Raw genomic sequence first — 72089 nt, 5'->3', positions numbered from 1 at the left:
GGCAATGTGACATCCTCCACAATCCACATACAGATGATGCCTGAAGTGGCAGCTGAATCTTACCTCAACACTGCATCTCCCGTGAACCCATGAGCAACAGGCTAACTTAGGAAGCACAGGAAAGGTGGCGTAGCATACATAGCTTTGGCTTCCAACAGAGGGGAAGAGTGAGGCCTTAGGAGAAATGTCTGGGGACTGCTGACTGCCCTTCCACACCACCCAGCATTTTCCATATGGTGGGGGTCACATCACCCTGCCTAGTAATAGTAGGGGGCAACCCTAGCATTTATTCCTTCTTTGTTAGCAATTAGATTGGATGCTGCCTGCACATTTCCCCTTATTTCTAAATATATAAAGGAATTAGAAATTTACTTTATATGAAATGACACCTGAAAATGCAAGGAAATGTTCGCATATGGGCCATTGAGAGGTCCAGTGCTATTTTTTTCTAGAAAAAGAGGTGCCGGAACAAACGCCTCTCTCGTTCTCTTAAAATGGCAATCGTACCCACCTAAGAGGTGCCGGAACTAAGTTCTGGCAAGTTCCAGCTGAAAAAAGCTCTGGAAAGCTCTGGAGTGGAGTGGAACAAGTCTAGACTGTCACCAGTTAGCTATGGCTTCATGACCTGCTTGTGTGTCTCCTACCGAGTCCTGCCAGGAGAAAATTATTTGCTGGCCTAGGATTCAACTTGACTTCATTCCCTTCATTGCTACTGTACTCCTCTCTGCAGGGGATCGCCTTACATATTCTTAATTGCAGAGACAGCTTGTAAAGCTGGCAGCAGTTTGTACTGAGAAATGGATTTTAGCAGTGTGCACTTCATTTACTGCCTTGGAATTGAGACCTGAATCACAGCACCCAGCAAAGGATTAGCTGGCAGCTCTTGTCATTGGGGGGGGGGGGGTTAATGGAGGCACTAACATTTTACTGTAAGTCTCATGCTCTGAAAATGGATGGTCCAATGTGAAGGACCGTTTCAATGCTTGATTTTCACACCGCGAGACTTCTGACACATCCATCTAAAATACCAATTCTCATGCCACTGCATGCCATTTCCCACAGCAAGAGGTGTTTTTTTTCTATTTATGGGAAGAGAATAGCACCATCTCCACAGTCAATATGACTACAGTAGTGGAAATGTGACGACGCCAGAGCTGACCTTCCTTAGGGCCCCTCCAGCCAGGTATTTTACTGCATCAAGTGTATTCTATATTCTGCCACACGTTCTTGACCCAATAATAGGGCATTAGTGGTGGACTTACTCTGCTTCAGCTTGTTCTGCAATGCATTCCCAATGCTACCACATTATTGCTCTCTGAAAGGGCCTACAGTGCAACAAAAACAGGACAAAAATAAGCCAGAGCATTTGTGGTATAAAAGGCCATGAAATTTCAGCAGGAAGTTATGGAATATGCTCTGATGAGAAATGAAGCAGTGTGACACCCCCCCCCCCAAAAAAAACTTTTGCAGATGCAAACAGTATTAAAGTAGGATCACATGTGACCATCTCAGTACTACAATGAGCACACAAATAATTGTGAATGCACAATAAAAAGGTTGTTTGGAGGGCCCTTAGAATTTTAAGAACGGTTCATGTATTGTGTTGGGCTAGTTCCCCATTCATGCCTGTCTGTGGCTGTCAGTACTGCCAGTGGCCCAGTACATAATTACTGTAGGACATTCACTATAACAAAATATGATGATGAGTATGCCAACATGCCATTGTTTTGTTTTGTTTTTAAAAGGGATAGACAAATGGCAGATATGTTTATCCATAATGTTTAGGCTTGACAAGTGGGATTTGCAATGGCATGGGGGTACCTGTGTTTGGTGTTTCAGCCAAGCAGCCATGCTTTCTTCCTGAATATATATTTCTTTCTTTCTTTCCCCAACAGATTTTGTGGCCACTGAACATGCTCAATACTCACTGAGCACCATTGTGTGTCCCCTGCTACATTTAAAAACAATATCTTTTTCAACTTCTGCAAAAGTGGGAGTTCTCTGAAGCCTTCTTGAGTGTGGGTTGTGCCACTTTAGCACGGACAAGAAGGATGGACTGATCTGTCCATTTTGGTTCTCTTGGCTGCTCATTTTTTTCTGTTCTTAAATTTGGTTCTCTACATTGTCCAGGACCCAGAGTCCAAAGTGGGATGCCATTACTTTTTGTGCTCTCTCTCCCCCCCCCACTCTTTTCTGCTCACACCCTTCTAGGTTGCTTTTGCCAGAGGTCTGAACAAATCACTTGCAGAAGGCTTTTCCTCCTCCTTCCATTGCTTCATCTGCTTTGGCTCCTTCCATTTTTCTCCTCCTGCCCTGCTTCTGTCCTTCCAAGATCCCCGCATTAACACCCATTAAATTATGCCAAGGGCTGCATGTAGCCCAGGCTTCCTCAAACCTGGCCCTCCATGTGTTTTTGGCCATGATCCCTAGCTAGCAGGACCAGTGGTCAGGGATGATGGGAATTGTAGTCTCTAAACACCTGGAGGGCTGAGTTTGAGGAAGCTTGATGTAGCCCAAAGTCAGAGGTTGACCATCCCTGCTATGTACTTACCCACTGAACTCAGTGGAACTTCCTTCCAAATAGAGATGCATAGGTTTTGGCTGTTAATTTACCTATGGCTGAGTACACACTATGGCTTACTCCGGCTCCTGTGTGCTCCCACGGTTGGTGGGAATACACATGACATTAGCCACAATCCTGAGGAAAAACTACTGTTTGCTACACTTTCCCGCAAACCAGCTTCCATCCGATTAGAAAATGGACGCTGCGGCTAAGCTGAGGTGTGCACAGTTCAGGTAGCCATTGCACATGTGCAGATGATACCGTGTTTCTCATATTTTAAGGCATCCCTACAAAATAAGGCATGGCAGGATTTTCCTGAGGTGGAAAAATATAAGGCATACCTCGAAAATAAGCCGTACCGGGTGGTGGAAGAAGGTCTGTGGCAAAGAAGGGTTGCTGCTGCCGCGTTAACCCCCGAGACCTGGCTGCAGCCTCAGCGCGCAGCGCGTGCAGCCCCAAAACCCGGCTGTAGCCTTTGCGCACTGCGCGCGGATACCCGGGACCTGGCTGTAGCCTCAGCGCGCAGCCCCAGGACCCAGCTGCAGCCTTTGCGCGCGGACACCCAGGACCCGGCTGCAGCCTCAGCGCGCAGCGCGCGCAGCCCTAGGACCCGGCTGCAGCCTCTGCCTGCCGCGCACGCAGCCCCAGGACCCGGCTGCAGCCTCTGCCTGCCGCGCACAAAGACCCGGTGGGAGCAGGTCTGTGGTCTGTATAGATACCGGTACCGGTACTTAATTTAAAAATATGACATCCCTTGAAAATAAGCCATGCTGTGTTTTTTTCAGGAAAAAATTAATATAAGACATGACTTATAATATGAGAAACACGGTATCTTCAGCGACTGGGGTTCAGCCACAAGGAAACAAATCAGGTAATGGGAATAGGGTAAAGACATACCCATGCATTGTCCGGTCTGTACAGCAACTTAAGAATGCAACTTGAAACATAGTGAGGGGAAACTACCTTCCTGCATTTCAAGCCACTAATTTAAGTTGATGAGGCATTTGAAGGTGCCATCCATGGAAAATAACAAACGGAGACCTACAAAAGATTGCCCTTCTATGTCTTTTGTTGGGAAAAAAAATATTTCTTAATAACTGCTAAAGTCAGTCATCCACCTGTAATGCAGATTAGGAACCTCAATGCCCAGCATTTCAAGAAGGAAACTGATAATTCAACTCCAGGAATCTAAGGGCCCTTGAGCAGGCTATTCCATTTCAAGACATTAATTAAAATCTCACTGCTACTTTAAATTATTATCACACTGCAAAAGTGGAGTGCTGAATTCATCTTTTGGCAAGCCAGCAGCAAGCTGAAAAGGAAGGTAAGGAGAAATGGTAATATTTATAGGATGACAGAAGGAAGATTTGGGACCATTTAATGGTAATAGCGAAGCCCGCAGCAATCTGCCAATGTCAGAAAGAAGCCTGGCTATATTCAGTATTAATGCCAATCGCAAATGGAACCATCTTCCTAGATTAAGGCATGATGTCATTCTGTTTCAGAAAGAAAAGTTCTGTGATCTCTCTCAAGCTGCCCCAGCTCAAGTTTCCAAGTACAGCTGCTTCACCAGTAGCCTATGACTTGGAAAGAATGGAAAAGGTGGCAAGGAAATTAAAAAAGAGGAGACAAAATTAAAATACAGTAGTTGTTGCTTTGCTTTACTCTTTCTAGAGTTTCTCCTAAAAGTAACCTGTGTTTGTCAATACTGTACACATCTTGCGTGTTCTTTCGTTAATCATATCCTCCAAATCATGGAGAGCCACGTGTTGCAGTGAGATCACCAAACTGCCTTCTTGTTGCTGGGGCAGGCCCGTTTGGATGACCTCCTCACCTCATTGGTTGCCCCTTTGTTGCTGGGGGAAATTTCCTGTCAGTTGGGGTTTGATTGGCAACTAGGGGGCTCCCCGAAGTGAAATACTTTCTCTTTCGCATCGTGCAGCAGATTTCCCGCTCTCCTTCCCTATAATGTAAGGTTATGCTTTTGACCTTGCTATGCCTGTCTAGGAGTCGCCACTTTTGGAGCAGGGGCCCGGTAGGAATTTTGCCACTTGGCTGATTGGCTGGTGCCATTTGGTTTTTGCCTACCGTGTAGCAAATCATCACAACTTTGTAAGGTTGGCCGGTAGGCATTGGTTCATCCTTTGGTGGAGGGGATTATGGATTGGCTGTGCCCGCCCCTCATTTTTGTTGCTGCTGCTAGGGAATTCTGTTAAAGGAATCCAGGGGCTGTATATATATATATATATATATATATATATATATATATATATATATATATATACACACACACACACACACACACACACATATACATATATATATATACACATATGTATGTATATATATATATGTATATACATATATGTATATATATATATATATATTTGCATATTGATATCACATTTATAAATTGTAATAAGTGATCTAACACAGAAATCTATATACAAGGACCCTAGCTTGTGCCATTTGTGAGTTGTTGTTTCATTAAATCAAATGCAAATGGTAAAGCAAATAGTAAGTAGTACAATATGCATAATGATGATGATAAAACACACAAGAAATACCTATTTAAATGTGAATTTTCACACAAGTTTTTTTCAAAAAAGAAAATTGGCAGGAAATGTGTCAGAACAGAAATGAACATATGCGGAAGAAACATGGAGTAGAAATAGACCGATCTCTCGAACGACAGCAGCGGTTGTTTTGTTACTCCTACCCTGTTTCTCCGAAAATAAGACGTAGCCATAAAATAAGCCATAGCAGGATTTTTAAGCATTCAAGGAATATAAGCCATACCCGGAATATAAGACATAGTGATAGGCACAGCAGCAATGCCGGCCTGAAGTATTTTGATCCACCTGGCTCAGTGGTTTACTAAGCATCCGCTTTGCCTGTTGGTTTGGAACGGTTACCATGCCATCTAGTGTTTACTTTACCTTACTGATGGATGATGTGCAAAATGGCAAGGACATTTCTCTCTTTTTTTAATTAAAAGTGTTACAATAGTACCTCAGGAGTTTCAGGAAGTTTTTAATGTTGAACGTTTTATTATGTTTCAATATGTGCTGGAAGCAGCCCACAGTGGCTGGGTATAAATACTATTTAGTAATGATAATAATAATAATTAATACAGTGGAACCTCGGTTTTCAAACATAATCCATTCCACAAGACCGAGGATCAGTGGGCTGGCTGCAAAGTAAATGGAGAGAAATGAAAAAGGCGCCCCGGAAGCTGTTCAACTTCCGAGGAATGTTCTAAAACTGGAGCTCTTACTTCTGGGTTTTTGGCACTTGGGAGCCAAAACATTCAATAACGGAGCCATTCAAGTTCTGAGGTTTGACTGTAATAGTCATCTTTGGAAGGGATTTCTTCCAAAAGACCCTGTGCACTAATTTCTCAGGAGCAATGAAGGGAAGTCAAGGCACATTAAGAAAGACGCCACCACCAGATGTCATTGGACTCCAACTCCCACCAGCATGGTCAGGGATAATGGGAACTGTAGCCCAATAGAATCAGGAGGGCGTCACTTTGGCTATATCCCTGCCGACATGGTTTGCTTTTGAAGCAACTCAGCTCGTTCAGGTCTTTGTGTTAAGGCAGGAGTCAGAGCCAGAGACCACACCAAGCATAGCTGCCAAGTTATCCCTTTTTTAAAGGGATTTTCCATTATGCTGAATAGGCTTCCTCGCGAGAAAAGGGAAAACTTGGCAGCTATGACACCAAGACACAACAAAGCTAGGAAGACCAACGTTCCTCAGACAAAGCCACAATCCAAAGCACAAAGCCATCCACCCATCCATTTTATTGCATATACATAATTTTCCCTTCCCCATGTTATCCACACAACTACCCTGTGAGGTAGGTTAGGCTGAGCATGAGTGACTGGCCTCAAGTCACCCAGTGAGCTTCATGGCTGAGTAGGGATTCGAGCCCTGGTTTCTTATGACCTAGTCTAACACAAATCACTGCACACACTGCCTCTCTTTATAGCCCCTTTCTGTCTGAGTAGGCAGGAACAGTCGGGAGCCGAAGAGCCTTCACTGCCAAATGGTTCACCACATAGGGCAGCTGCACGCAGAAGGGAGAGTTCCCAACTGCCCCTTAACTTGCTGCAATTAGCAGATGAATAGTATACCTGTATTTGCTTCCATGAAAAATAATAAATCTCCTACATATCAAATCCTATTAAACGAACAGGAAAAAGACCAGGCTATGTTTATCCCCCTCGCCAGTACCCCTAGTACAGTGGTAGGCTTATTATGACCATGTAGTGTTTATTCCATGAGCGTCCTGTACCCCTGGCCTAAAGGTAAAGGGACCCCTGACCATTAAGTCCAGTCATGACCGACTCTGGGGTTGCAGCGCGTTATTGGCCAAGGGAGCCAGTGTACAGCTTCCAGGTCATGTGGCCAGCATGACAAAGCCGCTTCTGGTGAACCAGAGCAGCGCATGGAAAAGCCGTTTACCTTCCCGCTGTAGTGGTACCTATTTATCCACTTGCACTTTGACGTGCTTTCGAACTGCTAGGTTGGCAGGAGCTGGGACCGAGCAATGGGAGCTCACCCCGTTGCGGGGATTCGAACCGCCGACCTTCCGATCAGCAAGCCCTAGGCTCTGTGGTTTAACCCACAGTGCCACCCGCGTCCCCTGTACCCCTGGCCTACCTGAAGGCAATTCCCACTGGCATATACGGTACTATAGCTGTCAAGTTCTCCCTTTTTAAAAAGGGAAATTCCCTTATGCTGAATGGGCTTCCTTGCGAGAAAAGGGAAAACTTGACAGCTATGTACAGTACGCCAAGTCCAAAGTTCAACAGTCGGGGCCAGCGGTCTGGGGGTCAGTCCATGTAAGCAAAGGCCATAGACTAGGGAACATAGTCCAGGGTCAATCCAAGTAAGTCAAGTACAGAGCCAAACCCAAAGCACAGCCCCACAGAGGTCCAGGAGCACCCAAGCCATGTTCCCTCAACATGGGTACTTGAGCAGACCAAGCGCCTCAGCTCTGCTTCCCTTTTATGCCTTGCATCTTGATTGCAGCACCTGAGCTTGATGAGGCACGTGGCCTTCACCTGTCCTGAACCTATTCCAGCTGAGGAATCACCCCTCCTTCCCTAGCTAATGAGCCCCACCTGGGCTGTGGGCCTGCCTCAGCCTCCCAGAGCATGCCTCCTGCTGCTCCCTACGCCTCAGAGCTTGCCTTGTTCGTGGAGACTGGGGCCTCTCTGGCTCTGATGAGGGGTCCTGCTCTTCTGGTCCCAGCACACTGACTCCCATCCCCTTGCCATCCTCTGTCATCCTGTGTGTACTTTCACAACCCCAACCTCTCCTTTCCCATCCCCGCCTTGGCCCGGTGCACCCAGTCATGGCTGCACCCCTTGCTGGGATCCTCTTCCTCTTCCCTGTTGTCCTGCCCGTTCATGGCCTTCTGTTGGATCTCACCAGCCAGATTCTCCAACCTTAACATTGCATTTGCACTGTTCGCCTTGACAAGACCTGGAAATTTTATGTGGTGATGCAAGATTGACAAATGACTCTCTCCTCACAGAGGCCAGGGAGCAGGGGCTTTCCCTCACATTGCTGTGGACATTTTGTGTTTCTGGAACAACTGAAAAGTGATGGTCCTCCCGGTGTTGCTGGTCTAGGGCTGGCCCAAAACATGCAAAGGTGAAACTGCCTCCCCCCTCCACATGCAACAACTGGCTGAACTGACAGCTGACTCTTACTTCAATGTGGGCAGTGGGACAGCAATGCGGCATATACAGGTATTATGTATTATGTGGCATATACAGGTCTGTTGCTATGCACCCCTCAGTATCTGGCACTCTGCCCTGTAACAGACTACAACTCCCATAATCCATGACCATTGTCTGTTATGTCTGAGGCTGATGGGAACAGGAGTCCAACAAGATCTGAAGGGCTGTGGGTTCCCCACCCTTGCTTAACAACAATGTTGTTTACCATGCTGAACTATTGTGAAATTTCAGCTAACAGGGGCATAAATTGGGGGGGGGGGCACAACGACTGTGCTGATTTTCTCCTGTCATGTTTAGGAGCTCGACCAGAGAGAGGGATAATTCTACTCCCTGTGGCTGAATTTAAAGCAGCCTTTTGTGCATTTGAATACACCGTCAGATTAATGTAGATGACTCAAAAAGATCAGAAACAGCTGCAATCCATTAGCAGGGCAGTAGGTAACAGAACAATCCTTAATGCATCCCGCTTTTTGCAAAATCAGTTCTCCGCGATTAGCTTCATGCCTATAGTGACTAAAGGCACCTTACCCTTCCCCCTTTTCAGATTATCAGTTTCTATGCTAGTGGCTTTCACCACAAATGTCTGTGCCTTCTGCTCAGTTTCTTGACAACTGCGCAAAACTCTTAAATGATGGCAATACATCTTGGAGGAAGCCAGAAGAACAGAATCTGCTGTACCTATAAATACTGTCCATTTTCTCTGACACTCCTATAAGAGCTTGTTTGTTGGAGTTCATGCATGCATGATGAGTGTTGAAAGCACAGGAGTTCTCAGTCTGTGCAGTATTTTCTCATCCACTCTAGTAATTTCCAATAAAGCTGCTTGTACTACATGTATAGAAAGAGAACAAACCAGAAAATTCAAGACCAGGTGATACAAAGCATGTTACATCTTCCACATCTGATAAACCCAGCTAGAATAAATAACTTTTACCCACGACATTCCATAGGTAATATATGTGTCCTAACATTATCTTGTACAAATCTTGTCTCCTTAAATAAATAAAACAAATATCACTCTTAAAGAAAATGGCTATCATTCTAATCTCCCTGAACATGTATGGATAATTGCTATGATCTTGCTAATAATTTTTACATACCACACTATTTGAAGCTACGGTACTTTTAAAAAACGGTGGACCGGGTGAGCTGTGTACCTGCTTAGTCTGCTGCCTGAGTGCTGTTAATGGGCAATTTTCATGCCCTTCTGTGCAGGATGGTATCTGGGCAGCTTCTGTTTATAGGATGGGGTAAGGCATCTTCTTGCCCTCTGCCTTGAGTAGCAGAATGTATTGGGTCTGCCATGCTGAAAATGAATCTCAGAAACTTAATGCTGTAATTTCTGCTTGCAAAGATTTCTACTTGTGCAACAGAATGTTCTCTCCCTCTCCTTTCCCCATTTACCCCCTAAATGTGTTCTAGAGGTTCCCCCAAGTCTCTAGAGCAAATTTGGGGAGGCCAGAGGATGTCATGGGGAGGAGGGAGGGAGAGGGAGGAATGTCCCATGGCACAAGCAGAAATCCTTGCACTAATGGGATGTGTTAGTTGGATACTGTATTGCTGCTAGTCTCAGGACCAAAGCCTGAGAAGATGACAACTCTAGCCCTGAATAAAGTAATTCTCCCTGTCTCAGAGGCATCCTTGAATGTGTACCACCCAGCCAAAATGACAAGAAATGACCCTGCAGGAGATCTCAAGTACATGCTGTTTGTCTGGCTCTGATCCTGCCATGACTTATTTCTTCTTGAGGAGCCTCATCCTGCCCATATTAAACATGCTCTCCAAGGCCACTAGCGCTGCATCTATTTCTCTTTGTTCCATCCACTCACTGTACATACAATTGTTAAAATTAGCCCCCTGAACTCTGGAAGAAGCTACTACAAATGAAAGGAAATGGTTCATATACTTCACATTTCCTTATACATCAAGGAGGCCCAGGGATGTACTTTTATTCATGAAACAATTGTCAAACACCGGAAGTTATACATTGCACAGCAGGTTAACATCTGAGTCTAATTATTTCAGATGAGCGGAGCTGTCCGTATGACTAACTAGTGGGACGCAGGCAATTAGGCTCCAGAAACGATGCAAACTACTGAATAGTGCATAATAGGATTTATTAACTCAAGCCAAATCTTCTGACTGCAATTAGGGCTTATGCTAAAAAGCCCCACAGATGTATTTGTATAAGTTAGGTTTGAGGAAGCACCTTATTACATTCAATTTGGAGAAGACGTATGACGCTTCTTGTTTACAGAGTCAAAGTTGATCAATCCAAACGACTGGTGTATGAAAAAACCAATCTGAACACAAAAACTCTGGTTTGATTCTAAGTATATGCAGGGGGGGGGGAATCCATTCAAATAATTGGCAGTGCCTTCTATGTAAATGTGTTTAGAAATTGATTTGGGTTTCATTATCCTCTGAAAATCAGTGGGATTTCAGCAATCAACTCAGGGTTTGAAGCCCATTGATTTCAAAGAGATTTGCAGTGCAATTCCATATGTGTCTTCTTGGAAACAAGTCACCTTGAGTTTACTGGGACTTGGTCCCAACTAAGTGGAAATAAGATTGCCGCCTAGGCTATACCATATACCCACTTACTTGGGAGCAGGAATAGCAGGTGGTGAGGGCCGTGGTAGCAGACCTGAGCTCCTAGCCCTGGCATCACTGCTGCTTACCAGGACAGTGCAAAGGCAAGACAGGGTGGTGGCAACGTTGGGAGAGGGCAGTGTGGGCACACCAGTGGCACTGGCAGCACTGGATTTGCACCACCCGGACCTCACTGCTGTGCCTCAGCTCAATAAGTGGCAGTGATGCTGGTGTTACAAGGTGACTTTTGAGAAGGCATATATAGGATTACACTGTAGGAAACATCTAATCTTCTCTGGGTTGCAGCCAATAACATCTTGTCACTTACTGTTTTCCTCACATTTCTTCAACTTCAAAATTAAGAACGTGGAATAAGTGTGTTATTCTACTCTGCATTCCCAAGGCTGGAACTGAATCATGTGCATATGAAATTGGGGGTAGATTCACTGAATTCAGTGGGGTTTATTTTTGAATAAACATTTATAGGATTAGAGTGCAAATTTCAATATTATACGAGCTGCCCTGCCAAAAAGCAGGTATCCTTGGAGCCACAGAAATTAGCACCTACTTTTCATGATACTGAAGGCACAAAATCTTCAGCGACTGGAAGGTTATACAATTGGGGAAACTTTCCAGCTGCAGGGATGGCAACGGTGGTCTAATAATGGTCCAGGCTTCCACCTGCTTGTCTTTGAGAAGACTGGCTCTTTATACTTCCCTTTGTCGTGGAAGTTTTATCTATTGAAATCACCTTGCATATTCACAGCTCAGAACAAATAATTATTGCAATCCTTCCTTTTCACCATGTGGCCTGCTCCAAGTTAGATAACGCACACTTTCAATAAATCATAGTTGGGGATCTGCAACTGCCAGAAAACTGCAGCACAGAGGGGTGGCTTGTAATGGCCCTCCTGTGAAGCTACTGGCACCAGGGACCAATGTATAAGCATTAGCAAATACATGGAACAGACAGACCAGCTAGGCTGGTGGACACTCCAGAAAATTGCCTAAATAAGCATCGAGAAAAGAAAACAGAATAATCAGCAATGTTAAAAGGTACAACGGATGCATATATCTTACTATATAATAAAATTGTCATGCTGTTGTCATGCTGCAGTTTGCGTGGCAACTAACAGGACAGGACAGGACAGGCTGGGACAGCTCCCAAACAAGAATGCTGCCATTGTGCATGTCATACTGACACTGATATTTTTACCTTGGCAGCCGAGGTGGAGGACAGCAGAGCAGAATGGATCCTGGGGATCTGTCTCAGCCGATCTTGCTTGTTCCTCTGCTGCAGTTTGGCAGAGCTATAAGGGGAGGAGCATGGTTTGACTGAGCAGGTAGGCAAGCGAATGAGTTGCTGAAGCCAGCAAGGGGGTAACTGGAGGCAGGTAGATGGAGGTGGGCAGGGTGGAAAGCTGGGCAGGGTCAGATCAGTGCAGCTGCTTGTGGGAGAAGGTCAGATCCCCTGTTGCAGGGGCTTGTGGGAAGAGGTCCTCTTTCCTTTCATTCCCCTGCCCTGGCACCACCACTGCCATAGATGATGTGTGAGTGGACTGGGTGTCCTCAGCTTCAGCAATCAAAACCTGTAATCAAGGTTTTGAGTGATTTGTGGGGGAGGGGACGGGGTCTGGGCAATCTGTAAAGCGAGGGGCATGCAGCTTGGATGATCTCTAAGGGAAGTGAGGAAAGGTGTTGGGCTGAATTTGTTTTACCAGCCTTCCTTCCCTCCATCTCAGTCCCTTTTCCTTTATGTGTCATGTTCAGGCATTGGTGGTCCAAGCAAGCACTGGTTACCTTGAGATGGGATTACTCCAATGTGTTCTGTGTGAGACCAGCTTTAAGGTTGATCTGAAAGCTACAGCTAGCAAATAATAATAATAATAATAATAATAATAATAATAATAATAATAATATTTTATACCCCACCCATCCGGCTGGGTTTTCCCAGCCACAGAACATGGCAGCTGTCTGTTAATGGGTGTGGACAGCAGATAACACCCTGGCTGAAGGATCTGCACTGGCTGCTGACATACTAGTGGGCTAAATAGAAGGTGTTGGTGCTGGTTTATAAAGCCCTAAACAGCTTGGGACCAGTTTACCCAAGGGATCATTTTATCCCACTCAATGGAGGTGCGTCTAACAGTGTCATATTATGTCTGTTCTCTGGCCAACAGGAGTAGAGCATTTAGTGCAGCAACATCAGTGTTATGGAGCTCCCTTCCCATGCATATTAAGAAAGCTCCCTCTGTTTTATCCTTTAGATGCTAATGCTAAAAATGCCTCGTTTAACCGAGCTTCCCCTGAAGTGTAGCCAGCTTTTGTATTATCCCTTTATTGGATTGCTGAATTGTTTTTAGCATGCTGAATGCTCATATTTATGCAATTCAGTTGTTCAGTGCTTATAGATAATTTTGAGTAGCGGTATGCAGAGTGGTCTAGGCCTTCCAGCAGGGACTGCCTGGCTACTGACTGTTGCAAGCAGCTGTTGGTCTGAAGTGGAGTGTGCAAAAACAATGTAACTAAAGCAAACAAACTACCGTTTCTTTTTTAGCTGGGCTCCACTTCCGCAGTCTAGACTGCAATGCCAGTGCCTATAGAAAAAAATGGCACGTTGAAAAGGACTGGGGAGCTCTAATTTGAAATGGGTTGTTTCAGAGCTGATTTGATCATGTCAATTTGTACTCTTAATGGGCAGTATTAGAATTAATTGCCCTGGCTGGAGTTCAATATCATGCCACTGGCCAGTTAGGATCTGCTGGAGTGTGATGTGTTCTGCTTAATTTGCATTCACAGTGTGCTTCATAATGATTCCTTGAGAAGTCATACTGCAAGTGTGTAGGAACAGCCGAGCAGATTTGGAAGATGTGCTGCAAACGCTCATACGCAAAAACAAGAAAGCAAACAAACAAACCCTTCGCTACCCAGGCTAATGTAGGATATCTGGAATTGCCAGGAAATAATGGAATTTGGACTTGTTTCTTTGTTGTGTGAGTGTGTGCATGGATACTGTATACAGAAAAATCCAATGATGGAGAGACTGGCCTTTGGGGACGTAGAGTGGAGCTGTTCTTGATAGTTTCATGCTGCCTTTTCTCTTAAGAATTCTCCTCCATCCCTTCATATGCCTCCATGCATGATGCTGTCTTCTAAAAGCTCACATCTAGGCAGTTAAGTGTGATGGGGCAGGATGAGGATGGGCAGGGCTTACAGGGAGCTCATTCAATGCAGCTTCTGGGGACTAAGTACTTCTAGACCATAGCTGCCAAGTTATCCCCTTTTTAAAGGGATTTTCCCTTATGCTGAATAGGATTCCTCGCGAGAAAAGGGAAAACTTGGCAGCTATGTTCTAGACCAAGAAAGATCCATGCAACAGCGGATTCCAAACTGGAGCCCGCTAAAACATGATTAATTTTTTTGTTCTGTTTTCATGAAAAAGCCACGTGCAAGGCAAGCACTGTGCCTTTTCTGTGCAACCTCTGTATGTGTGTTGTGACAATATTCTTCATCCGTCCAGAGAAGTTTGCTTACTTCTTTGCTTATTTTTTTGAGAAAGGCACTTAAATTGATCTATTTAAAGCACACCCAGGGCTGCTTACAGAAGATCAACAGCAGAAAAGACAGCATTCTCCCCCCCCCCCGGGGGTTTCAGGCTCACAATGTAAAAGACATGACTCGAAAGGAAAAAGGGATGGGGAGGAAGAAGTGGGAGAAGCACATTCACGCTCCAGATCCTGGAGAGATGATCTTGCCGTGCTTGCTGCTTTTGGAATAGTATACTGGCTAAGGAGGAAAATGCTGAAACTCAGACTGTTTATTCCCCCACAGCTGGCTTTTGAATCTGTGTTCCCATGACAGTACTCACGACACAGGGCTATCCTTGGGAAATATTGAGAGAGATATTTTCCAATGCATTTCAATTTTCGATGCATGTTCAATGCATTGCCCCTCAAAGCAGGGGCATGAGAGCCAGTGTGGTGTAGTGGTTAAGAGCGGTAGACTTGTAATCTGGGGAACCGGGTTCGCGTCTCCGCTCCTCCACATGCAGCTGCTGGGTGACCTTGGGCTAGTCACACTTCTCTGAAGTCTCTCAGCCTCACTCACCTCACAGAGTGTCTGTTGTGGGGGAGGAGGGGAAAAGGAGATTGTTAGCCGCTTTGAGACTCCTTCGGGTAGTGATAAAGCGGGATATCAAATCCAAACTCTTCTTCTCTTCTTCTATTGCCCCAAGCCACAGTCACCTTGTGTGTACATTCGAGGTCGCCATTGTACATGCGTAGATGACAGCACATGTGCAGGTGACAGCTTCAGGGATAGGAGTTGCAGTGGCAGTAGATCACTGATGGTCCATGGACCATGGCCTGTGCAGAAATAGAATGGCACAATAGGATGCAGGTGCCTCTCTTGTTTCCTCCGTTAGATGATAGCTCACGCTTCACTGAGTGCTTCCCAAATAGGCCTTCAGAAGCTGAGCAATTTAGCTGTCGTGAGATGAAAAGAAGCAAAAGGGGGTCCATATGATTGACAACAGGAGTGAGGTTTATTCCATCCTCCACACTCAAATGGAGAACACAGATGCTTCCCCCATTGTAAAAGCCAAGGCTATTTTGCAACTGCAGCTGCAGCATCACCCAGTACTGTGTAACAATGGGGTCTTTCCAGATTACAGCTTTTTTCAAGGAGCACACAGTCAGCACTCAGGGGTGATGGAGAATCCCTTTTCTCCAAATGGAAGGCATCCTCAGGAGTCTCCTCAAGTGACAGGATACCCTGGAGGAGAGCTTCGGGAGGTGATCCCAGTACACTGAGATTTATAGCAGCTGGCAGGTTGACGTGGGAAAGAGCAGTTCTCCAGATTCCCCGAGGTTCCTCCAGATGACCTGTCTAGTGAACATTCAGCCTACTTTGCTTGGCCAAAGCTTGCACAGAGATTATAAATGCCCCGTCTTCATTGAAGATTCATCCTGATTTATTTGTGTGGAGATTGCAGCATATGACTTCCTGTCGATTGATTATTATCCCACACATTTCAGTGCATTGTACGATCTCAAAAGTATGTTGGTGGTTTTTTTTTTTATTTAAAAAAGTGGATTTGTTTAAGCCACTTTAATTAGTCAAACCTAAATGTCTGGAAAAACGTCTACTTCTGCTTCATTGACTATGCAAAAGCCTTTGACTGTGTCGACCACAGCAAACTATGGCAAGTTCTTAAAGAAATGGGAGTGCCTGATCACCTCATCTGTCTCCTGAGAAATCTCTATGTGGGACAAGAAGCTACAGTTAGAACTGGATATGGAACAACTGATTGGTTCAAAATTGGGAAAGGAGTACGACAAGGTTGTATATTGTCTCCCTGCTTATTTAACTTATATGCAGAATTCATCATGCGAAAGGCTGGACTAGATGAATCCCAAGCCGGAATTAAGATTGCTGGAAGAAATATCAACAACCTCAGATATGCAGATGACACAACCTTGATGGCAGAAAGCGAGGAGGAATTAAATAACCTTTTAATGAGGGTGAAAGAGGAGAGCGCAAAATATGGTCTGAAGCTCAACATCAAAAAAACCAAGATCATGGCCACTGGTCCCATCACCTCCTGGCAAATAGAAGGGGAAGAAATGGAGGCAGTGAGAGATTTTACTTTCTTGGGCTCCTTGATCACTGCAGATGGTGACAGCAGTCACGAAATTAAAAGACGCCTGCTTCTTGGGAGAAAAGCAATGACAAACCTAGACAGCATCTTAAAAAGCAGAGACATCACCTTGCCGACAAAGGTCCGTATAGTTAAAGCTATGGTTTTCCCAGTAGTGATGTATGGAAGTGAGAGTTGGACCATAAAGAAGGCTGATCGCCGAAGAATTGATGCTTTTGAATTATGGTGCTGGAGGAGACTCTTGAGAGTCCCATGGACTGCAAGAAGATCAAACCTATCCATTCTTAAGGAAATCAGCCCTGAGTGCTCCCTGGAAGGACAGATCGTGAAGCTGAGGCTCCAATACTTTGGCCACCTCATGAGAAGAGAAGAATCCTTGGAAAAGACCCTGATGTTGGGAAAGATTGAGGGCACTAGGAGAAGGGGACGACAGAGGACAAGATGGTTGGACAGTGTTCTCGAAGCTACGAACATGAGCTTGACCAAACTGCGGGAGGCAGTGCAAGACAGGAGTGCCTGGCGTGCTCTGGTCCATGGGGTCACGAAGAGTCGGACACGACTAAACGACTAAACAACAACAACAAATGTCTGGAATGAGACGAATCTCTTCCACAAAATAGTGACAGTCTGGAAGAGACCCAGATAAGCACCAGCTCTTGTAAATAGACTGGGAGCTCTTTATGCTCTGGCAAGATATGCTCCCAATTACCAGTTTAGGATTTAAATTTCAGCAACCCACTGAGAATGTTTTTCAGAAACCATTTCCATAAAAAAGCTCTACTGTGTTTGCATTTAAAAAAAATTCCATGTAAACCACCTGGGAATCCTTTTGGGTCAAAAAAATCAGGATAGAAATCAATCGATAATTTTTTTTTAAATCCAGACAAGATGCTGATAACTAAATTCTGGGGGTGTCTAACACAGTGCTGTTTGCTGTTGTGGCTCTTTGGGTTGTGAGCAGTGGTCTTTCCCAACATAGTTGTTGGGGTTTCTCTAAGATGGGGATGACTGAGATTGAACCAAGGATCTTTGAGCCAGTGTGGTGTAGTGGTTAAGAGCGGTAGACTTGTAATCTGGGGAACCGGGTTCGTGTCTCCGCTCCTCCACATGCAGCTGCTGGGTGACCTTGGGCTAGTCACACTTCTCTGAAGTCTCTCAGCCCCACCCACCTCACAGGGTGTCTGTTGTGGGGGAGGAGGGGAAAGGAGATTGTTAGTCGCTTTGAGACTCCTTCGGGTAGTGATCAAGCAGGATATCAAATCCAAACTTCTTCTTCTTTGGCCTTTATGCCTGTCCTCCTTGAGAACTGAGTTGTGGCCCCTTCCCTTTGTCTGCATCAGCCCTGATATTGCCCTCTGGCAGAGTACAATGGCTGGAAGGCCAGCAGAGCTTCAATGAAGTCATTAGCTCACCAGAAGTCTTCATCAAGATGCATCTTCAGATGTAGTCCTGTTCTTAATGAGACCTTAATGAGACTCCTATAGATCTTAATGAGATGGCAGCTTGGACTCCAGTTACCAGTGTCTTCAGTGCATGGCTGGACCAAGACATTTTTCTGTTTAAGCTATGTATTAGCAAGCCTTGAGGCACATGCACCTGTCCTAGGGCCATAGGAAGAGGCTGCCTAATAGTATTGATCAATCAAGCTCAGTACTGGCAACCTTGACTGGTGGTCACTCTCCAGGTTTTCAGGCGGGGTCCCACCTAGAGATGCTAGGGACTGGACCAGGGACCACCCCGCTTGCTCTACCACTGAGCTATGGCTCCTTCTCCACATTGGGCAAAAGATTCCTGCATTCCAGGGGGTTGGACTAGATGAGCCTCGTGGTCCCTTCCAACTCTGCAATTCTGTCTCCCCACTGCTCCCCACCCTTGTGCATCTGCTGGCTCACTTTCCCATTATGGCAGAGCCAGTCCTCCCCGAGATCTTTCATCTTTCCAATCAGTTGAAGTTGGAAAAAGTGGGTGTACTTTAAAAATAGGGTTCTAAAAATAGCATCCTTCATAATTCACAACAGGTCAGGTGATCTGCCTTTTTACCATGCTTCCTCTCGCTTTGATCAAACCTGTTGTTTTATGACACTGCACAGCAGCACAATAGCTATATATTAATATAATTGGGAGGTTCTGATTGAAGGTATACAAGGAACTGGAATTTCTCCTTGAGCAGTTGATAGTTGGCGGCGTAATGCCTACAGAAATGGACCTGAGAGGAGACCATCATCTTAGGCATACCTACCTTGTAAACAGCTTTGAGTTTTCATTGCAATCAAGCGGTATATACATTTTGTTACATAAATAAATGAATTATCAGGGATTCCATTGAATCGATTGGAATATGATGACTGCCAGCATGAGCTTGTTCTGTACTTCATTACAAGTGCCTCCAGTCCTGTTCGTATTTCTTATGGAGGAAGAATGCATGAGATAGGCTGCCCAGCTATGAAAGGCACATACAAGTGGACTCCAGTTGGAAATCCATTCAGCATCTGCAATAGCTGAATTGCCATACAAGCTCCGTGTTCCGAAATAGCAGGCCTCTGAATGTCAGGTGCTGGGAATGGACAATAGTGGAGAGCTGGCATGACTAATGACTTGACTAATGACTTCACTGCATGCCCTGCGTGTAATTTTCCCAGAAGCAGCTGGTTGATCACACTGCTGGAAACAAAATGCCAGACTAGATAGACAATGTCCTGATTCAGCAGGACTCATTTTATGTACTTAATCTCTCCATAGACTTTTTCCTTTTCTTTCTGCTTTGCTTTGTTGAATGGCCTGTAGCTATTTCAAATTTACTGTAAACCAACTTGAACATTCCAGACACTCAGATCTGTCTGCATGACTAAATTATGGCAGAGTTTGTTCTGAAATGTACTATTGTTGCATGCTGCCCCAATCACCCAGTGGTGCGAGATTCTAGGGCAGGCATCCCCAAACTTCGGCCCTCCAGATGTTTTGGACTACAATTCCCATCTTCCCCGACCACTGGTCCTGTTAGCTAGGGATCGTGGGAGTTGTAGGCCAAAACATCGGGAGGGCCTCAGTTTGGGGATGCCTGTTCTAGGGGGTTCTTGGTGGCTTACCCAGGGTTCCTGTTTCCTTTTGGAAATGAGGCACAGCTGAGACTGTGGTGCCCTTATGATAGATGGCTTCTTTACACATATATACAACCTGAGCCTATGATTGAGCAATCCTCAGCATTAATACTGCAAGAAGGTCTTGCTTCTCCCATAGTTGTAGCCTTGGATCCCAACAGACACCAGCCAAGAACCTCTCTCCAGCTTGATGTGTTTTTTACAAACTGCTGCCTATACTGGACTACAAGACTTTCTCACATCACAGCCAACACTGAAAGCCCAGGAATTTTGTATGTATGTGTTAGGGTGTCAACACATTGGCGTGCAGAAGGCGGCAGTTGGATGCAGATGGAGCCTAGGTCCAACAGTCCACGCCAGGAACCAGCCAAGGTCGGGTATCAGTACGAGGGGTCAGGAGAAGCTGGAGTCAGGAGCAGTCTGCGTCAGGAGCCAGCCGAGGTGGGTATCAGTACCAGGGGTCAGGAGAAGCCGGTCAGGAGCAGTCCGTGTTGAGAACCAGCCAAGATGGTATCAGTACTGGGGATCAGGAGCCAAAGTCAGGAACACTGGAATCAGGAACAGGATGAGCAAGGACAACCACGCACTTCAGCACAGCAGTTGCAAGTGCTGGCGAAGGGAGCAGCCAGCCTTCCTCAAGTAGCCTGCTCATCACCACGCCTCTTACGAGCTGCAGCTGGTTTCTCAGCTCTACGCTCTACAGCTGTGAAGGGAGGAGGGGAGAGGGCCTGCCGACTCCTTTCCTCACAAGGGCCTGATTCTGACTCAACTCCTCCCTCCTCCTGTTCTGGTCTTCCCTCTTCCCTATCTGATTCTTCCTCTTCTGAGGAGTGCCGCCACTAGTCTTCTCCAAGTATGAATTCCTCCATTTCCCCAGACTCTTCCGTGGTTGTCGCTTTGCCTAGGGGGGCTTGCCACCACTCCTGCTCGTCTGGCGCAACCCTGACATCCTGTGTGTATGTGTGTGTGTGTGTGTACTCCCTCAACCTGCTCTCTTGCCTCATCCACCCCCATGATGGATAAACCCCACCTCCCTCTTTTGGGTTGTCAGAGCATCATCTCTGAAACACCCATAGTGCTTGTTGTGCAACCCACCCTGGCGTTATCAGATACCCAGAAGGTGATGTTCCACTAGTCCTAGCCACCTCTCAGAAGACATAGTCACCTAGGACCTTCACCTAGGTCCAGGAGGATCCACTATGGCTGCTAGGCATAGTGAGAGACTGCAGAAACACACACTGCCCTAAGATGGGTGCACCTCATTCCTAAGGTGTGTGAGGTGTTGCAACAACAATTTCCAAAGTTTGGGCAGTTAAAGCACCCGCCTTTGTTGCAGCTGTAGTTAGGATTAACCATGTGCATTGCCTGAAACCAGTGATTTGCATATGTACCAAAGTGATCTAAACATTGACACCTTGGGAAAGAATCCTTCTTCAAGGCTTTTGTTTTTTTCAGCAACTGGGAGCCAGGACATGTACCACTCTACCACTCTTTAAGTCCATACGCTGGCACAATAAAATGCCCACTCAGCAGGTTATGCCTGGGACTGACTTAGATCCACCCCCACCCCCAGTTGAATAGGTACTTGGTGGACTCCTAATTTATGATATGCCAAAAATAGATGTTCACTGGAGCACCAAAATCCTTCTCCCACCTTGTACAGACACCTTTGAAGGGCAGGAATAAAACATAGTTCCTTTCGTTGGATCATCCTGATGAATATCTATTGCCTAGTGTCCTCACTGTATTGTAGAAAATTCGATGACACTCATAAAAGCGGCCCAGGACATTCTGGCATCTCCAGGTTTTTTCAGCACATCAGCCTCTTCTTATGCCATTTATGGCTTCCCCTTAAGGGACTCTGGGAATTGCAATTGGTGTTAGCATTCACAATGTTTATCAGATTCCCGTCACGAACCCCTCACAACACTATATATATATATCCTGCAAGATTTCTTGCATGATCAGGCACATTTTCACACATGTAATTTAAATCACCTTCTGAGATTTCCTCATGCTCTTTAGAAGAATGTGTCATCATATAAATCGAAAGCACTGATGGGGGCTGCCCCCCCCAACATTTCCCCTTTTTCTGTGCCGAAGTACAATTAAAATACAATACGGCACAACAATATAGTCATTAAAAGCCAGTAAAAACCAATCACAGACACAAGCCCTTGAATGTAACATGTATGACAAGCAAGACAGTAGGGCAAAAAGTCAAAGCTCTCAGGCCAAGCAGAGAAAAGCCTTCACCCTGGCTCCTCACCTTGAGGGTTTCCCTGGAGGTCCCCAGAGTTTAACTGGACAGGCCAGAATGGTGTGCCTTCTCTGGTTAAAAGAGGAGTTTCTGACTCTGCTCTCCCTGTCTCAGGGGTGCCAACTTGAAGAAAATATTGGGGGAGCCCAGGTAAGCCCTGCCCCTGCCCAGCATGAATGGAAATGCCCATCAATTGTGGTGGTGGTGGTGGGGTTTTCAAATATTTTATTGGGGCGAAGGGACCTCAGCCTCTAGGATTGGCTCCTATTCCCCACCTTATCATTTCCCCAACATAAATCATCCTAGGCTGCGATTTGCTGGGGGGGGGGCTGGAGGAAGAGGCAGATCTAAGGCAGCAATTGCCCCCTCCCACTTCTTCTGCTAGTGGTAACTTTAGATGGGTGGACGCGACTGCTCATGGCAGCTGCCCATGGCGAGGGGAAGGGTTGGCAAGCCCTCCGCCTGGGCTGCGAGCCTGATCTCAATCCTGCCTCTTCCTTCATCAGCTGAGTTCCCATCTACTTTGGCCCTCCGCTTACTCTCTGCACATGCTCAGAGGCAGCCCTTGCTGTTTCAAATGAACCCGGGTCTTGTGGCAATAATAATAATTTATTTATACCCTGACCATCTGGCTGGGTTTCCCCAGCCACTCTGGGCGGCTTCCAACAAAATATTAAAATACAATGGTCTGCTAAACATTAAAAGCTTCCCTAAACAGGGCTGCCTTCAGATGTCTTCTAAAAGTCTGGCAGATGTTTTTCTCTTTGACATCTGGTGGGAGGGTCCACAGGGCGGGTGCCACTACTGAGAAGGCCCTCTGTCTGGTTTTCTGTAACTTGGCTTCTTGCAGTGAGGGAACCGCCAGAAGGCCCTCAGCGCTGGACCTCAGTGTCTGGGTAGAACGATGGGGATGGAGACACTCCTTCAGGTATACTGGACCGAGGCCATTTAGGGCTTTAAAGGTCAGCACCAACATTGAATTGTGCTTGGAATTGTGCTCGGAAACGTACTGGGAGCCAATGCAGATCTTTCAAGACCGGTGTTATGTGGTCTCGGCGGTCGCTCCCAGTCACCAGTCTAGCTGCCGCATTCTGGATTAGTTGTAGTTTCTGAGTCACCTTCAAAAGTAGCCCCACATAGAGCGCACTGCAGTAGTCCAAGCGAGATATAACCAGAGCATGCACCACTCTGGCGAGACAGTCCGCAAGCAGATAGGGTCTCAGCCTGGGTACCAGATGGAGCTGGTAAACAGCTGCCCTGGACACAGAATTGACCTGCGCCTCCATGGACAGCTGTGAGTCCATAATGACTCCCAGGCTACACACCTGGTCCTTTAGGGGCACAGTTATCCGCCCCACTCTCCCACCCCATCTTCTCAAGGCAGACAGATCACCCCCACCCCCACCTTCCCCATCCCTTCTCGCCAGCAAGCAGCAGAGAGTCTGAGCGGCTAGCTAGAGCTGCCGAGGGGCTGGGATGAGCTGAGGCCCCTCCGGCGGCAGCTCCCCTCCCCAGACCCCGCAGGAGACGAAACGGATCCGCCAGGAGCCGGAGGGGGGCGGAGCCAGAGCGGCGTTGGGGGGCGGCGCCGAGGGAGGCGGGAGCAAGCGAGGGGCGGGGGACGAGAGCAGCCGAGCAGCGCCGACCCTGCTTTGCCACTCGCCGCCGCCCCTGCTCTGCCCGACGGGGTCGCCTTCGCTGCAGTGGGAGGCGGGCGGGCGGGGGCAGCGACGGCGACGGCGGCCGGATCCCGCGGCAGGGGGCAGGCAGCTCTCCTCCCCACGGCGGCGATGCGGGCGGTCCTTGCCCTGGCGGCTCTGCTGGGCAGCCTGCTCCTGTGCCTGTGCCTCGGGTGGCTCTCCGCCGATGGCTCCGGCGGCGCGAGGTACTGGAGGGATCTCGCCTGGAGGGCTGCTGGGGGTGGCGGGATCCCACGCGGGGGGGGGGGTGAAGTCACGGGGGTGGGGTGGGGAGAGAGACCAACTCCAGCTTCCCTGCACGAGGGGGGCTTCCCCAAGGCAGGGCGCGCGCGTTTTTTTGCAAGGGGGGGGGGGGTTGCACGGAGGTGCCAAGGTGTTTGCTGTGGCTGCTGGGGACATCTCATCGCGCCACTTAATGCTCTCGGCTGACCAACGGGTTTGTCTCGCTTGCTTGCCAGGGGCTGGGAGGAGGTCAGGGCGACGACTGGGGACACCCCCAGGGTGATGCGATCTCTCCGGTCGCCGTCGGCATCTGCCCAGCTGGAGCCTCAGTTGGCCACCAACAGGTAAAAAGGCTGAGCTGTGTTGTTGTTGTTGTTGTTGAAACGCCTTTTCTAGCCTCTGTTTTGGGTTGGACCAAGAAGGGAGAGTTGCGCTGGTCCAGCGTGAGAAAAGCAGCCGCGAACATCTGGATTGTGGAGCAGCGGTGTTCCAAGAAGGGCCGATCATCTATCTTGAAAACACTCACGAGTTCGTGATATTGTGGTTGGTCCCCGACTGTCCTGCTCTCACTTCGGGATCTCAACTCACAGGGGTCAACATACCTTACTTTTTCTTTTCTTTTTTGCAAAACATTGTTCTTGTAACGTGCCTTTTGGCTTCAGCAAGGGCAGTGAAAAGCTTGGTGGTAGATTATCTTATCCCTGTATTATTCCAGTTACTTTTAAAATTGCATTTTAAAGTGTTAATGATATATTGCAACTGAATCAGTGCAAGGAATCATTTTGTAACTGGTGGTGGAAACCAGATTCCTTTACAGGAAAAAAATAAATCAAAATTCTTCCCCATTTAGGTTAGCAGAGGAGCCATCTACAGCTTTGAAGATATTCTACCCCCACTTTTGTTTTCTTTATTCTTTTTTACTTTACCCATCATCTTTGCTTCACTTCAATCCTTTCTGCTGTGAGTCACCATCCTTGAGCTCAGGTGTTTCTCTTTCAAACACTTTAACTGTGATCCACGAGACCACAGTAATTTTTTTCTTGAGAAGTTTCTTGTCTCCTCAACCCGCTCATTAAACTCCCACGACATAAAAAACAAAAATAGTTTTAGGATTTGGTGTGAAAAGTTGCAGAAATGGAAATGTCACCAGAGTAAGCTGAACAGTTTTGCACAATTCGACCTTTGGAAAGTTCTCAGGTCCAACCCCCGTCTGCTTTTAGAATCCCAGCAGTTTGTGACTACAACTCTATACCAACCTCCCAATCCCATTTAACCAAGAGTCTTACTTCTGAGTAGACGTGTATATGATTGTACTATAAATAGCCAGTTAGGTTCCAGTTTAAGAGGAAGGTTCTGAAAAAGTTTCGCATGAAGAGAGAATTCAGATTGAAAACATTCTTGTTTGGGCAGTCTTTTCCAGCTGGATGGGATTGATAAAGTTTCTTTTGGGTCTCTATTTCCATTGTTTAGATATACTGTTTTTAAACTTAGTAGCTTTTATTGTAGGATTGTAAATTGCCTTGAGATTCATGTAATTCATATAACAACAAAATGCTGTATTGCCTGGAATGGACTTTTTGAGAAGATGCTTCAGAGTACAGTGATCATTTGGGTATATAAGGGGTGAGGCAATCTTTCAAGTAAACTGGTCCCAAGCTGTATAGGGTTTTATCCACCAAAACCAGTACCTTGAACATAGCCTGGTTTGGCAGCCAGCGCAATTTCTCCAGCAATGGTGGTAATGAGCAGTTGAGTCACTGCATTTTGCACCAGTTGCAGCTTCCAGATCAACCTCAAGGGTAGCCCCTCAAAGAACACATTGCAGTAATCCAGCCTGGAGGTTACCAGTGCATGGACAATAGAATCTATAGCCAAGATCAATACAGCCAGGGACCTGAACAGTGTTAAGTCTATAGAGCTTGGAGCTGATCACTACGCAAACTCCATCCCTTAACTGAGGGCTAAACAGAATGTCAGGGGTGGATTATCTGGTTTGGAGCCTTGCATTACAACACTGGTGGATGAGCTCACACTACGCCTGCTAACGTTTTGATCAAGGCTTTAGAGAGGAGTTATTGCTTTTGGGTGGGTGGCCCATTGATGGTTCAGCAGCAGGCTCAGACTCCACACCCAGAAGATTTGAATCCCTTTTCTGACACTAGCAACAAGTTCTGATTCTCAGACAGGTCCGCAGGTTATTCTTCCCCTGTATTTTGGGTGGGTTGGGGGCTTTCTCTATATATTTATACAGTATACTGCTTTTCCTCCAAGGAGCTCGAGGTGGTGTTCATGGCTCCCCCACATCCCATTTTATCCAACAACCTTGGGTGTTGAGTTAGGATGAGAGATGGTGGCTGGTCCAAGGTCACTCAGTGAGCTTCATGACTGAGTCGGGATTTGAACCCAGGTCTCCCAGCTCCTAATCCAACACCCTAACAGCTACTTCACTCTGGTGTTCAATTCCATATGTGACAGAATCCTCCTCAACCTGACATTATAGGCTGCTCTGCATTGGTTTTAAGTCTCCCAGGACAGAGACTCACTCTTCTTATGTAGCTATTTCCTCAGCTGATCTGTGCCTTTTGCAAGTATTCCCCCCCCAGCATTCAACTAACATTTTTCTATTACTAAAGTGCTCACTTCTATAGCACTTCCAATATCAAACAAGCCTTCCCACCTAGATTTTGATGCTGATTAAAGGTATAAACGGAGGCCTTACAAGTCTTATTCCATTACAATTAATAAAGGATTTGCCAAATTAAGCCGAGCATTCTTTCTTTCTTTCTTTCTTTCTTTCTTTCTTTCTTTCTTTCTTTCTTTCTTTCTTTCTTTCTCTTCTTCTTTTTAAGCCATGGCACAGAACATCCATTTTCTTTGTCAAAACTCTTTTACAGTAAAATAGAATGTTTTCCTGTCTCTTTGGCCTTCTGTGACTCCTGTATTTTCAAAGTACTTTAGGGTTCAAAAGCAGTGAAGGACTGACAATATTTATTTCATTCTGCGATTGAATGTTCAACATTTGCTGCACTTCTGTAGAACACTGGGGACACCTCCAGGGGCAATAATTGTCGATCCACTTATATAAATTTCCCACTGGCTTTTTTAAAAGTTCATTTTGTTTGCTTGCACCTAGCGTTTAATTGTGTGGAAGCAATGAAAAGAAAATACTTTGCACCAAAAAAAAAAAAAAGCAACCACAGGAGTAGCAATGCAACAACAAAAGCATTTCCTGGTAAGCTTTTCCCTACCAGGATGCCAGGTGCTGAACTGCAAGACACACAAAATAGATGTGGTGCCTCTTACGTTCCCCCCCCCCAAAAAAAACATTCTTGACTCTCCTGCCAGTTTCCATTAAAGTTTGTAATGTGCATGTTGTAAGAGCAGCAGTCAGGCAAGAGAGATTAACTGACTAATAAAGAGGGGAAAGCACCTGTTTCCAGGGATGAAACATTACATCAATATAATGCACTAGAGTTATTTGGCTAAAAATTATGGCTGATTATTATTGTATAAGTGTTAGCAAAGTCACTCAAGTAATGCAGATGGAGTCCAGTGAGAAAATAATCTTTGTAACACTTTATTGAGGAAAACTGAGGGAAATGGTACATAATTTGAAGAGAAAGGAACAGAGGGGTTCAGTCCTTGTTTTGTTCAACCAGATATACAGATGAAAACACTCTCAGGACATTTGCCACCTCAGTGAACCAGCCAGATGGGCGGGGAATAAATAATAAAGTTGTTGTTGTTTGTTGTTGTTAAAGAGCATGCCACTCTGTCTGGTTGCTAAGCAGTACCTCCACCCACCCATCTTTTGGCTAGTTGACTTTAACATTAACAGAATTAACCCCTGAGATCCAAACAGAAAGATCTCTGCTATTGGACTTGATTGTGAGAAATTCTTTCCACCAGTTGTCTACCTAGCAGCATGCCGCCAGTCCTATTTCTAGGCCCTGTGTGAGCTGTCTTTTCCCTTCTCCATCTTGTCTCCTGACTATCTCTTCATCTCATTCTTCTACGCCCTGTTTATCTATGCCCCCATATCCTCTATGCCCACTTCTGCCCAATTTTGTTATTTTGTTTCTACTTTCTTGCTCGACAGTTCCTCTATACCACACAACCTCTCCAGGCACTCGGCCAGGCAAGAAGGGTTTTCTCCAAAACTGACACTGCACCTCCCACACAGCACCTGCCCTGATATCTGACCTTCCACAATGGCAGACTTTGCCTTTAGAGCTTAGAGTGCTTAGAAACATTCTATGACATCACAGCAGTTCAAGCAATGACCTGCCTTGTGCTTGGACACAAGAAACAGGGGTTGTGTGCGCTTATGTGATTGTTATTTTTTTCATGGCTCCTGTCTACAACAACAGACCCTTTTGGAGAAGCTGTGAAATAATTAACCAAATGTAATTAATTATTAAGCATGCTACAGAGACCTCTATGTTCTTTCTTCTGTCACAACGTTGTACCCCTGAGGGTGAAATAGTTATTACAAAGAATGGGAATAGTTACTTAGCACATAAGTAATGGACTGCAATACACATTGCTCAGCAAGCCTGGCAGCTGTGCTAAATTGACTGCCATCATTAACATTCTTATTTCTTCCCAGACTATGTATTTAAGACACATTATGAAATAGCCTTTCTGGGGTGCATCTGGTAGAACTGATATGCTGGAAAGCATCGGCCAGCTATCCCCACATTTCTCCTGCAGGAATGTTGACTTCTGAACTCTCCCTTCTATAGCTGTCCCTTTGTTGTTGTTTAGTCGTTTAGTCGTGTCAGACTCTTCGTGACCCCATGGACCATAGCACGCCAGGCACTCCTGTCATGCACTGCCTCCCGCAGTTTGGTCAAACTCATGTTCGTAGCTTCGAGAACACTGTCCAACCATCTTGTCCTCTGTCGACCCCTTCTCCTAGTGCCCTCAATCTTTCCCAACATCAGGGTCTTTTCCAAGGATTCTTCTCTTCTCATGAGGTGGCCAAAGTATTGGAGCCTCAGCTTCACGATCTGTCCTTCCAGGGAGCACTCAGGGCTGATTTCCTTCAGAATGGATAGGTTTGATCTTCTTGCAGTCCATGGGACTCTCAAGAGTCTCCTCCAGCACCATAATTCAAAAGCATCAATTCTTCGGCGATCAGCCTTCTTTATGGTCCAGCTCTCACTTCCATACATCACTACTGGGAAAACCATAGCTTTAACTATACGGACCTTTGTCGGCAAGGTGATGTCTCTGCTTTTTAAGATGCTGTCTAGGTTTGTCATTGCTTTTCTCCCAAGAAGCAGGCGTCTTTTAATTTCGTGACTGCTGTCACCATCTGCAGTGATCAAGGAGCCCAAGAAGGTGTCCCTTTAACAGGAATGAATAGGTGATTATGGCCACATTCACACGCTGCATTTAAAGCACTATGATACCATTTTAAACATTTATGGCTCTCCCAAAGAGTTCAAGGAGCTGCCATTTTTTAAAGTTAAGAGACCCACCCCGTTCCCCTACAATTCTCAGAGTGGTTTCACAATCAATCCTCACAGGGAACTCTAGGAATTGTCATTCTCAGAGGGGCACAGCTGTCTCTTAACAACTCTCAGCACCCTTAACAATCTGCGGCTCCCAGAATTCTTTGGGGGAAGGAACCATGGTTGTATAAAGTGGTATCATAGCACTTTAAATGTATGGTATGAACGAGGGGTATGTTCAGCTTCACTTGCTGCCAGTCATACAACTCTTCTGCTAAAGGGGCAGAAGCAGACCACATAAATTATCCCCATTCCTCTTTTCTTCCTGAATGACATCTCTACCCCCTGACAAGCTCAGGAGAGGTGGAACTTAGCAGGGACCATGCTTGTCTTCCAAATGCAGAAATACTCTTGAAGAAACTGTGGACCCCATTATGGAAATTAAGTTTGTCAACGTTATCGATTATCTCATCAGTGTTCTACCTCAGGCTGTGTTGTGGGTTAGCTTGGGTGTGTGTGGCTTCTTTGTGCCAAATTTCACCCCAGTGCAACCCTGTGCATTACTCTGCATGATCTTAAGGCTCCCGTGCCACAGCTGCTACCTCTCTGCTCCTGTTTCCCCTAATCTAGTTGCATAGGCCGCATCTTCCACCCTGGCTCTTGCATGTTTAAAAAGTACTCCCTGGATCTGAGGACAAAAGGCACCTCAGCTTTTCTGGAGCACATACCTTTGGAATAATGTGCAACCCCTTTAAGCCCAAGCAATCCCCCCCAGTCCAGCTTGGAGGAAGCAGAGCTGGAGGGACCCGCCTTGCTGCGCAGGACCACGGAGATCTGCAGTTGGCTACTGATACGTCAAGCAGGCCTGCTGCCTGGCCTGATCTTGAATGCACAGTGAGCTATCCATGGTCCTGACTCTTAGCCAGCAGATCCATGCTTTGGCTCCTGGCTGGCTAGAAGGCCCCTGTGAACCATAGCAGGAGACCTGAGCATGGGCAGGAGTGGGTTTATTTCAGAGCAGAGCTTAGGGCTCATCCACAATTGTCCCATGATTCCTAAGCAGGGGTTTGAGAGGTCTTCCTTTTGTCTCACTGCTTTCCCCAGGAAAACCCACTGTATACTGCCAAATTGGAACAAACGTCATTCAGTTTTTCTGAGGGTTTTCCCGGGGAAAGCAGCAGGTGAGAGCCGTGAGGGCTCGCCCTCCTTTGTGTGGAATAAGAGTTAAGATGCAACATTGATATACGGGTTTGTATTGTTTTCTTTTTCTTCTTTATCCTTTTCTTATTTTTTTTCCCTGTCTTATTTTTATTTAGATTAGTTTGACTTTCATTGTATTTTATGTCAAAAGCTATAAAAAAGAGAGGAATTGATTACATGGAATCGCAAGACAAACGGAAATGTGAATGTCTCATTTTTAGAAATGACAAAGTTCCCTTATGCAGAGTTTGCTTGATCTGCACAGATGAGTGAGGGTTTCTGGGGAGGAGGACGTCATCCCATCGTTGCCAGCTGCTGAACCCAGAGTAGCTATCAATTGGATTCGGCATTCAGTAGTGTTCTTGCCCCTCCAAGCAGAGTTCTGATTTGATTAGGCTCTCTTTTCACTGAGCTTGCTCATATAATCTCGCTGCACCTGAGTTATAGAAGAAAATAAGCTTGGTGCTTGAAGAGGAGGGAGATCACAGGCCTGAGGCTTCCTTGCTTCGCTTTATAGCCTCTGTGGACATAACCTTATTACCAAGCAATGGCATAGTTCAGTAATTTTAGATTCTTGAGTTAATGGCCTCACAAAGGATCTCTCTTTTAGGGGATAATTACTTTCCTTTGAAGTGTGGTCATCTAGCCTTACCGCTGTTGCATTTGAGGGGCCTTCCTGCTTCTGCTGTGTGGGGCCCTGGACCTCTGCCTCAGAGTCTGGCCCTGATGGCGCTGCTGTTTCCAAGACTTTTGGGCACATGCTATCAGTTGGCCACCCCTGCCTTAGAGGAGAGTGACTTGTTGATGATCCTCACCACAGCATTTCCCAAGGATCTGTCTCTTCTTTTCCCATGGCTGGAATGAGCCCTTGAACTTTGGTTAATGCACAGGAGCCTTTGCTTATGGCAAAAAAGTTTATGGGACAGCCAGGGACAGCCCTGCCATTAGGCAGAATCAGACAGCTGCCTCAGGTGCTGATTTTGAGTGCCATGAATTGGCAGCAAACTGCTGGTTACTTAATTGATTGTTGTGGCTGTATTTTGACTGACCGGGAATGTGGAGAGATACTTGTGGGATATTCTGCCTTAGGTGCCAAATGAATTTTTTGGCCTTGTGGGGAGGAGCGGGGAAGCACTTTCTGCTGACCCAAACCAGCTTGGATTTGTTTAAAATGACCCAAAGGAAGATTCAACTGCCAAAACAAGTGGTGTCTGTGCATGGACTGTGGTAGAAGGAGTGGAGTTCAATAGTAGGGCATCTTCTTTACATGCAAAAGTCCTAGGTTCAATTCAGTGGTCTGACTCAATATTGGGAAGCTTCCTACATTCCTAGGAGTTCCATATTGATGTTTGCATCAGCCAGAAAAATGTCTTGGGCCAGCCATGGGGCGTGAGAAGGAGATGCCTGCCAGTAACCTTTCATTGGCCCAAAACATTAGTGACAATTCCTTTGGGGGGAGGGGGGAAGAGTGTGAAGAGAGTGTTAGACAACCTCTTACACAGTCGCCGTGATTAATGTTGGAAGACAACTTGTTACTTCTGCCGTTTAAGATTTTACAGTCCATTTCACCGAGCATTTAGATTGCATATTACCTTATTAATCAAAGTGTCATGAACCCTAAAACAGCAAGGCAGTCTCATTATCGAATTCGACAAAATTAGTGGCAGAATACTTAAGAAGTTTAAAGCATGTATCCTATTGGGGAACAACAATTGGTTTATAATGGCCATAGAGTAGCTGACTTAATAAAAATGGGAGAGAATGAAGAATGAAGAATGAAGAGCAGCATTAGAAATAGAAGAACATGGTATTTTGTCACTTTGGGGAGTGTCCAGACTGTAATATTGGGGGTAGGGAGCCTCAGGCCAGTGGCCAAATGAAGCCCCCCAGTTCTTTCTCCCCAGGCCATGCCCCTCATTGGCTCTACCTTGAGTGTTTTCCCATGGCTGGAATGAGTCTTTGAAGGTATGTGCAGAGACTAGCCTAAATACAAAGGTATGATATACTTCCATTCATCCACCCATTTCCCCTCTGGGCCTGCCCTCCATTGCCATGTGGCCCTAGGATGGTTACACTGAAGGCAATGTGTCCCTCAGGCTAAACAACACACCCCCCAAGCTGTAATAGCGGGTGAATCCCGGATTTGGGGAAGAGGGATCATAGTTAGGGTAACTATGTGAGTGTCTATCCAGTCCGTATGCCAAGATCCAGCTGCCCATGTGCCAAGATAGTGACAGGCACTTGTAACAAGTGTAGAATCCAGAAGGGGAATTTTAGCCTGCAATCAGGGGATCTATCAGCTGATTCCAATAGTTTTTTGAAAGGAGAGGAGAAAGAGTGAAAATATAAAGAGCATGTATTGTGAGCTGGCACAGTTTTTGACTTCCCACTTGAAATCCAGAAGGTAAGACGACTAGAAGTAATGAGTTTTAGGCAGTATGAGAGTCAAGGCTAAGAAAGAAGGGAATGCTAATATGTAGAAAAGGTCAAAGTCACCCAACCTTTGAAAACTGGAGATTATATTGTGATTGGGTAAGAAAGCATTGGACCAGGAAATAAAATATTACCCAGCTTTTGGAAATCATTGGCTACCGCAGAGGAACTGCAGCACACAGAGCTCGTTTTTCATGTTATTAGCTTTCATTCCCACCCCCCCTCCCCCCGAAGTGGCAGTCATTTGCACTCCCATGCACTCAGAAGGAAACTGAAAGTGAGACCCGTGTTGTGTGTTTCCCAAGCACAAAATGTCAAGAATGGCTCCTGGATCGCAAAAACCCGAAGAACAAGAGCAAAATGACAGGTGGCCTGGAGACTGGAGCAGAACTGAGCTGAGTGACACTGGGCTATTTGCTTTTCTACTATAAGTAATGATGGATTTTATTTAAAGCCGGTCGCCACTCTTAGGACACTCTAAGGCCTGTTGGCTGTGGAAGATGGAGCTGCTTTGCTTCGGTCCCATTTCTGTTTTTACACTCTCCTCCAAAATATTTGAGCGGGCACACCTGTTTCTCATGACAGCATAACACATTTGCAATTCTTGCACAAACTCATGCTGGGATAACTGTGAACTCGTGCTGTTTATAAGCAATTGCATTCTAGCATGTTGGCTTGGTCTGCTTGCACTGTCCCATTAAAGCTATTTAATAGAGATATATTCAGAGATGCACTCTCAGTGTTTGATTTTTATGGTTGTGTGTCTGTCTCGGAGCCAGTTTTCAACACCACTTTTATTTTTAGTGTGGCACTTTATTTTCTCTTGTATTCTTGTGTGCCTGTCATTCATTCCTACTGTGAAGATGAAAGCTATGTATTTGGAGACATCATTGCCAGGGGATTGAACAGCGGTCTCCTTCTGAAGGCAGAACCCAAGGTTGAAGGGGAAGAGGAATTCTGATCCTGAAATCTCCACCCACCTGACAGAACCATGAACTTATTCAGGGGAATAAGATGAACAGAGGTGATTTAGAGTAATAGGGGAGTTAGGGCCAGGGGTGGGGATGGGTGGGATGCCTAGGAGAACATTTGCCAACTTGGTGGATTTCAGATATTTTGGACTGCAATCTTTGGGTTGTTTTGTATATTTCCCTAATATTTTATTTCTATCCATATTTTATTTTATTAATTGTAACTCAGTTACGAGTGCCTTGGTTGCTTCTGTATTTTTATGAGCTTAAAGCTGAAATAAACTGATTCTGATTCATGCTTTGGGTTGTGGCTGAATCTGGTGCACAGCCCTAATATCTGAAGAGAATGCAGGCAAATTAAATTCTCTGTGTGGAGCATTTCTTGCCATATTGAGGTGGTTGCCTGAAGTCAAAGGCCTGGAAAGTAGGTTTAAAGCAGTGGGTGGAAGCCTTTGGTCCTCTGAATGTTGTTGGACTACAGCTCCCATCATCCCTGGACACCTGAAGGGCTGCAAGTTCCCCACCCCTGTCTTAAGAGCACACACAGCAGTAACGCCACAGAAGCGGAGTAGCACGGAGTCTCGACATGATCCAAATGGAAGGTGGCCTTGAGTTCTGTCAAGGGAATCTGCCTCGAGTTCAGTCATGGAAGAAAGGCAGGGCATAAAGGTAACAAATACAGCTTTAATAGTGCTATTTGAAATGCACATTCATATTTGAAATGAGCATCTTGGGTCTTTGTAAAAGCCATTAATGTTTATTACTAAAATAGACGTGCCTTTTTGAAATGCAATTATGTTGAAGCTGTGTGTGGTTTCTCCGGTAAATATATATAAAAACACATTTCTGATTTACAAAAAAAAAAAAAAAAAATCAACATAACACACTGAACAATGCAAGCAAAACTCCCCCCTTTATAATAAAATATGCTTCTGGTGGCAACTCAGAGCAGCCCACTTCTGGAAATCACAGAATGAAAGTGAAACAGACTTTGTTGTCCTGAGTTTTCTCCCCTCCCAAGCTGGAGCGGCTGCTGCTTATCTTTGCTTCACAGCCATCCATTGTACAGCTGCTGCCAAGACCATTTTTATTTTTTCAAAGACTGATTTCCCCTTTTATCTTAACAGAACGGCTCCCAATCAGACTGGAATTCAGAAGGCTGAGCAAGCCTCAAAATGCAAAGAGTTGTGGAACAACAATTGGTCTTCATCTATCAAGAAAAAAAGGTAGGGAGGTCTGCTTCTGTTCTTAAATTTAGTTGGTTTACATCCAAATACAGCTGCTAAACACAATCCAGGATACCCAGATGTTGTATGCTGGCAGTAGTTCCAAGGGTGAGATGCTCATTGCGAAACCAGGGCTATGGTGGAGTTGCATTGTAAAGAAATGAGTTGCAAGACTGACTGAGGTTGCAGATCAAGGCGCGGAGTGGCCAGACGTGAATCTAGACGTGGAATGCATAATCTCCAAACCTGAGTCTCTCAGGCCAGGGACAAGAGCTGGAGTCAAGGACTTGAACTGGAGCTTGAAGTTCACATGAAACAGGCACGGGTAGAACCCCAGGTTCCCAGTATTTAGATAATTGACATCTTGGGGCATTTCCCAAGGCCCACTGCTGATGCGTGTCCTGGGTCTAGCAACCATTTAAATTCCCCCACAATGCCCTCAATATAGTATCACTCTGCGGAATTGTGGGAAAGATAATTGGTAGCTAAACGTAAAGGTAAAGGGACCCCTGACCATTAGGTCCAGTCGTGACCAACTCTGGGGTTGCGGAGCTCACTTCGCGTTATTAGCCGAGGGAGCCAGCGTACACATAGAAACGCCGTTTACCTTCCTGCTGTAGCGGTACCTGTTTATCTACTTGCACTTTGATGTGCTTTCAAACTTTGCCAACCACCCCACCGGCACCTATCAATGGCACCCTGGCCAATCTAGGAGCATCATACTGCTGGTCAGCTACAAGGGTTGATGCTTCACATCTTATCCCTCTTCCTTTCAGTGCTTGAAGAAGTTCTGAGGCTGGAGTTCATACAGTTTCCATTAGTCCACCAGCCTAAATTCAACACAGCAAACCCACTGAAATTAATCAAGAACTAACTTTGGATTCAACCTCAAGTCCCTGTCTACTTCAAGTCCCAGAGTTCCTGGATGTATGGTGTTCTTTGTTGTTGTTTTTCTAGCCGAACAAGCATATTACTTCTAATTTCTTCCCTTTCTTAGTCCCAGAACTTCTGGTTCCACTGCATAGCTGCCAAGTTTTCCCTTTTCTCGCGAGGAAGCATATTCAGCATAAGGGAAAATCCCTTAAAATAAGGGATAACTTGGCAGCTATGTTCCACTGTACAACAAACACATGACCAACCTGTGGTCTAATTTCAAAAAGTCTTTTGCAAGCAGCCTGATTGATGCGGAAGGAAGAAGCACCAGATGAGAGTGGAAAGCAGGCAGTGGAAAGGGGGACTGGAAGAAAGCAGGGGGGGCAGAAAACAAAAGGGGTGATCCTGCCTTGTTTTTGCTCTGGCCCCTCCTACCACTGGATTCAGTCCTGCCCACTGTCAGGACACAGTCCCTGACAGACTTAGCTGCCAAGTATCCCGTTTTTCACGGGAAACCCCCGGATTTTAATCCGTTTCCCGCTGTTCTCCCGAATGGAGAAAAATCCCAGAAATCCCCCGGATTTCCTACCTGCCAGGGATCCTCCATTTCGGGTGCTGTTCTGACCATGTGTGGGCACCAGAAATAGGGCAGAGAGACAACAGAAGTTGCTTCTACACATGCCCAGCAGCCATCTTGGTGGTGGCCGCCATGCAACCACCACCAAGATGGCCACCGGGCATGCATAGAAGCAACTTCCGGTGCCGCTCTGCCCTATTTCCGGTGCCCACACATGGTCAGAGTGGCCCCGGAAGTTGCTTCTATGCAACCTCCGGTGCCGTACCGCTGCTGATCCCGCATTTTTCAGCGGGAGACTTGGCAGGTATGCTGACAGATTACCCCAAGGGAAAAAGGTTGTCCCACCATGTTCTCTCACATGATGCTGTCCACAAATGTTAATGCAGTGGTGCACAAGGACAAACACCCTCAGTGTTTTGTTCTTTTCTCTGTGTATTGATTTTTCATGTTTCAACAAGCAACAGTGACTATACCTATTTCAGCAAGATATTTCATTTACTGCATCTCCTGAGAAGTCTCTCTTCCCGCCTTCCATTCCTTAGACTTCAAGCGTTCCAAAATCCTTCATTAGGGCAGAAATCATCAAGACAATATTTTCATTTAGGCTTCTTCTTTTTTTAAAGTGTTTTGAACAGCAGATAACGTTTAAAAGTTTGCCTCAGTTGAATGAGATGCCTCTAGATCCGCTCTCGCATTCAAATTGCTCTGACGAGGCACAATGTGATGGAAGAGCGCACAGCATATCAGAGCAGTAGCCCCTCGCAAGGTGCAAAGCTGTGATTCCGATGGCTCAGCCATGGTGACAGACAGACTCTGCAGTAGTCAGCGGAACAGTTTGCTAGTGCAATACCTGGCTGCTAGGATGGGGTGTGGGGGAATTCCTGCCCGTATCCTTAAGACCAAGGATAGCCAAGGATAGCCAACATATGTACACATTTGCCAACCATAGAAACTCTGTGTCCTCTGTGTCACAACTCTCTGCTTTCCAGCTGTAACCCCCCTCCCCATAGCATAATTAGGCTTAAGAAAAACTTTCCAATGGCCAAGGAAGGCTTCTTTCACGCTAGTTGAGATGGGAGCCTGTGGGTGTCATTATAGCACATGTGTGCTCACAGGCATCATATTGGTGACCCATGCTTAAGGCATGAATGAGGGAAAGGATGTAGCTCAGTGACAGAGCACCTGCCTTGCATTCAGGAGTCCTGGGTTCAATCTCTGGCATCAATATATGTAGGAACTGTCTGTTATCAGCAGATTCCAAGGTCATTAATGCGTTCCGAATGCACATTTGTAAGTTGAAAAAAATTGTAAGTCGAATCCCATAGGAATGCATTGGGAGAAAAAAATTCGTTAAGTCGAAGCAACCCTATCTAAAAATTCGTAAGTAGAAAAAATCCTATCTAAACAGCATCCAAGATGGCGGACGGAGCTCCATTCGTAAGTAGAAACATTCGTAAGTCGAGTCATTCGTAAGTAGAGGTACCACTGTATATAAATGAATGACAACAACCAGATAACAGCTGGCCAAGATGGGAAATGCTAAACTTTGGCCACAGCTTTATTATAGGGAGAGTTGGGGAAAGGCATTGCAAAGTCATGAACGCCTTGCTGAAAAGAGATGTGTGTATGCAGGAGTGCCCAACACTGCCATGGTTAGGCTTCTCCCTTTCTAGAAAGCAGCCATGCACTGGCAAGACTAAGCCAATTGATGGAGGATATGATTTTTGACAGCTAGTGGGCAGGATACATACTGTGTTTTGCCCCCATTATGTAGGCTACTGGTGGCTCAAAAATCAAAATGGAGATTGGAGTTCACCAGAGGTCACCTCATCATCCCTTCACCAGATCAATTGTTGGAGTTATGTAAGACTGTAAGAAACTGCCATATACTGAATTAGACCACTAATCAGGCAGCCCTGTCTAGACTTATTGGCAGGGAGTGTACTGCAGAGAGGTCTTTGCTAGCCCAGCTAATTGAGCTCTTTTCAGCTGGAAATTCCAGGGATTGAACATGGGAAGTTATCCATGCAAAGCATAAGCTTTTTCACTAAGCCTCTTCATTTTATATTTGTTCATACACATCTCCTCATTATCTGAATTCATTGTGTGTCCTTCCAGTAGATCCTTGCCAATGTAAATGGAATTTCCATTGATTTAAATGTCTGATTAGCTGATCAGTTTTGATGACCTTTAAGTAATTGAGCTACATGGTTTCGTTATATTTCCATCCATTATGTTGGATGTACCATTTACCCACATTTGAAGCAAAACACTCCACTTGAAACACCCAGTTCGTATTGGGTTGCATTTTGAATAGGTTTGTAATCTCATGAGTACTGATGGGATAAATGATTGCTATCTTATAAGAAAGAACAGCTGTCTTAAATAATTACAAAAATAACAAACAGAAAGGACTGCCCTGGCTGTTCAAAACCTGAATTATTATTATTATTATTATTATTATTATTATTATTATTATTTTAAAAAACATCAATGGAGACAGAATGAAGAAGTTTCAAAAATTCTGTAAACTGAAATGCTGATCACCTCCTGCAAAAGCCGTCAATAAAGGCCCTGAAGTCTCCTTAAGAAACAAATAGGCACTTAGAGACCAAGCAGAGCTATTTCATGTTCAAAAATGAAAGGTAGGAGATGGAAGATTTCTTTCTTTCTTTCTTTCTTTCTTTCTTTCTTTCTTTCTTTCTTTCTTTCTGCTTAACTGGTATTGAATGGACATTGTGCTGCACAGCATGCAGTTAATGCTTGATTCTAACACCACCTCAATAAAATCTTGTGAAACTCTCAGTCTTGCCCAGTTTGCGGGGCTTTGTGGATTGACAGTAAAACTTCTAAAGCAATACAATACTTAAAGCTATCTTGTTTATTTCACATTAGGATCTGTTTTCCCCGCCACCCGCCACTGGCTACAGATAAATAGTTGGGTAGAAAATTGTTAGTTCACTAGCATGGGGGCAATCAACGGAGGATGCCTTCACCCTGGTGTGGATCCTCTTCATTATATATACAGCACAAGAAGACTATGATTTATCTCCCCCCCCCCCACCAACAGCATATGAATCAATATGGCTAACCTGGCTCAGCAACCAGCTGACCCCCCCCCCCCCATGCAAACAAACTACACTGCAACCAACTGAATGCAACCAACCAAGCTCTGGACCCTCCAAACTCTTGCAATGCCCACAAAAATAAATAAATATTTAAATAAAGGACCTACCCACGTGATGCTGATACAAAAACCCTGCACAAACACTATGCAATAGAAAGAAATATCATTATCCCCCCTCTCTCCTCTCTCTATCTCCCCAACTGCACTATGTATATGACCACAGTGTCTCATACTGAAAGCAAACAAACTGTGAAAAAGATTCTATGAACAGGAAGTGGAAAAACTATATATGTACTTTTTAAGTTTAGTTTTATTTTGTTTATTTGTTTGCTGCACAAGAAAATCTTTAATTAAAAACTAATTATTAAAAGTTGGGTAAAAATAAGAAAATTTTAAGTGAGTGCTGCTGCATCTGTTGTTGCAAGAAGCTTTGATCTCTTAATTCCTTTTATCCAACTTTTGTGTCACAGAAGTGACGATGACTCAACCAAAGACTATTGCTGAGGACAAGGACTCTGTACAGAAGCAGGAAAGTTGCTGATAATCTCTTCTAATGTTGTTGTTTAGTCGTTTACTCGTGTCCGACTCTTCGTGACCCCATGGACCAGAGCACGCCAGGCACTCCTGTCTTCCACTGCCTCCCACAGTTTGATCTGACTCATGTTCGTAGGTTCAAGAACACTGTCCAACCATCTCGTCCTCTGTCATCCCCTTCTCCTTGTGCCCTCCATCTTTCCCAACATCAGGGTCTTTTCCAGGGAGTCTTCTCTTCTCATGAGGTGGCCAAAGTATTGGAGCCTCAGTTTCAGGATCTGTCCTTCCAGTGAGCACTCAGGGCTGATTTCCTTCAGAATGGATAAGTTTGATCTTCTTGCAGTCCATGGGACTCTCAAGAGTCTCCTCCAACACCATAATTCAAAAGCATCAATTCTTCGGCGATCAGCCTTTTTTATGGTCCAGCTCACACTTCCATACATCACTACTGGGAAAACCATAGTGATCTCTTCTAACCCTCAGGATAAATGGGACTTGGAGGGATTGAGATAAAAAGTGTTGAGAGCTTAAGGGAACAGAACAATGTCAAGGTTTATCATGCTTCCATCTCCAGTTAGAGTCTTCAGAGTGAGAGAGTTGTTGCTCAAGGGCTCCAGTAGCCCCTCTGAACTTAAGTTTCTTTCAAGAGTTGATGTTAGTATAAAATCATGTGTGAGGAGACACCAGGGTGATCCAGGAAGGGATGAAGTGGGAAGAAGGTACTGATCATTCAGCACTGCTCAGCCTGGTGGAAGATACAGGTGGGGTCAAGTGATGCATTCAGTGTGGGTCCCAGCCACTGAGACAAGAAGGGGAAACAGGAGCAGGTCAACTGACATCTGGGAAGAGAAATGGGAACAAAAAGAACAGCAGCAGCAGAGAGAGTGTGGGTGAGTTAGAAGCTAGGAAGAAGGAAGAAGAACAAAGAAGAGAGACTGAGGTGGGCTGGAATGGAAAAAGGAGTGGGAATGTGTGAGTGAGCATGGAGGCAGAAATGGAGGAGGAAACAGAGAGTCAGGGAGTAAATGGGGGGGGGACCCAAGGAAAGTAACAAGAGATGAGAGGCAAACTATGTTCTCCAACATTGAGCTAATGTCTGCTCCCTGGTCTGTACAGTTGTACCTTGGTTCTCGAGCGCCTTGGTACTCGTACGTTTTGGCTCCCGAACACTGAAAACCCAGAAGTAAGTGTTCCAGTTTTTGAACGTTCTTTGGAAGCCGAACGTCCGATGGGGCTTTCGCAGCTTCTGATTGAGTCATCTTCTGAGTTTTATTCTTCAGGATCTATTCCCTCACAGTGAATAAATTTGCTTATTTATTAAAATTATTTATACCAGGCTCTCTCTCTCTCTCTCTCTCTCTCTCTCTCTCTCAGTAGGTCCTTCATGTGACCATTGAGCTGGAGTCTAAACAGAGTGCTTGGATGTGTTTTGAAGCTAGACATTGGTTCTGTGGCTTTTTAATATGTTGCCAGTCCAATGACATCCCTTCCAGAACTTGACAGTTGTTCTCATTTTGTGATCTCCAACTTGCTGATGTCCTGAGGCAGAAGTCTCCTTTTAGAACCGTGCAGGAGTTACCCCTTGACAGCATAATTGCCCCAAGTCACACACACACACACACACACACACACACACACACACACACACACACACACAGTGTCCTTTCTGTTGTATCAGCTTTATAGTCTTTCCCCTTAATTTATCAAGATTTCCCCCTCAGGCCTCAATCTTCTAAGTGAAATTATTTTGTGGTATATGATGATATTCAGCATCAAAGAATGGAACCGTCAAGCAGTTTTCCCCACAGTCAACTAATTCTCTCTCTCTCTCTCCCTGGCTGAACTGCAGCCTGCAGCTAATATAACCATACTTTTTATGTAAGTGGTTGCTTAGTAAAATCAGCTAAGTTGGAATGACTTGGAGGCGGGTTGTTTAAAGAAATCGTCTTCGTTGGAGGTGTCTATCAGCTACAATGTGTCAATGCCTATTATATTGAAATGTTTATTTTAAGAGCAATTCTGTTCTGCTCATCGTATTTGTTCTGGGTCTCTCTTTTGCCAAGTGTCCCTTTTACAAAAAGAAGAAAGAAAACTATTGAGCAGAGTCCCTCGCTTCTTGGCTTTAAGGCTGCATGACCCGCTATCTTTATATGTGCTGTAAGGGTGCCTGACCTTCAAGGCAGAGAGAGCAGCCACCTGTCCTGTCATCTCAGATGATCTCACCCTTTACATACCCAGCCGATTACTGTGCTCCTGCAGATCCCATCTCATCAGGAAAACCCATTCCATGCAATGTAGGAACTGGGCCTTGAATGTGGCAGCACCCACCCTCCAGAACCCCTTTTCATGATATATCAGGCAGGTACCATCTCCATGGTCTCCTCAGTCCCTGTTGAAGACCATCGTCTTCCAACAAGCCTGATCTCTAAACCACTGAGCCTCTTGGGCTTGCCGATCAGAAGGTTGGTGGTTCAAATCCCCACAATGGAGTGAGCTCCCACTGTGCTGTCCCAGCTCCTGCCAACCTAGCAGTTTGAAAGCACACCAGTGCAAGTAGATAAATAGGTACCACTGCGGTGGGAAGGTAAACAGTGTTTCCTTGCACTCTGGTTTCCGTCACAGTATTCTGTTGCACCAGAAGCAATTTTTTTTGTTTTTATATGTGTTGAAAGCCGCCCAGAGTGAATAGGGCAAGCAAGTCAAATGGGAGGGGCATAAATAATAAAACGAGGGTGGTGATGGTGGTGATGATTGAATAGGACATTCCTGTTTCCATCAGAGAAATGCTGGAGGGTATGTACCCACTTGGAAGTAAGCATCACTGAACTCAATATGGCTGCACTTTTAAGGCACAAATGGAATTAGGACAGGCAGCAAACACATAGAACATTTGTTTTTCGAATCCGAATGAAGTTTTGTTTGCAAGATACTTTATCAAGGGGCAAAACATTTCATTGGCTTGCATCTTTGTGAGGCCTTTGCCACTGAGGCTCGTTGCATCTGAATGTGATGTTCTGCTTAGAATGCACCTCGACAGACAAACATTCATTTTTGCAACAGAAATATTGAACAGCCTTGAACACAAAAGGGAAGCTGTTGAAAGAGCCCAAGAAATAAATAAATGAACATTCAAGGCAGCGCAGGGTGGAATGTTGCTTCACAAGGCTTGCATGTCTCTCCAAACATCATAAATGTTTAAAAACCTGGTTCAACAAGAAGGAGATTACAAATGCGGCACAAATGCGGGAAGAGATGTGTGTTTCAGAGAGGCTGTTTCAAGTAGGGCTGCCAGGTTTTCCTTCAGAAGCAATTCCATTATACTGTGGAGATCTGTGGAGCAATGTTCATGTTGCTCAGCTGGAAATGCCCAACTGGAAGAGCTCACATCACTTGCTGACCTTTTACCTGCCTGCTTGGCCTTAATTCAAAACCATTGTTCATCTTCTGCTATGTATTTTGGAAAGTGGTTTGTCTGTCTGATTTCTACACATTTGGACACCTCTTCAGATACCATATATCCAAATTTTGCATTATTATTCCTGAGATCAAGGAGCAGGTTTTCATCTATACTTAGATAGAATTGGATGCCACTTGGAATCAAGATGGCGAACTGTGCCATTCAAAGCAGCGTGGATTTTTAACCAGCGTTTACATATTTGTTTCTGAGATCAAGAAGCAGCTTTTCATCTATGTTTCCCTGGGAAGAGGGATTGATTGTTAAACCTCTGGGGGCATTGTTGCTGCTAACAATTCTCAACACCTTTTACAAACTACAGTTCCCAGGATTCTTTGGGGGAAGCCATGGCTATTAAAATGCTGTAAAGATGCTAAAAACGCATGGCGCAGAAGTGGTCTATGCCACACCATGTATTAAAGGGCAAAAAAGTGTGCTTTTGATGCACATACATGCCTCTTTTTATTTTAATCTTTACAGGTATTCTGAAGACTATTATCTGCAGATAGTTGGGAAACTACAGAATTGTACATGGAAGAAGAAGCCACAAGAGTATGCCAGATTCAGGTAAGTTTGTTTCCTTAATTCTACAAAACTGTCTGCAGGAGAGCTGTCTATGAAAATGTGATATACTGAAATAATCAAAATCATGTTTGTTTGTTTTACATCTGTTGTAAAGAACATACAGTTGTCTGTTTCTTGCTGCTTTGGGAATAGAATGCTATATTAGGGCAATTTTCAGCAGTGCAAAAAGTGAAGGAATGAACAGAAATACTGCTTTGTCTACCTTGCTACCCTGGATTGCTTTGGGAGGGAGGGTAGGATATAAATTAAATAGCAAAATACCTTCACTATATAAAGAAATGCATAGCAGAATTAACCCAAGCTACTTCAGTGGGTTCAAAGCAGTGTACATTCTTTATGCATAGAGAATGGATGGCATATGCCTTTCAACAATGACACAGGCTCCATAGATTTGTAGGCAACCATAGGAAATTTATCTGTCTTCCATCCATGCCTTCCCACTTTAACCTTCTGGGCAAAGTTTTCCATTAAAGCAATTTGACATTGTTCCCAATACCAGAATCCAAGGAGATTAAGAAGAGAAGTCTTCTGACGTTTTGCAATTATCACTCTAGCAGCTGTTAACTAGCATAATTATCAAATCCTTAAAGAGTATGTTCTTTGCTGATGAGAAGATTACTGCTGTGGAAGACCTCAGAGGCCCATATAGAATTGCTGGGACACATCTGATATACACTAACAAAGATCTTAGTTCTCTGAGTGGTAGACCTTATGTAGCCAGGGGGTGGGGGTGGGGAGAAGAAGCACCCCCCAGTACAGTACAGTACAGTACAGTAGGAAAGTATCAGCAGACCTAACTGTTTGCAGAAGAACAGAACCATCTTTATAGAGGAAGTAGGACTTTGGGGTTCAGAAAAGGGTGACCAGAATGATCAACGAGAATAATAATAATAATAATAATAATAATAATAATAATAATAATAATAATAAATAATTCATTTATACCCTGCCCATCTGGCCGGGTTGCCCAAGCCACTCTGGGCAGCTTCCAAGACATAAAAACATAATAAAACATCAAACATTATAAATCAACCAAAATAATAAAATAATAACAAAAAATCATCAAACATTAATAGTAACAATCTGATCCAATATGAAAGTCACAGTAACTTTAAAATAAACAACTTATATCAAACAAAGCAACATTCAACACTCTATCCGAATCTAATAGTAAACAGTAAAATTAAACAACAAATAATAATTAAACAGTTCAACCTCAATAAAGAACTACCAATCTGTAATCAATAAAAGTAACAGCAAATCAAAATGCATAAAATACCACAAAACACAAAACCATGTACAAGGATCAAATTGAGAAACAAAGAAGCACAACTTATAAAACTATTTAATAAAAATAATAATCCCTGGAGTCATTTCTTCCCAGCTGCTGCTGCTGCTGCTGCTCTCAGAATCACAGTCTGGGAAAGGCTAGGTGGGGCAAGACAGGTGGAAACACTATTGCCTGATGGGGAACAAAAAGTCTCTCTCCCCTTTGAAGCGAATCCCCTTTGAAGAAAGTTTGCAGCTTTTGGGACTTTTTATTTAAGAGAAAAGGCTAGAAAGAGGTCATATGATATAAGTTAATAAAAATATGCAGGTCTAGAGAAAGTGGATAGTGAAAAGTTCTTCTCCCTCATAGCACTAGAATGCATTGACACCCACGGAAGCTGAATATTGCAAGATTCCAGAGAGATAAGAAAAGTAGTTCTTCCTGCAGCACATAGTCAACTATGGAACTCTCTCCCACAGGAAGAGAGTGATAGTTGCCAACCTAAGATGGCTTTCAAAGAGGATTGGACACATTCATGGGAGAGAGGGCTATTGATGGCTCTGCTCTGCTTCCATGGTCAGAGTCCCCAATGCTGATTAATGGCTGGAAACCGCAGGAAGGGATGTTCTTATTGTGCTTGGGTCTTGCTTGCTGGTTTGCCACAGACATCTGGTTGGCCACTGAGAGAACAGGATGCTTGACCAGATGGGCCACAGGCCTGATCCAGCAGGGTCTTATGTTCTTAACACTTTGGGGTGGGCGAAATTCTGCAAAGCAGCTGAACGAGAACTGGGCGTGCCAGAGGGGCCAGCTTGCAAGGGTGATTAGGGAAGGCAAAGCCTTGTGGTTAATGTTCTGAGCTACACTGAAGTCTGAAGTTACGGGGACTATGACCTTTGAGTTTGATGGGCTTTGGGTCATGCCTCTAAACTCTTGATGCAGATGTGTGGCAATGAGCAATGGAAGCTAATTTTAAACAGTACCAGATAAACAGATTGAAAAGCTATTTCATTGTAACTTGCATGCAGCCGTAGTGACATTATCTTTGTAGAAGGTTACCAATTAGCTGCTTTTCAAAAACAGCCCACAGATTTACTTATTTTTAATGTGCTTTTAAATATCTATAGGTTATGCAACTGGAAGATAATTAAGAAAATGAGGCAGAATCTAAGGCTTTTGTTTTTGGTCTGCTTTTCCTAATACAATGAGGCAGGCTGACTTTTTGTTTCTGCATACATAACCAACTGAGTTGCCAGTGGTTCTGAGGGAGAAATGTTTCTTTAACAAGTGCCTGTTTTCATGTAACTCCCTCCTCCCCATCTCTTCTCCTTTTTGCACTTTTCAGAAACAGGATATTAAAATTTCACAGAGATCTTGCTTTGACAACACATCAGAGGCTGGCAAGAGTTCTGATCTTTTAATACATCTGAGAAAACAGGCTTCTCCTGTTAGAACCAAGTACATCCCCTGAATTTCTCAGTAATTGTGAGGACACACATGTTGTGGATTGATGTCTGTGTGCCCCCATTAGAGAAGTAGATCAACCAACCATCTGGGGTGCCGACATTCTTGGGGAGTCTGTTTCCGCTTTGGAAATGTCTTGAAAAGGAAACTGCTGCTTAGGAGAGGCTCATCAGGACCCTTGGGCCGCAGACTTCTACATGCTTACCTGGGAGTAAGTCCTATTGAATGAATGGGTCTTACGTCTGAGTAGATGCCCATAGGATTCTGCTCAGTTTCTCTCCTTACAGCTGTGGCATAACTGAGACTCTTTTCATTTCTTCTGGCTTCCCAGCACATAGGCACTGAGCCAGCAGAGATGATATCTGGAAATGGCAATCTAGGCCATTTGCTGCCTCTCACTGACTGTGCAAGGAGGCTCCAACCAAGTGTCATTTCGCACATGCAATATGATGTGCACAGCAGGCGCCTGGCTTCCATCTGGAAGTCAACTGTAGGTTTTTGGCTGACCCTTGCAGGCTTTTATGCAGATAGGCCAGAGGCGGGGAGCATTCTCTTGTGGACAAACTTACAGAGGTGGCCACATGCCAGCTCTGGGGGTGGTCAGAAGCAAAAGTGAGCAAGGCAACTGATTCCAACCTTTTCTACAGTAGGCTACATTCCAGTCAAGCAGAAGTCAAAGGTTGCACACATGCACACAGGGGTGACAACTTGAGTAAAATATTGGGGGGGGGATTCAAGTCAGCCATGCCCTGCATAATTAATCTCAAGACATGGCAGTGTCTTTAAATGGCAGTGCCCATCAACTTTGGGGGGACCCTCAAATATTTTATTGAGGTGGGAAGGGACCTTGGCCCCCAGGAGATGGCTCCTATGCACACATGTATCTCTCTCCATCCAGGGAAGCAAGAGGCATTCTCACAGTTAAGAGACACGTTTTGGTCAAGCAAAAGCAGTTGAGAATGCAGAGCTGGTAAAATATGGTTTAGGTATAGGTGATGTGGCCCGAGGTCCCCCATGTTAGTGGAATCATTTGAATAATGCAAACCGAGTCCAGACAGAAAAGAAATTGATAAAACTTTACTGAATAAAGAACAGTGTGTAGCACAAGGAGTTATAAACAGAGAGGTTTAGTCTTTCTTAGATCAGGCATTGTTCATAGCAGGAAAGCATGCAAGGGGAGAAACTGTCCGAACTATACAGCCAATCAAGGCATGAGTTACTTGAAGTGGTCTGATCTAGGTGGCACCAACACACACACACACACACGAGTTGTCTGACTGTTGACAGAATTAACCCTTAGTTTACTAACTGGATGATCTCTCCTGTTGTACTTCCAACACTCTATCCATGGTATATAGACCATGCACAGATGAGCCATTCCTAAGCCCGAGGCTGGCTTTGGAAACTGACTCCATGCAACAGGGTGAATTGGTCCTTTAAGTATTGTTGAAAAGGGGAGAAAGCAAGTGGCATAGCGTGGGTTGCTGGTGCCCGGGGGTGGGGCAAATGTTGTCCCCACTGGGCAGCTGGGAAGGAAGTAAAGAAATGGCAGACATTGGAATAAAAATAAGCAAACTGCATGCCAGTAAGCTTTTGTTAATTTATATTACTCATTGTCTCATTGCTCAGTGTATGATAAGGACAGACCTTGGGCTTTGCATGTTGATCACCAATACTTGTTGCCAGGCACAGGTAAAGCCACCAGCAAGCAGCTCTATCAGTGTTTTCTGGCAGTGTGTCATTACATTAGGCAAGAGCTATCAAGGCATGCAGATATGTGCATCCGTGTGGGATCTGCACTCCCTTGCACAGCAGGAAAAAATACCATGAACACAATGTGCTGAATTTATATTGGATCTAAACAGGCCAAGGAGGACAGTCAAGACACATCTGTAGCAAGAGCTGAAGATAAAACTTGGAAGTAGAAGAAATCAAAGCTGTTCACAGTTCCTTCTAAATATTAACAGGGTGTAAAGGGCTTACACTGCTATAATCACCATGTTAGTGACTTGCTTTCTTGAAGTCTGTCACACATTACCATCTATTATTGGCACTGTATCGAACATGCAAGAAGACCGATATTTAATTAATGAGCAGCTTGAAGTGGTGAGCATGCAGAGAGGGCTTGACACATCCATCACCAGCAAATGTTCCCTGACACATAATTTAAAACCAAAAGTTTGAAACTGGGGGAAATGTCAATCACAGAGCACAGTCACAAATCAATTCTCTCTGGCTGCTCAGTGAACCACACGACATACTAATTAGCCTACATTTTTGGTGTCTGTTTCTGCCCTAAATACAGGGCCGTTATAGATTCTAAGCTAAAGCAACTGTTGAAACAGGAAGGAAAGGTTGAGGGCAGAACTTGATGCACATGAAACAAAAGTAGCAGGAGGAAAGTAGCTTCGGGTGTGGGTGGTATTAAGCTGCGAATCAGCCTGGGGAGGAGTGCTTATCCCTTTCCCTGCCAGCCAATTTTCCATTATAACCCCACTTAGCTTCCCACCTCATCCAACAGTTCCACAGGGAGTTTTGCATTTGCCTACAAATGTCTGCAATATGGGGAGGAAGGCAGGGAGTAGGGAGTAGTCTTGGGGGAAGCAATTCCACAGAAGACATGAGTTAAGTACTCTTTCCCCCAACACGTCTCCACTCCAAACCAGCACCTCCCAAAGCCACTCTTCCTTAGGTGCACGACTTTTCTTTAGAAATGTAACATATAGTTCTCTGTAAAGGTAAAGGGGCCCCTGACCATCAGGTCCAGTCGTGCCCGACTCTGGAGTTGCGGCGCTCATCTCGCTCTATAGGCCGAGGGAGCCAGCGTTTGTCCACAGACAGCTTCCGGGTCATGTGGTCAGCATGACAAAGCTGCTTCTGGCGAACCAGAGCAGCGCACGGAAACGCTGTTTACCTTCCCGCCGGAGCGGTCCCTATTTATCTACTTGCACTTTGATGTGCTTTCGAACTTCTAGGTTGGCAGGAGCTGGGACCGAGCAACGGGAACTCATCCCATTGCAGGGATTCGAACCGCCAACCTTCTGATCAGCAAGCCCTAGACTCTGTGGTTTAACCCACAGCGCCACCTGTAGTCTCCCCATATTCCTATTTTATAATAATAATTATAGACACAATCTACATCCGATGGAAAGAGACCCATTTGCTTAAGCCCACATTAGTCCAGTCATGCACAAAATAGGGAAAGGGGGTCCAGGTTTTAGAGAAATGAAAGTCTGTGAGGGTATACTGAGCACTTGCTCTACTTGCAACCACATGCTTTTCTCCCAAGCCGAGCTGGAGTTGGGAAAGTGAGCTCAGCTTTGGGTGGGTGGGTGGGGGCAAAGGGGAGGGAAGAATTTCAGCACATTTAGTTACCCGTATATTCCGGCGTATAAGACGACTGGGCATATAAGACGACCCCCAGCTTTCCCAGTTAAAATATAGAGTTTGGGATATACTCGCTGTATAAGAAATACGACCCGGCGTATAAGACGACCCCTGACTTTTGAGAAGATTTTCCTGGGTTAAAAAGTAGTCTTATACGCAGGAATATACAATTCAGTTTTTCCAAAACCGCAAGTGGACCAAGATGCAACTATCCTTCAAAAGTCACACTTGTTTGAATTTTACAATGCAGGTCTCCTTCCAAGTACTGTAATGTCAACAAAAATAGAAAATGCCCATGTTTGTGAAAGTAGCACACAAAAATGGAATGTGATGGGAAACTGCTTGCAAAAAATGTGTCTATTAGGAGAATTTCACACAAAAACGCTGATGAATTTCATAAGGATTAAAACAGCACCAACCCTCAAAACTGATGTAGAAATGTGGGAACTGAATTTAAGATGGGCAGGGCGGGGATGAGAAACAGATGGGAAACCAAAATCGATAAATTCACGCCTCCTTAGCTGGGAGAAAAGTACTTTTAAGGGACAGGCTGTGGGGAGGAGAAGGAGAAGCAGGTTTGGGGAAGCCTCAGCAACTCTCCTCTTTGGCCCTTTGCTCTAAAAACCAGACTTCTCCCATTTAATATGTGATTGGAAAGCACCTGGGCTTAAACAAAAGGTAACACCTGCTTGTGCCCTTTGATTCTGACATTTCAAAGCTGTTTGCATCAGAGGCCTATGATATGCAGATGCGGAGGAAGCTGCCTTGCACAGAGTCAGGCCATTGAGCCATCACCAGGGCATGGGATGCCTTTATCCTGGAAATGCTAGGCATTGACCCTGGGATTGATCCTGGCGAAAGCAGGTGGCCTGGTGGGGCTCACTTCACCTCCCAGCAGCTGAGTTGTTGCTGCTTATTTAGAAGGAAAGAGGAAGGGGTGAGGTGGTGGGGAGGTCAGCATGGTGCAGACGGGCTTCTGCTGCTGGGTTTGTGCCATGCCAACCTCCTTGCCACTTTCTGCTCTTCCCCCCTTCTTGGTAAGCAATGACTCGGCTCTCAGTTCCAGCCTTTCACACTGTCTGCTGGCGGACCCTTTTATATTCTGCCCACCATGCTTGTGCTCTACTACTGAGCTATGATTCCTCGGTAAAGGATGAGCCTTTTTGAACTTCAGGAGTCCATATTTCAAACTCCTCCAATTCCAAATTAGCCCCCACCACTACTTTTTGTAAAATACAACCCTGGAGCCACAATGGGAAGGGGCTTCTTAGCGCTCTCCCCTTTAGCATTTTTTTCTTTCAATTACCCCCCTTCAAGTTCCTTACCTCCCCATCCTCACCCCCATAATAGATAAAAGTTAAAGGTAAAGGACTCCTGGACAGTTAAGTCCAGTCAAAGGTGACTATGGGGTTGCAGTGCTCATCTCGCTTTCAGGCCGAGGGAGCCGGTGTTTGTCCACAGACGGCTTTCCTGGTCATGTGGGCAGCATGACTAAACCGCTTCTGGTGCAACGGAACACTGTGGCAGAAACCAGAGCGCACGGAAATGCTGTTTACCTTCCCACCACAGATGTACCTATTTATCTACTTGCACTGGTGTGCTTTCGAACTATGAGGTTGGCAGAAGCTGGGACAGAACAGAGCAGCAGGTCCCCCATAATAGAATAAATGGAGCACATTTATAATGGTGTCAGTATAATCGTGGATGTTTTAAATGCCCTAATGCCATTATACTATGTGCAGAATGCAGACTATCCCATTTGGTGGGAATATCCAATAGTGTGGGAGTTCTGGAACATGGGGTGCTTTTTTCCAGTGAGATTTAATCACATACTGTTAAATTCAGGTTGCATCGTTAAAGTCTTGCACAACAAACCTGCTTCCCTGAAAGATAAGATTTTGTGACAAGAAAAGGGATGGGAAAATGCAGTGCAACATGTGAGGTAATCCTTGCTTTGCCGCATTGCCATTTAACCTTCCTGCAAACCAATTCAAATAAATGATTAATAAATAGTGAATGTCATTTAATCTCCCTGCAAAGAAATCAGGATGAATGCTCAGTAAACAGGCCATCCAGAAGTGACCATAACTGCTGGTTACAGCCATAATTTTTTTAAAGCATTAGATTATAGGTAACTCCCCAAGCCATGGTTCTCCATCATTTTGAATCTAATGAGCCTGAATTTCTGCCTAAAGACCTTCGTAGTCGATTGAATGCAGCAGCAAAGCCGTGCTTAGCATGTCATTGGAGGCAAGCTTCTAAACAGCAGTGGATTAATAAATGTTTGAGAGACCGTTTGTCTGGGCAAACTTACTGAGCAAGTGCAACAAGCAAGGAACCCCAATTCTTTCTTAAAAGATTGTATGGCTGTCATTTATATAGCCTCTGGTGAGCAAGCTTCCCCTAAGGCTGAATTACTCTAATTGTCCCACAAGCTTATGCTGAGGGCTGTAATTAGTGAAATGATTTCCAGAGGGTGTTAGCCTCTTGCAGCAAAAAAACAACAATAGAGAGTCTTCTTCTGACACTTTAAAGACTGACAAATTCATTAAGGCATAAGCCACCACAAGCCACAAGCTTCATGCCATAATGAATTTGTTAGTCTTTAAGGTGCCACAAGAGCCTTTGTTGTCTTTGCTGTAACCAGTGGTTTTCCTTGAAATAAGTGGGATAAATATTGCATTGTTATGTGTGTTCTTCCTTTTCGCTGCCTGTATTTTAAGCTTTATTTCAGAATACATTCTGTGCTGCAAACTGGACACATTTCAGTTGCGTTCTTGACCCAAATGACTGCCCAGAAAGCAGCAGGTGATGAGGGCTGTGGCAAACAGACCCCACAACATCACTTTGGCTGGCATGGATGTGCCAGGGCCCCCTGGGGCTGGGGCTGGTCTCCTCTTCTTCCCCTTCTTCTTCTTTACTTGGGGGGCTGGCCAGCTAGGCACATCCATGGTTACAGATGATTTTGTTATTGTTACTTTAAGATTATGCCTACAGCAAAATGAAGCTTATTCCCAGGTAAATGTGCTTAGGCATCAGGCTAATCAGAAGTCAACTGTAGTCATGATGGTGCTGTGATTTAAGTGAGATTTTAAAAAATAAAATGCAAAACTGCATTTTTAATAATAATCATCATCATCATGTTTAGCTTGATCTTTCTCTCTCCAGCATATCAGGAATGTAGAAACAGTTGTCAAGTACACAACGTTGGTGTTGGGAGGACAAAAGAAATATTTATTTGCTGCTTTAGAGATTTCAGAGAATCCCAATGGAAACAGAAGATGAAATTGTCCATTTTGCCTTATTTGTCCTATATCCAGAATGAAAATCAATCCAACAAATATGCTCAGTATTCACTGTTGCTGTTTTCAGTCTGCAAATGATACGTAATTGTAGGTGTGTCCCCCCCATTTGCATTGCATTTCCTTTGTATTGAAATGAATGAGCCTTTCAACAGAAATTAATGGTGTAGAATAGTGTTGCCTTTGTCAGAAACTGAGCTGCAGCAGAACGGAAACAGCACTGCATACACAGAACACAGGTTGGAACAGGCATCCCCAAACTCGGCCCTCATCTGGACTACAACTCCCATCATCCCTGACCACTGTTAGCTTTGGATGATGGGAGTTGTAGTCCCAAAACATCTGGAGTTTGCCTATGCCTGGGTTGGAATGTAAAGCGATGCTGTCTTACATGCTTAGGTGCTTCACATCTGTAGTAATACACATGACTGTGCAACTTGTCTTAACTGTCTATTAAGACCATGAAGTCCAGGGCCTAAACCTACCTAGCTGCACCATCACCTGGCAGGACAGAATCAGGCAGCTCTGCCTGAACAAGAATAAAACTGCACATCAATAGCCATGGAGCAAATTGCAATTTGTGCTGTAACATACAAAGTTGATCCATAGGATCTGGCTGCAAGAAAGAGAGATAAGGCAGACAAGCTCAGTCTCAGTCTACAAAAACAGCAGGAATAGCTCTAGGGTACACAGAAAGGTATTTGCTCATTAGATAATGCCATTTTTTTCTGTAAACACCAGAACTGGTCTGATGCAGCCTGCCTCACACAACCTGTGAGTTTGCCAGCAGTGGAAACCTTTCAGTTTAATAAGGGTGCCATTGTCAGCCTGAGTCTATTTTAATGAAAAAATTGTCATTGCTGGTTTTATGAATTGCGTTTGTTTTAAACCTTAGCGTTTCTTCTGTTCTGTTCTTTTATTTTGCTTGACTTTGGACATTTTAATGATTAGAAAAGCAACTTATTTGTTTCATAAAGCATTATAAATGATAATAGTCTCATGCAAAGTCCAATGTCAAAGATGGTTAAGTTGTTGGGACCTCTACTCATTGTATATGATCCCCCCCCCCCAAAAAAGAGAATGTGTATACTGTAGAATGTCATCAAGTTTTATTGTGTTTATTAATCTCTCAAGAAAGAAAAATGAATAATTTCAAGCTACTTCCCTCTGTGGCACAGCGTTTCATTGCATTAATATCGCACTGCCTGGCTGTGTTTTATCACAATAGCTAAACCATAACATTAATTAGAAACAATTCTTTTCTTATTAGTTCTGAAATCTTCTTTTATGCTAGACCGTTTCCGATTATATTGAAGCATTCCCTTTTATGCTGGGGGTAATAAAGAAGAGGTGCGCACCGTCGTAGCTAATGAACGTTATCCATCACAAAGGCATTTCATTTGATGCTCAGATCTTGAAAGCCCAAACGTGCACTGTGCTGGCCTGATCTTCTCTCTTGATCGCATGTGAACACTCCAGAATACCTTTGGAAAGCAGGAATTTAGCTTAGCGCTACATCCAAATGGTCAACATCATGGGTTCAATTTCATATTTTTCTGCCATGACTTAACATGGGCAGCTTTGCACCATATTCTTCATGGTAGTGACTGGGCTGATCAAAGCATGAATGAAATTTAATTTTTAAAAATTGCTGGCAGAACAGACAGCCAAGAGAGCCGGTGGAAGCAGCATGGATGTAAAGCACTTCCTACATGGCACTGTGGGTTAAACCACAGAGTCTAGGGCTTGCTGATCAGAAGGTCGGTGGTTCGAATCCCTGCAATGGGGTGAGTTCCCATTGCTCGGTCCCAGCTCCTGCCCACCTAGCAGTTCGAAAGCACATCAAAGTGCAAGTAGATAAATAGGGACCACTCCGGTGGGAAGGTAAACAGTGTTTCCATGCGCTGCTTTGGTTTGCCAGAAGCAGCTTTGTCATGCTTGCCACATGACCCAGAAGCTGTCTGCGGACAAATGCTGGCTCCCTTGGCCTATAGAGGGAGATGAGCACCGCAACCCCAGAGTCGGACACGACTGGACCTGATGGTCAGGGGCCACTTTACCTTTACATTAAATTCAAGCACTTTCTCAGGGAGTGGGGGGACACAAATGTTCAGTTTTAAAATTGAATTTTTTTCTTTCTTTCCAAAGAAATAGTTTTGTATTCAGAGCACTTCCCCGGTGCCTTGAATGCAAACTTTTTCTGCAGAGGGGGAAATGCTCTAGTGTTAGGAGGGCCTCCATTTAACTGCGCGGTTTTCCACACTTCCATCCAGGTGGTTTTGCCTTTGCCCTGGTGCTGCCCCCCCCCCCGCAAAAACTCCCAACTGTTGAGCATTAAATCAGAACAGCAATAAAAAAACCTGATTGCTGTTTTCCAAAACAACAGGGCAAATGGAGGCGTAAATGACCCCTCACAATCTGATGACCGTCAGTTAAAGGGAGCCTCTTTGAAATTGTTTTCAGTGTTGATCAGCTAAAATGGAAAAAAACGTAAGGTCTCAGACTTAGAGCCTAAAAGGATATGACACAAAAGGAAAGTGGATTGGAAGGAAGGAGGAAATAAGGGAAGTCAGGTGCAAGTTCTTTGTTCCAAGCTCTTCTGATGACTATCTGGCGTGGAAAAATTCAAAGAAAAATATGTGCCTCTTTGCTGTATGGATGGGGTGGTCCCTCACCCCTTTTCTTTCCCCCTTTACTGGAGTCTCCTGGGGCGGCTTCTGCCAGGTGACCGGTGATGGAGAGAGGAGCCTGGCTTCTCAGCAGAGCTGTTGGTGGTCTTGCATCCCTCCTTCTCCCTCCTCTATTACAGTCAGATGCGCTGGGTGCCGCCAAGGGCCATGAGTAATAAAGCTGATTTTGTTTTATGTTTCTTTGCTGCCTCCACAACATTTATTAGGCTGATCATTTATTTATTTATTGTTGTGCAGGTCAGAGCTTGCCTCGTGTTGCGATGCTGCTCACAACTTTATCGCTTCTCAAAATAACACCCCGCTGGGAAGCAACATGAGTTATGAAGTGGACAACAAGAAAACCATTCACATCACAGAGGATATATTCAGAATGCTGCCTGAGGTAATAATAAGAGCCCCTTGGATGGTTTCATGGCCATAAAAATGTAATCTAAAAGACACACATACCTTCAATCCTTTGGTATTCTGTGGGTGCCTCCAGACTCAGTATTTTGCAGGAAGGACTCAAGCACATATCAAGAAATGTAGGTTTGTGTAATTAACGTGGATTAAAGCAATCTGTTGGCAGGCATAGGCAAGCTCGGCTCTCCATATGTTTTGGGACAACAATCCCCATGATCCCTAGCTAGCAGGACCAGTGGTCAGGGATGATGGGAATTGTAGTCCCAAAACTGTCTGGTATGGTACAGCCTCTAAGCTGGATAAGAAGAGGCTCCAACGAGCAGTAAGAGGGTAATTGGTGTTAGTTTGCCTCCAATAGAGACACTTTATGCCACTTGAGTCAGCAAGAGAGCAGAGAGAATTGCTGTAGACCCTTCGCATCCTGGTCATCACCTGTTTGATTTACTCCCATCCGGACGTTGGTACAGGACTCTATATACAAAAACGTCTAGGCACAGGAATAGCTGTTTCCCTTGTGCCATTAAATTGTTGAATCTGTAGTTGTGATCGAAAGGGAGGCCAGTTGGTGGTATGGGGTTTTTCCGCTGTGCTGTTGTATTGTGAGGGGAATAGTGTTTATATGAGGTACGCTTTTCTTTACATTGCAATGTAGTCAAAGCAAAATTCCAAGTATGGTTGATACTTGGCCAATAAAATATTCTAAAACATCTGGAGGGCTGAGTTTGCCTATGCCTGCACTAGGGCAACAAATCACTTAAAAAACCAACAACAATGGGCTTCTTGTGATTAGGAAAGTGATGGGGAGATCCATTGGAAAGGGTGGGGTGAATGAATGATTAATTGGGAGATGCATTCGTATCCAACAAGCAACTCGGGATGAAAACAGGAGGAATGCTCTTTGCAATATAAGCTCTCTACAAATAAATCGGAACAAACAATAAAGTTGGCATAGTTTAACCTCCATGTAAGTAAATCAAGATGAATACTCAAAGTGGGGCATCTACAGGAAATCTCTGTGGTGGAGTCCCTCGATACTTTCTTTTGCTCTATTAAATATTCCTTTCCCCTCTCTTCATTTATTATCAGTAACCTAATAGCCAGAGTTCTCTGGGTGATGGGCCAATTAGAACCAAAGTTCCCAAAGAAGTCCAGTCAAGAGCAACACAAAAAAATGTGTAAAGCGAAACATCCACGTCAAAGCAGAAATTAACACAGTTTAAGGCAAATGCCATAGGGTACAAAGAGCAATGAAATGATCCCCACACAGTTGAAAGCCACCACCCTAACACTCCAGTTGAGATAGAAATTAAAAAGTATAATCAATCTGTTGTACTGAAAGTTAGTTCTGCTCAAAGTAGATTCACTGAAATTAATTAACATTACTAACTTGGGTCCATTAATTTCAATGGGTCTATTCTGAGTAGAACTTAAAGGACCTGGGGCTCTGAAACGTTTTTTGTTTTTTTTTGCTTGGTGCCTAAAGCATGTTAACAAAGGCACCAAGGTGAGCCTCTCTGGAAAGGACATTCCACAGAAGAGGTCATCTCCTTTGGAGCCACCCTCTGCATCTCAGATTGCGGGGCCCCTTGGAGAAGAAGAGTCTCAGCTGATGATCTCAGGGCCCAGGTAGAAACCATAGTTCAGTGGTAGAGCATCTGCTTTGCATGCAGAAGATCCCAGGTTCAATCCATGGCATCTCCATCTTGGGTTGGGATAGGCCTCCGCCTGAAACCCTGGAGAGCTACTGTCAATGTAGACAATACCGTGTTTCCCCTTTTTTAATTCGTAGTCAAAAAGTAAGCCATGGCAGGGTTTTCCTATAAGTAATAGAAGTAAGACGTACCCCGAAAGTAAGCCGCCATTGCTCCTGCCCAGGGGCGTCCTTCCCATTGGGCTGAATGGCACGGTGCAGCCTGGCGCCCGCCCAGCAGAGGCGCATCGAGGAGGCATGCACACTGAGCCGCCCACGTGTCGGCGGAGCTGCCTCCGTCGAGCGGCGCCCCCCCCCACTTAGCCAGGCCAGCTGCCCGATGCCGTGCTCTCCTGGGGTGCAGATCGCCGTGCCTCTGGCAAAGCAGTCTTGAAGGCAGGGAGAGCTGCCGTGGGGATGTAGCCGGGATCGTGCCGCTGCCCGCTGGGTTCACAATGGGGTGGAACAGAGCAGAGAGGTGCCTTTCTCTCTGCACACTGTTGCGAATGAGACGCAGCCCAGGTGGGGAGAGAGAAGCCGCGCTTACTCTGACAGCCTCCACGAAGGGAGAGAGGGACGTTAACCGGTCGAAAGGGACATGGCGTGGCTTTCTCTTTCTAGGATGCCTTTCCCTTTCTTCCGTCCTGATGTGGGCAGGCCCCTTTTGCAGGCGCCGTTAGCGGATCGGTGCCTGGAGCTTGCGGAAGGAAACCTCCGCGCGAGAGTCCTGCAGAGGCAGCGATCCTCCAGGCACCGATCCTGGGGCGGGTGATTGCTCCTGGGGAAGTCGGCGCCTCAGGGCGTGAAGTAGGGAGACAAAGCAAACTTCGCCGCTGTGCCGGAGGTGGGGGAAGAGAGACACCTTTCTCCCGTCAGCGCGGCTCGCCTCGAGTGCGCGAAAGCTGCCGGCTCCGCTGCCACCGTCCCCGAAAGCCCCTGTTTGCCTTTGTAATTTGTCTCAAGCCTCGTGCACTGACGAGGCGTGGAAGCCCTGCGTGGGAGCAGGCAGGACCCTGCCCACCTCTCCCCTGCCCTCCTGCCCAACTCTCCAGATTTCTCCTTTTGTTCCTTTTCACTTTCCCCTCTTTGCCTCTCCTCCTCTTTATGGTTCACTTGTTTTCCTCATCCCCCTTTCCCCTTCGGACACATCTTTTTCAGCCTTCGTTAGTTTGTTCCCCACTTTCCCCGCCTACCAAATTCTATTTTCCTCTCCTCTCTTTTCCACATCCTTCCTTTCCTTCCTTCCTTCCTTCCTTCCTTCCTTCCTTCCTTCCTTCCTTCCTTCCTTCCTTCCTTCCTTCCTTCCTTCCTTCCTCTCCCTCGTTCTTATTCTTTCTTTCCCTCTCCTTCCTTCCTTCTTTCTCCCTTTCTGTCTTCTCTCCCTCTTTCTTTTTCTTTCCTTCTTTATTCCCTTCCTTCTTTCCTACTCTTCTTTCTCTCCCCTCTTTCCTTCCTCTCTCCCTCCCACTCCCTCTTTCCCTCCTTCCTTCCCTCCCTCCCTCTCTCCTCAGAAACATAGGATGCTGCTTTATACTTCTGGCCCTTAAACCCTGGAACCAGGAGAGCAGCTCCAGTGAGTCAACCTCAGCCCAGTTCCAGATCTATGCATCTGTCATCCAGAGCGCAACACACAACCATCTCCTTGAAGTATCAGAAGTCCCTTTGGTGAAGGGTGGTGGCTCACTGGCAGAACATCTGTCCTGCATGCAGAAGGATCCCACATCTTCAGGTAGCTCTGCGAAGGTCCTGCATGAAACCTTAGCGAGCCTCCATCACCAAGTGCAGTCAATCCTCAGCAAGATGGATCAGAGTTATTATCTGGTATGAGGCCACGTTCTTGAGTCCTTCTTACAGCGCCACCCTCTCTCCTGCTCAGTTGCCTCCCACAGTGTTGGGTAGACTTAAGACGGCCCTGTTCCTGTCACCTCCTCAGCCCCTCCTGCATGCTCAGGGAGCCAGCAAACCGGCAACAGACGCAGGGAAAAAACACGCCTCTCAGCTGACTTCTCCACCGCCTGTTCAGCGCGCAAATAGCTGTACCGTACCATACTGACGCAATAAAAATAAGACATCCCACCGAAAATAAGCCACCCTGTGTTTTTTAAAGGAAAAAAAGTTATAAGACGGTGTCTTAAAAAAGGGGAAACACAGTAATGGGTTGGTAGGAATAGCAGCCAGATCCTGTATAAGGAGATCTTCCTGTGTTCCTAGGCATATCTGGCTGATTCCAGCGTCCCCAAGTTGTGACGGCTCCATCATCATTTTCAGACCCATGGTCAATAAATAACATTTATAGCAGCCTATTAGATTAGTGATGGTGGACACAGGACCTATGAACTCTTGGTTCTGCTGTGCAAGAACAGAGTACACCCGTTGCTTTTGTTTTCAGTCACAGCCCCTGGATTACCCATTCAAGAACTGTGCCGTGGTTGGAAATGGGGGGATCCTCAAGAACTCCAGCTGTGGAGCAGAAATTGATAAATCCGACTTTGTGTTTAGGTAAGAAACTCTAAACTGTGGTGCATGCAGTAGCTTGCACAGGGCACTCTGACAGCAGCATCCTTATTTTTGCAGTTTTTATTGCCTGTTTTCATAACCCTCAGACATGTTCTCAGAAGTACATGATTTCTACTTAAGGACAAATTTCTGGCCACTTTGAAGAGCAGAAATGTGCTCTGAAATATGCAAGTGTAGCTTACACGAGCATATTTGTGGTCAGTTCCTAGGTGGTATTTCTGTTCTCTTAGGGTCTGTGAGAGCTGAGGCTAATAGTAGCGAGAGAGAGGAAATTCAACACCCCCTCCCTATTTGCTGTGGTTCAGACAAAAATGTCCCTATTATTATTATTATTATTATTATTATTATTATTATTATTATTATCATTATTAAAACCTGGCAGTAGTATCTGCATTTAGTGCCACATCTAGTTTAACTCTTATGCATGCTTTTGTTAAGAGAATGGCTACTATGTGTATAGATGCACAGAAAGAAGGGTCTCCTATTCTTCACTAGAGAGAATTTGGGCAGAAAAGAAGTGCGGCAGTAGAGGAAAAAAATGCTGGTCTTTCAGCAAACCGCGCTGCCCTGTCTCTCCCCGCCACTGTTGTGCGTGTGTAAATATCTACATCAGGATCTGCTGTCCCTGTGGATCCTGCCACCTGAAGCCGTCTCCTTACCTTGCCTCTGTGTGTACGATATTTACAGCAGATGCATGTTGAGAGTCCCATTGCAGACAATAGTGCTTGCTTCCTAGTTACGTGCCTAGGTCTAGGAGGACTACAGCTGTAGGGACCAGACTCAAGTGACATGTCTAAGAGATGACTGGATGCTATAACAATGGGATGTTTGAAGTGGCTCCTAAACGGCTCTTGTAAAACTTCAGGTGTAACCTTCCCCCAACAATGGGAAGCATCAGTCAAGATGTTGGCAACAAGACAAACCTCGTGACTGTCAACCCGAGCATCATAGCACAGAAGTGAGTATGACTGCAATGTTTTTTGTGTGGCTCGTGTTTAATTGCTTGGTTCTCCATTAGAGAAACGCATCGTCATGTCACCACTACAGCCACTGAATTCCAATTGCTTCATTAGTGGTCCCAAGCTCCCTTTTAACTGGCAGCCCAATGCAGATTGAAAGCCCTTAAGCTTTTCGTGCTTTTGGAAAGAGCTGAAGCTTTGGTGAAAGGAGTAAAGCAGCCATTTGCTCCCATAAATTCTCAGCTGTGCGGTTTTACAAAAATCATAGCCACCATCTAAATCAGGGGTGGTCATCTGGGGGAGGGGGTTGCATGCTAATGGTGGGGCAGGGGTAGAATGAGGGGTGGGGGGGGGAATTTGATTCAGTTCCCATTTCAAGGCTAATCTACCTAATTCACATTATCCAACACACTACCATCCTTTGAAATTCACACTTCTCCAAATGTTGCGATGCTGTGCTCCAGCCAAGTAATTTATACCAGGGTGGGGTGAGCATAGAAATGCAAATATTAGTGGAAATAACATTTTGTTAGGGGAAATGACATTGAAAAAAATGTGTTCATTGTCTTAAACTATGTACAAAAATATGTATATTAGGAGAAATTCACACTAAGATACACTGAATTTTCATGAGGACATGAAACAACGGTCTGTTGCTAATACACGAAGAACCGAACTTCAGATTGGAAAAATGAGAAACTAAACTTGAGGTTTTTGCCCATCCTTAGTCAGAGCCTTCACTCTCTTTTTCTGCCACCCCCATTTTCTCTCCTCTCTTTCAGCTTCTCCTTTGTCTATTCTCCCCCTTTTCCAGCAGGCTGCAGCAAATGGGACAGATTGCTTTTGCCAGGGTTCTGAAATGATCACTTGCAGAGGACTTCTGCCATCCCAGATCTAAATGGCAGTCAGGTTCTGCTTCCAGAATCTGCTATCTTTCACATTCACTAAGGTTGTGTGTGTGTGTGTGTGTGTGTGTGTGAAATTATATAAACCACTTGAGAGAGAGAGAAAGTCTCCAAATAGCTCGAAGTACTGGCCTAGCTCACATGTGGTACTAAGCCAAACTATGTATGGTTTAACACAGGCATAGGCAACCTTGGCTGTCCAGATGTTTTGGAACTACAGCTCCCATGATCCCTGACCACTGGCCCTGTTAGCTTGGGATCATGGGAGTTGTAGTTCCAAAACATCTGGAGAGCCAAGGTTGCCTATGCCTGGTTTAACATGGGCAAGCAATCATGCTAGTGCACAGTTTTAAAACACACACACCTGCTTCTTCCTTGTCACACCATTGAGAGCTAAGCCATGGTTTGCTTTAGTGTTATGAATGAATCCAGTCATGTGGTTTCGCTCCAAGCTTGTGGTTTACTGCTTGTGGTTACTTTGTGCGAGAGAAACCATGAGCTCAGGCACTCATGATCCATAACAGAAGACAAACCATAGCTTACTTCCTAGTAGCGGAGCAGCAGCAGGACTGTGAGAGAAATGAAGTGGCCTAGTTTTTCTTACTGTGCACCACCACACTTGCTTGTTGTTGTGTTTGTTATTATTTATTAAATTTATATACTGCTAAACTATAGTTTGGCTTAGCATTGCCCACAAACACCACCACCATAACTCAGTACAGCCGTTAGTTTTGCCATACAAACTGCGTTGATTAGATAATAAATAGCAAATAAACAGAAATGGGGTGATGGGCTCGTTACAGAACAACATTTAGTCTTCTTTTCCATTTTATTTGCTTCCAGGAGTGGGGTGGGGAAACAGTCTGCAAATAATATGGAATTGTGCTATATTCCATGCTATTTCTGGAAGTGGCTTTTACATTGTGTGAAAGCTCAAATATAATATGAAAATTAAGGAAACGTCAGGAAAATGGAACAAAATATCATGTGAATGCAGCTAGAGTCTCACAGGACTGGACAGGATATTGCTCCTGTTGTTTTTACAGGTGGGATTTAATTCGCATTCTGTTTCCAGTGGTGAACGGTTTATAAAATATAGTAATGGACCCCACTCAATCGCACCCAGAATATCTGTACTGATAAGAAATTTCCACATGTCTTTGCGTCTCTGCAGATATAACAAACTGAATGAAAAGAAACTCACCTTCCTGGAGAACATTGCAAGCTATGGCGAAGCTTTCCTTTTGCTCCCTGCCTTTTCCTTCAGGAGCAACACAGCAGCTTCTTTCAAAGTGCACCAAACTCTGAAAGAGTTCAGCGCAAAGCAGGAGGCCATATTTTTCTATCCCAGATATCTCAGAAATCTTGCCCAGTTCTGGAGGACTAAGGGCGTCAAAGCCTATCGGTTGTCTTCCGGCTTTATGATCACCAGTGCGGCTGTGGAACTGTGCGAGAACGTGAAGCTCTATGGCTTCTGGCCTTTCTCAAAAAGCATCGAGGGCACGCCAATCAGCCACCACTACTACGACAACCAGCTCCCCAAGCCTGGCTTCCATGCAATGCCCAAAGAGTACAGCCAGATTCTCCAGCTCCATGGAAGGGGCATCCTCAAGCTGCAGTTTGGCAAATGTCTAACTGACTAGGCCAAGGTAGGTTTCTTTGTGGGAATGTCCTGCATTTCACTAAGCCAGGGGAATCCCATGCCTCACGCCTGTGTCCTTCCAAATGTTGTTGGTCTACAATTCCCATCAGCCTCAGCCAGCATGGCCAATGGTAATGTACGATGGGAGTTGCAATCCAGCAACAACAACAACAACAACAACAACAACAACAATAATTTATTATTTATACCCCGCCCATCTGGCTGGGTTTCCCCAGCCACTCTGGGCAGCTTCCAACAGAAATATTAGAATTTACTAATTTCTTAAAGATTAAGAGCTTCCCTAAACAGGGCTGCCTTCAGATGTCCTCTAAAAGTCTGGTAGTTATTTTTCTTTTTGACATCTGGTGGGAGGGCGTTCCACAGGGCGGGTGCCACTACCGAGAAGGCCCTCTGCCTAGTTCCCTGTAACTTGGCTTCTCGCAGCGAGGGAACCACCAGAAGGCCCTTGGCACTGGACCTCAGTGTCCGGGCAGAGTGATGGAGGTGGAGACGCTCCTTCAGGTATACTGGACCTAGGCCAGCAACATCTGGAAGGCTAACGTTTCCCCACTTCAAATGTTTTAGGCAGAAAATGACAGCCTGGCCTGGATGTTCTTGCAATGATTGAGCCTGCCGTGTAAATTGCAGGGCTGTCCTATAAGGGGGTCATTTAAAAGAAAAAGTGAGAGTGGCCAAAATTACATTATATTTGATTAATCATCATATGCCAGAGAAGCAATATGGGATTTTAAATTGAGACAAAACTGAAGCGACTTGTCTGACTGCTCATTCATCAGTGAAGTGATGCAAGCTGATTTATTCATTTGGACTTCTTTTTAACCCCTCGCCCTTTTTAACCCAGAGGCAGATAAATGCCAACTGTGGCTTGTGATGCACATGTGGTACGGTTTGCTCACAAATTAATAATAGTGTTGGTGTATTTTCTTGTTTCACTTCCAGAGTGATGATTGCTAAGAAGAGAATTTGTATGCACCGCTGAGGTTTGGATTTGATCAAATGTCAACTTGTGCTACTATAATTGAGAAATATTTTGCACTTGAGGATGGCAGTCTTTTCCCTTTTTTCTACCATAGTGGCGTGTGTGACTTTAGATTATTGTAACCTGCCCTTTTTCTTACATGGGAACAACATGTTTACAAAACCCAGAATATCCACTAGAGAGAACAAAGCCAAATCTCAGGATGATAGCTGGCAGTTACATTTGTAAAACTATTGTTTTTGTTTATGCCATCTAAGAAGCGATCTGTCTTAGTATCTTGCAGCTATAATATGACTTCACCATGTTGCTGATCTGCAAACAATTACACGTGGTTACATCTTCAGCTGGCAGTCTGAAGCGCCGCAGCCCACAAATAGTTTTACCTCCTCATTGTTCTATCCAAAAGACTGTGCTCCGGCTCTCTTTCATTTTGTCATAATGATTTCTTTAAACACGGAGAAAGGGCTTGAATACCTCTCAAGCATCTCCACCATTTGCAACATGAACAAGATGTGACAGGCCAGCTAATTTATCCTTTATTCTCACTTGTGGCATCAGAGCTAGAGTTGGGGGGAGGGGGACTGTCTAAAACAACAAAGTGCAACAAGGAAATGCAAGCAATTTTATTTCCGCCTCCCCTTCCCACCTTTTTCATTTAAAGAGACACCCACACCCACTTCGTAGTTGAGCTGAAGAGGTGTGCGGACAGCACATCTGTCTGTTGAAAGCCAGGCATCCTCCAGTCATACAGTGGCAGTGTTCCAATTTTAAGAGCAAATGGGACTTGTGGGTGAGACGCGTGAAATATTCCCCTTGCCTGTGTGAGGAGCACAAAATTATCCCCCCTGCTTATGGCTTAACTCCTTTCAGTTTGACCTCCAAGGCGATGCTGCCTCCAACTGGACTTAAGTTCTGAAAGTTAACCCTACTGGGAGGAAATTATAGACTATACAGATGACATAATGGAGGGAGGCAAGTTAGACGGTAAAACAAAATTAGATTGTTAAAAGTTGGCCTATGTGTTAGGATGAGGCTGTGGGCAGGACTCTGAGGTGAGCCCAGGAGTTCAGGAAGACCTTGTTGCTCAAAAGGGCTATCTGGAATAGGACACTGTCCTTTCTATCTAGTTTAAGTGAATAGTTAGTTCAGGCCTGAGGGTTGCTTCACAGAGAAACTGCCACCTGAACTTCATGCTCTCGCCACATGGGGCAGCTATCCACAGACCCCATCAGCTCACGACAATTTCTGACTTACCAGTTTTCTGTCATGGAAGGTTGCTGTGGTTCCAGGCTCCATCTTGTGCACCTGTGAATCAAGGTATATTTTTCAAAGGGCACATCTGTATCTAATTGATGCATGTTTTACAGAAGAACTTCACACTGGACTTCTACAATTAAATTCTTAATGCTCATTTCATCAGACTACCTGTTAGAATTAAATTATTTAAAAGCCCTGATTAAATTTTCTTTTATCAATATGAGTCAAGAGGGAATAAGGTACATAATGTTACCTAATAGAAAACCTTCATATGCCCCTAGAGTAACATGTCCAGGCCATTTGTAGAGCTCTGTCATCTAATAAGGAGCATGGCTTCCGAAATAACTGTGTGAATTGAGTCTTCCCTAAGTGAGGAAAACGAGGGAGGGTTCTTTTTCACATGGACATGGACATAGCAATTTCAGAAATGGAGGCGAGTTCTATGTTGGGCTTAATTTGGGCAAAACAAGCAGAAGGCAGTCTAACCTAGCTGTGAATGGAAGTCCACTGGGGGCTTGATAAACCCAACTTTTTCCTCTGAGACCGTAAATGTTTGGCTGGGTGTCAAACATCTGGCAGGCCGTAAGACAAAGGCTGGTGTCACAGGCTGTCCTCAGATTGCTAGGACACAAGTTTTGCACTCCTAATATAAAAGCTCCTAAGCTTTGAAATGGAACAGGCAGTGTACACCTAATACCTGCAGTTCACCATGTCAGGGGCCGAATGCTGCTTCACAAGCCTCTCTCTCTAGCCCTGTGGATTCTCTGCAACCACACCCACCCCTGGCCCTGCTTTGCATCTTCCTTGAGCGTCCTTGCCTGGTTGGGATATGTTTTTTGAACTATGAGATTGTCCAGGCAAATCCGTGTAGGAAAAAAAACTACTTTACTGTCCAAGGATAAAATTTACAAGAACTGCTCTGCCCACCTGGCAGAGTCCCCTGGCACCACCAACACTGGCATATGGCCTCCAGAAGGCTGCCTGAAAAGAATGTGGCCCTTGGATTGAAAAAATGACCACCACCCCTGCATTGCATGCTAACACACACTCACACACTCCATACTGCACACTGTTTTCATTACTGGACGTATAGTATCACCAGAAACCAGTGCTTCTCCCCCCCCCCAGAAAAACAGGTGCCAATACTCACCATGAAGTTCTTACAGTAAGTTCCACACTTTTTAACAACAACAACAACAACAACAAGAGGTGCTGGTATTGCGTACCCTTGAGTACCCCCTGAAAAAAAGCACTGCCAGAAACTGTTCTTAATTTTTAAAGTTTCTCTGCAATAGTCAGTATGGTACCATGGGTTGTTGGGACAAGATGTGTCGTCCGCATCTGACACAGGGTGTTTATCTCGCACAGACACAGAATCATAGAATTATAGAATTGCAGAGTTGGAAGGGATCACAAAGGTCATCTTATCCAATCTCCTGCCATACAGGAATATTTTACTCAACACAGGGCTCGAACCTGCAACCCCAAGATTAGGAGTCTCATGCTCTACTGACTGAGCTATTGAGCTGTGAATCCCACAGAGGGTCAACTGCCGAACAAGGTGCTTACAGGGAATCCTTATACAGACTTTTCTTGCCCTGTGACGTCAAAAACAGGCATCTGTCTCTTATAGTTGAAGGGTTGTCTTTAAAAGACCATTCTAAGTATCTCAGTAAATATTGGGATATCCTTTTCTTTCGGCATGTGATACTATCAGGCTTCACCAACCTGGTGCCCTCTGGCTATTTTGTACTAAAGATTCAACCGGCGTATGCCAAAGCGAATGGGGACTGAAGTCTAAAACAGCCAGAGAGCACTGGGTTGCTGTAGGCTGGCCAAGATTGACGAACGTTGCATTTTGGGATCTTTATACTTGAACATTGTAGTAACTACTTGCAGCTTCTTGTCTCCTACAACTCTCACTGTATTGGGATCTCCCTTTTTCATGATACTGTATGAACATAAGAAGAGCCTGCTGGATCAGGCCAATGGCCCATCTAGTCCAGCATTCTGTTCTCACAGTGGCCAACCAGCTGCCAATGGGAAGCCCACAAGCAGGGCCCAAGCACAACAGCACTCTTCAAACTTAGGATTCCCAGCACAGGTAGAACATAGCCACCATGGCTGGTAGCCATTGATGGTCTTCTGCTCTAGGAAATCTCCCCCATCGAAAGGTCCAGTGTTACCAGGAGACATTTGATGCTTTAAAATCTAAATGTGATATTATGGTCTGTTTGAAACTGTTGCTAAGTATCTGACTGTATTAATGTATGGATAACTTCTCTTTCTGTGTGATGTATTGAGAGGAGTGCTGTGTCACACTTCTGTTTTTAATTTTATTGTACTTTGAGGTAAAGTTTTATTGTCAGCCAGATGATGTCGTTGATGCTCTGTATTGATGAAGTGCCTCAGTGCCAAAGACCGTTTGCTTTCATGTCATGGTGTATACAGTGGATGTTGCACTCATTGGATGTTGCACTAACTAGATGTGAACTGGAATATTTTTGCAATTTTATTTGGAAATTAAAAAAACAAAACAACGCCTTGTTATAGCCATGTCTTCCACTAGATTATACACATGCCTTCAGCCAGATCTGTAAGACTTCAGTCCTAAACACACTTACTAGACAGTAAGCTTCAAAATGGACTTACTTACAAGTAAATGTGCATAGGATTGCATGGGAAAAACATACCTCACCTGGGATTTCTTCTGCTCTAGCTAGGGTGCTCTTGCACAGCTTCCATTTATTGCAATGAAACCCAAATCATGGACCCTGATAGAATCACTGGGCAGGGCCAACCCAACATAGCTGCCAAGTACCCCGTTTTCCCCGGGAAACCCTCGTATTTTCTTACCGTTTCCCTCAGGTGTCCCGAATGGCAAAATACCCCGTATTCCGCCGGATTACGGAGCTCCTGCCGGCAGCCAGGTTCTTCTGGTGCCGCACTGGCACCGGAAGTCGCTTCTACGCACTTCCGGTCATGCGTAGAAGCGACTTCCGATCCGCTGTGCCCATTTCCAAAATGTCCGCAGCGCCAGAAGTCGCTTCTATGCATGTCCAGAAATGTGTAGAAGCGACTTCTGGCACAGCGGACATTTTGGAAATGGGCACAGCGGCATCGGAAGTCGCTTCTACGCATGTCCAGAAGTGCATAGAAGCGACTTCCGGTGCCGGCGCAGCACTGCTGATCCCGGATTTTTCAGTCCGGAACTTGGCACCTATGCAACCCAAGACAGTGGGACACACACACACACACACACACACACCTTGCACACCCTGCTTCCTCCTCTTCCACTGCCTAGGGCAACTGGAGGTGGCTCAGGGAAGCCCTGGCATGCTGAAGGCAGCAGGGAAGAGAAGAGGTTGGACAGGAGCAGGCAGCAGTGGAGGGACTGTCTCCCTTAAGGTCAGTGGGTTGTTGGCAATGGCAGCCACTCCTATCCACAGCCAAAGGAGAAGTGGAATTCCTCTTTCCAGATCTGCCACCCCTTCCAGCTGCCCCAGCCTGCCACCTGAGCTGACTGCCTCAGGGAGGCTAATGGTTGGGTGGGCTCTGCCAGTGTGTTTCTTGAAAAACGATTGGGAAGCATCAGCCCATTGAAAGGTTTATACACCCTGATTCTGAGCATTTGTGGCTCTTCCTCTCTTCAGCTTAGTCATCGTAACCATGCAACCAGTAGCAAAAGCAATGATGAGCATTGTAGGCCTTTGACAATGGCGGCCTTTGACAATGGCACATCATGTAGGGAAACACAGGCAAGATTATGGACCTTGGAGATTCAAGAAGACAGGAAGCTGCTTTACACTGACTCAGACCACTTGCACATCTGGGGCCATATTTTCTTCACTGACAGGCTGCAGTTCCCCAGGATATCAGACAAGGGACTCTTGCTGCCCTACTTGGAAATGCCAGGACTTGAACCTGGAACCGTCTGCATATTAAGCAAATGCTACTGAGCTATGGCCCTCCTCTTAATCAATGTTCCCTGAGGCTGCAATCCTATGCATGCTTACACAAGTAAGCCCCTTTGGACTCAACAGTGGACATGCCTGAGATTGCTTTGTAGTCATGGATTTAGATAAGATAAGATAATCTTTATTGTCATTGCCCCCCCCCCTGCGGGAACAACGAAATTACTCGGCTGCTCCATCCACTCAGATGGAGTGTTTGGATGTTTAAATCAGGCCACTAGTCAATCCTCCTGTTTTTCTTTGATTAACTGAAGAACGAATAGGCTTTGTTAACTGGGAGCGGCCACGGAGACCACATAACACCCGTCTTGAAAGATCTACATTGGCTCCCAGTACAGTTCTGAGCACAGTTCAAAGTGTTGGTGCTGATCTTTAAAGCCCTAAATGGCCTCGGTCCAGTATACCTGAAGGAGCGTCTCCACCCCCATCATTCTGCCTGGACACTGAGGTCCAGTACCGAGGGCCTTCTGGCGGTTCCCTCATTGTGAGAAGCCAAGTTGCAGGGAACCAGGCAGAGGGCCTTCTCGGTGGTGGCGCCCGCCCTGTGGAACTCCCTCCCATCAAATGTCAAAGAGAAAAACAGCTACCAGATTTTTAGAAGACATCTGAAGGCAGCCCTGTTTAGGCTATTAATGTTTAATAGATTATTTCATTTTTCTGTTGGAAGCCGCCCAGAGTGGCTGGGGAAACCCAGCCAGATGGGCGGGGTATAAATAAAATATTATTATTATTATTATTATTATTATTATTATTATTATTATTATTACTACTACATTGGCCAAGTTTGCATGATTGAAACTCCATCCAGCCTCACACAGCCCTTTTGCTGCCGCCTTTACTTTTCTCACTGCATAAGCCAGGAAACAAGCCAGGAACTTGCAGCTAATAGGAGTGCAATGAGTCTTGGCCAGACAGTGAGGCAGTTTGGCTCCTCATCCTCCCCCGCAGCCTGGGTTTCAGCCCCAGTGGAAAGGTGTGGATGGGGCCAGTTCTGCTTTATAGGCAGAAGAGAATGCTGAGGAAAGAAGACAGAAGCAGGAAGGACTAGCTGGATGAAGTTTGTGCACTAGACAGTGTGAATTTGGCAAGTTCACCTTCAAATGTGAACGATCTTCTCTTCCCATCCAGTGACATCAAAGAGGGGACAGCGAACTCTCTTAAGATATTGTGCTCTTGTGGGGAACACCAAACATGCCTTCCCATCCTGGGCAAACCAAGAATGGTAGCTAGTGACTTGTAAACAAGCCAGAATATGAAACCATAATTTAAAGTTGGCTTGCAGATCTTGCTTGGGAGCCATGAACTCTAGTTCCTGGCTCAAGGGTTAACTATTCACTGTGA

At 45.2% G+C, this 72089-nt stretch overlaps 1 protein-coding gene across 1 annotated transcript; it reads left to right on the top strand.

Moving 5' to 3' along the window:
* Nucleotides 1-24087: 24087 nt before the first annotated feature.
* ST8SIA6 (ST8 alpha-N-acetyl-neuraminide alpha-2,8-sialyltransferase 6) lies at nt 24088-69309 on the top strand. The gene is made up of 8 exons (XM_060280790.1): nt 24088-24194; nt 35041-35139; nt 44185-44271; nt 56640-56784; nt 60884-60993; nt 61877-61969; nt 64050-64524; nt 65478-69309. Exons 1-7 carry the CDS (start codon nt 24133-24135, stop codon nt 64516-64518), a joined length of 1065 nt encoding a protein of 354 aa, XP_060136773.1. The 5' UTR covers nt 24088-24132; the 3' UTR covers nt 64519-64524; nt 65478-69309.
* Nucleotides 69310-72089: the final 2780 nt, after the last annotated feature.

This window comes from Zootoca vivipara, chromosome 12 (assembly GCF_963506605.1).
Source record: "Zootoca vivipara chromosome 12, rZooViv1.1, whole genome shotgun sequence".
NCBI classification, from domain to species: Eukaryota; Metazoa; Chordata; class Lepidosauria; order Squamata; family Lacertidae; genus Zootoca; species Zootoca vivipara.
This window is presented reverse-complemented; position numbering and strand designations above follow the sequence as displayed.

Coding starts and splice junctions, on each gene's coding strand:
- ST8SIA6 (XM_060280790.1), top strand. CDS start 24,133: ATGCGATCTCTCCGGTCGCCGTCGGCATCTGCCCAGCTGGAGCCTCAG. Junction 44,272..56,639: donor CAAGAGTATGCCAGATTCAG/GTAAGTTTGTTT, acceptor ATTGTTGTGCAG/GTCAGAGCTTGCCTCGTGTT. Junction 61,970..64,049: donor CCGAGCATCATAGCACAGAA/GTGAGTATGACT, acceptor GCGTCTCTGCAG/ATATAACAAACTGAATGAAA.